The 68,332-nt window shown below is 57.0% G+C and overlaps 11 protein-coding genes across 11 annotated transcripts; 8 read left to right on the top strand and 3 right to left on the bottom strand.

Moving 5' to 3' along the window:
- Positions 1–10,718: 10,718 nt before the first annotated feature.
- On the top strand, positions 10,719–12,782 carry E0L32_011951 (uncharacterized protein; the record flags this gene model as incomplete). The annotated part of the gene is made up of 1 exon (XM_031134737.1): positions 10,719–12,782. One exon carries the CDS (start codon positions 10,719–10,721, stop codon positions 12,780–12,782), a length of 2,064 nt encoding a protein of 687 aa, XP_030999694.1.
- Positions 12,783–14,534: 1,752 nt separating this feature from the next.
- E0L32_011950 (uncharacterized protein) lies at positions 14,535–16,300 on the top strand (the record flags this gene model as incomplete). The annotated part of the gene is made up of 3 exons (XM_031134736.1): positions 14,535–14,580; positions 14,811–14,947; positions 15,017–16,300. 3 exons carry the CDS (start codon positions 14,535–14,537, stop codon positions 16,298–16,300), a joined length of 1,467 nt encoding a protein of 488 aa, XP_030999693.1.
- Positions 16,301–31,710: 15,410 nt separating this feature from the next.
- On the top strand, positions 31,711–34,359 carry E0L32_011949 (uncharacterized protein; the record flags this gene model as incomplete). The annotated part of the gene is made up of 3 exons (XM_031134734.1): positions 31,711–31,721; positions 32,140–32,810; positions 33,131–34,359. The coding sequence occupies 3 exons, from the start codon at positions 31,711–31,713 to the stop codon at positions 34,357–34,359; spliced, it is 1,911 nt and encodes a 636-aa protein (XP_030999692.1).
- A 3,969-nt stretch (positions 34,360–38,328) lies between these two features.
- Positions 38,329–41,325, top strand: E0L32_011948 (uncharacterized protein; the record flags this gene model as incomplete). Its single annotated transcript, XM_031134733.1, has 1 exon — positions 38,329–41,325. The coding sequence occupies one exon, from the start codon at positions 38,329–38,331 to the stop codon at positions 41,323–41,325; it is 2,997 nt and encodes a 998-aa protein (XP_030999691.1).
- Positions 41,326–41,479: 154 nt separating this feature from the next.
- Positions 41,480–45,681, bottom strand: E0L32_011947 (uncharacterized protein; the record flags this gene model as incomplete). Its single annotated transcript, XM_031134732.1, has 10 exons — positions 41,480–41,519; positions 41,578–42,250; positions 42,364–42,793; positions 42,907–43,112; positions 43,176–43,266; positions 43,389–43,571; positions 43,662–43,977; positions 44,464–44,845; positions 44,948–45,520; positions 45,579–45,681. 10 exons carry the CDS (start codon positions 45,679–45,681, stop codon positions 41,480–41,482), a joined length of 2,997 nt encoding a protein of 998 aa, XP_030999690.1.
- Positions 45,682–48,239: 2,558 nt separating this feature from the next.
- E0L32_011946 (uncharacterized protein) lies at positions 48,240–49,074 on the top strand (the record flags this gene model as incomplete). Its single annotated transcript, XM_031134731.1, has 2 exons — positions 48,240–48,612; positions 48,722–49,074. 2 exons carry the CDS (start codon positions 48,240–48,242, stop codon positions 49,072–49,074), a joined length of 726 nt encoding a protein of 241 aa, XP_030999689.1.
- Positions 49,075–49,908: 834 nt separating this feature from the next.
- Positions 49,909–52,259, top strand: E0L32_011945 (uncharacterized protein; the record flags this gene model as incomplete). The annotated part of the gene is made up of 4 exons (XM_031134730.1): positions 49,909–50,462; positions 50,573–50,755; positions 50,856–51,966; positions 52,050–52,259. 4 exons carry the CDS (start codon positions 49,909–49,911, stop codon positions 52,257–52,259), a joined length of 2,058 nt encoding a protein of 685 aa, XP_030999688.1.
- Positions 52,260–56,828: 4,569 nt separating this feature from the next.
- Positions 56,829–59,192, top strand: E0L32_011944 (uncharacterized protein; the record flags this gene model as incomplete). The annotated part of the gene is made up of 1 exon (XM_031134729.1): positions 56,829–59,192. The coding sequence occupies one exon, from the start codon at positions 56,829–56,831 to the stop codon at positions 59,190–59,192; it is 2,364 nt and encodes a 787-aa protein (XP_030999687.1).
- Positions 59,193–60,090: 898 nt separating this feature from the next.
- Positions 60,091–61,623, bottom strand: E0L32_011943 (uncharacterized protein; the record flags this gene model as incomplete). Its single annotated transcript, XM_031134728.1, has 2 exons — positions 60,091–61,150; positions 61,271–61,623. The coding sequence occupies 2 exons, from the start codon at positions 61,621–61,623 to the stop codon at positions 60,091–60,093; spliced, it is 1,413 nt and encodes a 470-aa protein (XP_030999686.1).
- A 492-nt stretch (positions 61,624–62,115) lies between these two features.
- E0L32_011942 (uncharacterized protein) lies at positions 62,116–63,837 on the bottom strand (the record flags this gene model as incomplete). The annotated part of the gene is made up of 2 exons (XM_031134727.1): positions 62,116–63,613; positions 63,683–63,837. 2 exons carry the CDS (start codon positions 63,835–63,837, stop codon positions 62,116–62,118), a joined length of 1,653 nt encoding a protein of 550 aa, XP_030999685.1.
- A 514-nt stretch (positions 63,838–64,351) lies between these two features.
- Positions 64,352–67,943, top strand: E0L32_011941 (uncharacterized protein; the record flags this gene model as incomplete). Its single annotated transcript, XM_031134726.1, has 2 exons — positions 64,352–64,599; positions 64,661–67,943. The coding sequence occupies 2 exons, from the start codon at positions 64,352–64,354 to the stop codon at positions 67,941–67,943; spliced, it is 3,531 nt and encodes a 1,176-aa protein (XP_030999684.1).
- Between the last annotated feature and the right edge of the window lie 389 nt (positions 67,944–68,332).

Below are 68,332 nucleotides of genomic sequence, written 5' to 3'. Positions count from 1 at the left end.
GGGGGGGGGGGGGTGGGGGGGGGGGGGGGGGGGGGGGGGGGGGGGGGGGGGGGGGGGGGGGGGCACACAGAACGACAGGGATCGTCTCGAGGGATCTGAGGGAGTGAAGATTGCGAGGACACAAGGAAAAAGGGATGGTGAAAGGGAGTGGAATTGAAGTTGACGCCAAAGTAGGGGTGCGATGTGGGAAATGAGGCCGGGGCGCGATGACAGGGGGGGCGTGGGCAGTCGTTCTTGGCGAAATTGCATTCCAGAGACGAGGGGGGGTCGTGCCAGCCAAACAACCTGTGAGTTGCAATGGATTCTGTGCAATCAGCCTGCGACCGCTTCTCAAATTGACCTCTTCCTCGCCAGCAAATCACAGGTCTGCTATCTCATCGTGGTGGTGCTAATTTGATATCGCTTTATATCTAGATCTTGGTGTTGACTTGACTCCCCTCGATCTCTGCCATTGTGGCCTGAGTGCTCTCTGAGGGCTGCGGTTTGCTTGACAGGTGCCATCTGTGTCTGCCGAGCCAAGATACCCTCACGCGAAAGAGACCAAAGCATGCTCTAGGCCTTGGCTAACACCAAAATACAGTAGACTACCTATCGTGTGAACCTGGCGTCTCTTGGCCCGGCCGATACCTCTTCCCGCACGCATGAAGCTGTGTGCCAGCACTTGTAGGTACAATTGCTGTCTTACAGGGTAACAAAAGAGGCCAACAAAGACCCGAGAAACAAAGATGAATACGACGTTCGAGAGCTTCGCTTCTTGACTCCCAGGTTCATTACCTGTTTTGTCCTCCGGGACGTTTGCCACTGTCCATCCGATCTCACTCTGCTCCCCACGATTTATGGAGTCGCTCCGTACGATGCGCCAGCTCTTGTTATGCAAACACCCAACACAGCCACCGGCAAACTGGCGCTTCGTGGACGTGTGGCCCGTGTTCGTGTTGGCTACTTGTACTTGGAGAAAAGAAGCGCAGGGTTTGCAGTGCAAGATGCCGTGCCAAGATATGAAACAAACCGCTTTGCCTTTGGTCTGTTCTCTCGAGCCTTTGGCTGCTGGTGGCTGGCCCTTTTTCTGTGGTGCCTTGCATCCCTTTCCCATCCCTGTCGTCGCATCCCCTGCATTTACGTTATACCCACACCTCCCCTCCCAGCGCTCCTGTTCCTGACTAGACCTCTTCTGGACACCCTTTTTTAAGATGGGGATCGGCCACAGCCGCTCTGCTTTTAGGACGCCCACAGAACTTTGAAAGTCTTACGACACCTCTTCCCCACCAAAAACCTGGTCCTGGGTCCTGGTCTTTGCCGTGATCCCCAAGCCTGCACTGCCGCGGGGGTGGTTGATGCTGCAAGAGCCGCGTCAACGACATAAAACACAAAAAAAAAAAAAAAAAAAAAAAAGGCAAGCAGCGTTCGTGTTTGGACGTTTGCCTCATGCAAGGCTTCGTGTTGGACGTTTTCCCGTGGGGAACGGGTTCCATCCGTGTGGGCTGCATGTCCTTGTCCAGCTTGCATCTCGATGGGACACCGGTGCCCTCCACGCCTGCGAAATACTTTGGATGATGATCGCAATGAGCCGTGCAATGCTCTCACGGGCCCTGTGTGTTTCTCTGTTTCTGCCCCGCGCGAGATCTGCCAAGTGTCTGATAGATGATATGCCCAATATGCTATCTTGTCTGACAATGAGCCAGTTCACTTGTTCGCCCAGCCTTGTATGGCCGGACTCCGAATTGCGCGACAGCATCTTCGGGATGACCGCCTCTTCTCTCTATCCGAGTCCATGTCTGGGACGGCTGTTTCCTTATACAACCGCCCATCCAGGATTCGCTTTGCGCTGGCCCAGACTCGCTCACAACCCGTTGTTCGACTTTTGCCTGAATGGCTAGTTCGCTCAGACGATTGGCCAGACGTTCTTTACAACAACAAACGGACTCCTTCTAGAATACATACTGGCAAGCGCACGATGCCCATCCCAGGGCCGGCTGTTTGCCGTAATTGGGTCGACTCATCCATCAATTACTGTCTTTATGCCTCTGGGCCGAACCGGACCCCTCACGATGCATCAGGATGGCCAAGGTTGGGCGTGCTTCTCCAACCTGGTCTGCTTGAAAGGTCGACGTCAGCATCAAGCCCCGCGATGCCCTCATGTCAAACCCATCCGGGGTCGATAGCGATGATGTAGTCGTAAGCCTAATTTCCCGTATACAAACGCTCTGCTGCCTGGGAGCGCTTCTTCTGATAGCGCGGAGGACCGCGCGTGGAGGTAGTGGGGATTTCTCACGGTTTGGCGCCAGGCTAGCATTCCAGCACCAGTCTGGTGAAACGCTTTGTTTTCGTTTACTCGAGAGACCCCCCACGGAAAGATGGGAAGCTTGTTCAAATCTTCAGCAGATGGATGCGTTCAAGTCCCCAAGTCAAAACCTACGAAGCCCACGTCACAGGTGCAAGATCTGGATCTGAGCGCAATGAGATCTTCAAAGACTTGCATTTCTGTCGCGAGAATCCATTCTGCCGTCCGAGACGCTGTGACGCTCGCAATGCTGCTCGAATATTGCTGCTGCCATTCCATGCCAGACATGCACCCAGAGACTATTTGGTCTTGAGGCTGGTGCAGGTCTTCGACATGAACCGACGAGACCGGATGCTTGGGCCTCGACGGTGCTCAGAAATGCAACCTGGTCATTCCTACGGATAGTACCTGGCACTGCCATTGACATTTACAAGCTCTAGAGTCTGTCACGCCGAGCATGAGTAGAGCAAACAGCAGCAACAGACCTCATTCAACTTTTAAGAAGTTGTATTGATCTGACTCTTCAACGGTAGGACCCTTTCGATCGATCAACTATGAGGATCATCGAAAGCTTATGATCTACGGAACATCGCCCGGGATCGGTCGCGGATATTCCTGGCCGGATCTAGATCCCAGGATCCAGGGACCCCCGTTCCTGTCAAAGGCTTTCTTAAGCTGGTGGCCGGATCCGAAGCGCTATCTCTAGGCGCACATGCCCGAGAGAAGCGGGAAGAAGATCCCTTCTTGGTCAAGTGGTGCCGAGTGGCACGCAGAATCGGCACACGGGCATGCCGCCGGAAGGGGCTTAAGCCACCCTCGTCAGGCACGTTTATTCCAAGGCTGGAATGTGCGATCTGACCAGGTCGGTCTCGTGCAAAAGACCGATTCCTGACCTGACGTGTCTTGGCATCTTCTCTTGGCATTCTAGACAAATGGTTCCGGCTGGAAGGGCAAGATGACTTTCACGAACCCCCGACCACCCTCCGCTCGTTCTTCAGTCGTGTTGCGTCCCGGGCCAAGTGGTCGGACGCCACGTAGCTCGGTTACTCCCGAGGGGATACAGGCGCATCGTGCTGCTCTTTGGGTGTGATTCGTCCCCATCGGGGGGTGCATACCGTGGTACCGCATGTGAGTTGCATCACCACGGGCGAGGTAGATAAGAGGACGTCCGCTCACCACATCCACGTGTGACGAAGTGTTGAGACCGTCCCGTAGCACGTCCTCCTGCGTCTGAACCATGTCGCTCGCATACGGAGCGGCCATGTGTGCGCACAGCACCGGGTCGCATGCGTGTCTGTCATGCAGGAAACAAAACCCCTCGCCTCTTGTTGAGCATGCGAGACCGGGGCCCGGAGGACCACGTTGCTCGTCGAACGGCACCTTCCCCTCCCCAAGGAGATTGCGATGCGACCACGGCCTTCTGTGAAGCTGACTCGTCATGGGCTCTTTCCTGCGGAGCAAGCATTCCTGTGCCTCAAATGAGCTACGAAGAAGAGTGTGAAAGATTGCGATGCTGTGGTATTCTTCATTGGACTACCTGTATATTGTTGATGTTGACAAAGTTTGTCAACGAGCAAACTCCATCGCAGATCGTATCAACACGCACACACACCAATGATGGTGAATCTTCAAGTACCTGCACAGTGGTGAGATGCATATGATCCCATGTCCAGGGACTCTTGCCTGTGAACTCAGGATCGGGGAGCGATGGCGGATGTGGCAGCTCTTTCCACAAACCTAGTGTTCCCTGCCAGAACAACTCCTTGGTCACTCGGTCCCTGGGATGCATATTCTCGAATGGAAATCGGAGATCACGCTGGCTAGAGGGGGAGCGCAAAGAAAGAACAGCATCACGGCGTCAGGAGCTTTGCTAGCTTACCCTCTTCATACACTTTGTTTAACGCATGAATCTGTACCATCAGTGATCTTGCTAAACCTGGATTTTGCTTTATGATTACCTTGACTCTCTAGCGTAGTGCCTGCATCATTGCAAACCAATGTTCCAGACTCAGGTTGGCTATTCAAGTCTTGCTATCTCTGAAGATCCCAACCAAGCCTTTCTTTTCGAGACTCGGTAAGACCAATGCTAGGAAGCTGTAGAGGGGGTCAGGGTACCAACGAAGCCGGCTGGGAGGACCTTTGACCATATGTTTAGTGTGATCATCTCTTTGAAAGGAACCGATACTGACCAGGAGTTTGATGCCCAGGCCTGTATGCAGAGTAGCCTTCGTACAGATCGATCCCCGGAAGTGCTGACCAAACTTGACTTCATAAAAGCAAATCTATCATATCAATAATTTCGTTGTTACCATTGCCGAACGTCTCATGGGTTCAATGCCTCCTCTCTGATGCCGTGGACAAGACCGGATATCATGCTTCCCCAAATGAAGATAATGGCACTGGACAGGCTACCTACCTAGGTGCAGAGAATTGAAGGAACATTGGCGTATGACTAGTCTCATCTCGCATTCTGGGCGTTGTCTTCGTGGTGGGTGAAAGCTGCTTTGGAAGGCAGTTCTGTTCCATGAAAACTTGTACTGTAATCAGGAGACCCCGAACCTATTGCGAAGCAGGAATGCCTGCAAAGCACCTCCCATACTTTAAAATGCGACTGCCCAGGTGGTTGCCCAGGACCTCTTGTCTTTACGGGGAAGTGACGACCTGAACAGGAAGGAACGAGGGGGCTGCTACCACTTGGACTCTTCCTTTCAGTAACGCGGGCCTCTTCCATGCCCTTCGTATCAGTGTTATTCAATGGAGTTTTCTCAAGTATCTTGCCAGTCGCGTCATCAACGAACATGTCTTCTTGTCCAGAAATTTTAGAGTTGTAAAGAAGCTCGTGCTTGAAGGTGTGCCTCATAGTCTGCAGCATAGAGACACTTGGTCAGCTGAAGGATGCCCGAACTGCCCAGCTTGGAGAATGATCGGGCTTCAATCATCCAAATTCTCAAGCCACCCATTTCCAGCGGCTGTAAACTCTCGGCTCGAAATGTCAAATCCAGAACACGACTGGATGATGGTGTCAAGAAACTAAGAAATGGATACTAATGGTCCAGAGCAAGGAGCAGTCAGACCACCGTTGAGGGAACAGAGGTACGATAATACGCTTCGTAGGATATCGACATGGCAATCTGAATTGTGCATATTCTCACTGATACACTCTAGGTTGGCCACTCCGGTCCATTGCGCTCAACGAACCGAGTCCCCATTTTTGGTACAGTGTGCATGTTTACCTTTCCACTGAGTGCATAGGTATGTATTATTATCTACACCCTTAACACTGTATGCTTCCGCACTCCAGGCATCGTTTGAGTGAGCTCGATCGCGTGATTAAGGATTGGGTTCCTGGACTCTTTGAGCCAATCGTACGAGCAGCATATCGTTGAGCAGAAGGACAGCTGGATCGTTCAGCCGCTCAAAGGAGCGCCATGTCATCATCTCGAGAGACATACCTGACTTGATTCACCACTACCAGCATCAGCTTGAAGGAAATACGCAGGGGGGCACTCATCCCTCCTCTGTATGGGCCGATATGTCTCGAGAGCCTGTGGAGACTGCATGATCCTCTGGGAAAGGATGCTGGGGAGGCCATTGCGAAAATTACCCAAAGACACCCAGTGCCATAAAGCAACGAACCGGAAATGATATCTCGCAGCCGCTGAGAGGACTTCAGTCTGGGGAGTTAGGGCAACCGGCTCGCGCGCCAAGGAGATGCTGCCTGATGGCCTTCCCACCGAGCTGACTGTTCACCCCTGACCTGGTACTGGTTGTCCCTTTTCAAGCCATAAGGCATGTTCTTTGTATATCGGACTTGTCCCTCCGCCAGGACAATAGCTAGCTCTGACATTGCACGATGAGCCTCGGTGGCCAATATCAGGACTGCAACCCTAGGCGAGCCTTGAGTAGTTGGAGGTCAAATGAGCACCAGTGCACAAACATTCTCGACGGCGCTGGCCTATCCGACTTGGGGTGTCGTGCACAGTTGCCTGCGAACGGTGAACAGCACGACATATGCGGGCTGGAAGCTGAACAGAAGCTGATCGAACATGCGAGGTATAGGCTGTGATTGGTTGTTGAGCCAATCTGCCATAAGCTGCCTGAATTCTAGGCAGGCGGACAAGCACCATCGTCAACTTCTTCGTTCCCTCTCGACCGTTGCTCCCGCCCACTTGCAAACAAAAGGAAAGTTTGCATTGACAGTTGTAGCCCAATGTCGCCTTTGGGTACGTCATAAGCCCGATCGTGAGACGAGAGCCAATTGATCAGCGTGAGGGACGGAGGTGGGAGCTTTTGCACATCGTTTTGGGATGACGAAATATCCGTCAGGGACCCTGGCTCGTCCCCAATCAGTTGGATCTCGCCATCCTGGAGGTCTCGCACATCTGTTCTGGTCGCTGGCTGTTACAATGGCACCCTGGATTTACATGCCATTGGCCAGAGCACCTCCCAGATTCAGCTTACCACGGATAGAGGTCAGTAAGCCACGACTGCGCCTTCAGCTTTGAGCAGCAGCCTAAATCTTCACAATGCAACCAAACAAGTTGGAGGGAGTGAGCATGGCATGGAAATGCAAACATTCACTTTCGCGCCTGGCTTCTGATCCATTGCTTCTCGCTCGAGAATGCTCTCTGCAGGCGGCTTCTTCGGTCAGGACTCAGAAGCCCTTCTGCTTTTGGAGGTAGTGGCTTGCATGCAAGTGGCTGCAACAAAGCACACTAGCACGTCGCGGTACTTGGTGTCTCCGGTACCTCCCGCAGTGTTCTTTTCCCAGTAAGGCTGATAGTAACGAGACTGCTCTCATGACGACCAGAAGGGTAATCTATCTCGAGGATAGTGGTGGCGGCCAATAAGCGCCTGGGCGGGTTGGGCCAGACCTATTGCTAGTCCACGGACGCCCACGGACTACTTTTCGGCCGAGCCAAACGAATCTCACGACACAAGTCCTGAGTGTGAATCTTCGACTAAAATGGCGACCTACGAAATGAGCACCGCAGATCCCACCCCGCATGAGGTTGAGTGGCTTGCACTTTATGGCCGCGCCGCGAGACGAGTGCAGAACGGGAGACCCCCAGAATGACTTCGTCCTCTCGGGGAACTGATGAAGCTTGAACAAGTCCATTCGATCAAGCCCCGCTTCCCTGTCGTAGTTTATTGCAGGAAAAAGGGAGAGTCGAGAGCTGTCGGCATTGCGAGCGTAAACCAGAAAAAAGCAATGTTCATCCCAGAGAGGATAGACGCACGATGTGCACATTGCAGATGGGGATTAGCGTAGTGGCTAGCACACATGTGCCATCCATTCTCGTCCGAATCGGGGCAAATCTGCACCACAAGTGTCCGTTATGAGAAGATGCGTCAGCAGGGCGTGGGCGTGATTGGCACATGCTGCAGCCAGCTTGGCTTCTGCATGGGCTAGGTAAGCTGGTGGCTGGAGATGCGCCTCTCAATCAAATTCGCCGTAGGGCCCTTTCTAGCGGCGCCTCAGAAGCGGCCGACTCTGATTGTCAAATCGAGCGTGTCATGATTCTGGGCATTGAGTACCTAGCGAAGAAACAATTGGTGGAGGAAGGAGATTAGAGGGATAGGGACGAAGACAGAGTGCGCAACCTCGCATCCAGTGCTGCTGAGAACTGCAATACCAGCAGGCACGCCAAGAAGACAAGGTGAGCTCGGATGTCACGCGCATAGCGGCATAGGTACCAGAGGGGAGGAACAGCTTCTGTGTCTGAAGGTTGGATTGGTGACAGGATGGAGCTTAGAAACCGGCATGACGGCTCAAGGGGCGCTGCTCAGATGCAAGGCAAGCCCACGAACAGCTGTCGTGGATCCTAAGGAGATCGATTAGACGGAAAGCAGCAACAGTGTTGCTGCCAGCCCCACAAAGTGCCGAGGGCACCATCACCACCTCTGCTTCATGGGTCGATGTGTTGAGTCGATGTGTCGATGCGCGCATCGACGTCTTGCTGCTTGCGATCACTGGCAGTGAGGAGGAGGAGTGCCTGGGGGATGGATGTACCTCGTCACCTCGTGTTATGTCACAAGCCCCATCCGGGCCAGACCCACCATCCCTCGGGGACCAACCTTACCCAGCTTGGAGTGCTGGGAAGGGGGCTTGCCAGTGCGTGCGTCCCTGGTTCGATTGGTTCAGTGGCAGGCCCTCTTTGGTCCCCGGTTGGTACCGGTTACCTCATTCGCCTCCCCTCGTCCTCACTTGCACATCACCACAGGCTAGAGGTCGCCACCAGTCACCACTGACGATGGCCTCGTCTTTTCTGGGGCTCTGACGACGCAAAGAACACGCCCCCACCAGATGCACAGCCGTCCGCTAATACGGGCTAGCTGAGTGTCCCACTGCCGGCTTGCGCTTCAGGATCCGCGAGAGGCCGCAGGAATCTGTCACTGCAGTTTGCTTACCGGCAGCTACAAAGTACCAACAACGCTTTGCCCATGCGCTTCGAGCGGGCAGGCATTCCTATGAAGAGCATTCAGTTGTGCGATCGATCTGCTTCTGTTTTGCCCCTTCGCGGGATGGATATAGGCCACCACGGCTTGAACGTTGCGGCGAACCTGATTTGCAAACCATTGCACTAGAGTTCGAACTGACAGAAGACCGGCGCCTGCAGTGGCTCCTTTGAAGATAAGTTGTCAAATAGTGTGCAATTAAACAGCACCACTAAAGCGGTTTCTTCCGGGGACTGAAGGGTCTTTAAGGCGACGATCATACGTCCTTCTCATATCAAGCCACATCGGCTGGTGATTCGCTTTCCTGGCGGTAAGCAAGCAACGGTTGCCATTATGCCTGGCGAACAGGAGATGAAGCGGCGAAATGCCTTTAGACCCGTGGCGCAGGCGCCGGTCTCCCACTCCTCCCGGGCTGCAAAGTTGCTCCTCACGAAGGGGCCAGCACCAAGAGACACTGCCTTGGAGCTTGGCAACTGGCTGCGACGGAGACCCACAAGAAAACCAGATGTCGCGCCTGAAACCTGGAAACGCACTTCGTGTTGCGGCAAAGGGTCTGATCGTGGAGTCTGCCCTGTTGAGCACCCGCCCGCCGGATCGCAGCAAACTGTGAATCGAGAGATTGGGAGCAGTGCCTGTGCCACCGCGTCCCCATGCACCTGCGGCCATTTTTGCTTTTATCTCATTCGCGTATGGGGTACCTCATCCTCTGCAGCCTGCAGACTATTGTGGTTCAACTGTACTCCGTAGCCTCTCACCCTCTCTTTCCCAACCCAGGCAAGACCCTCCGCGCATCTGCACGTACTTCTAGGATGGATCGCCCCATTGTGGCTTGCTTTTCCACCCCCGCCACTCCCCTGGCTAACATGTCAAAAGTTAGCCCGTCAATAACTACTACAGGTACCTAAGTGATGGGGGCCTACTCCGTACTGGGGGCACTGTCGCTTGCCTTAAAGCAGGCAGCCCAGTGCAGTGGTAGTGGGCACGGAAGCTAAGGTACCTCCATCCATGGTTGCTGGTTGCTGGTTGCCGGTGCTGGCCATGGAGGGAAGCAAGCATGTATTCAGGTACTTGGCCTTTTGTTGATGACACAAATCCATCACGCTACAAAACCGCATCCAACTACCCGTAAAATCGCCCATCCAACGCAGGGTCTTGTCTGGCGGCTTGTACCTTTTACTTTTTTTTCTTGCACCGGCAGGTACTGTGCCTCCTCGCTCTCCGTCATCAGTGATCCATCCATCCACCATTTCATCCCATCAAATCGCCTCCTCCCTCACCACCCAGCTTGCCAGCCTGCCTCCGTCAAGACAAGGACCAGAACTAGACCAGCCAGCAGAGTACCGGTCACCCATTTCGGCATCCCTGGGCGTCTGCGGAACCACAAACCAGCACCAAAGCAAAGCCATCTTCCTCGATCTTCTTCCTCCCTCTCCCCTCTTTTGCCTTCCAGTCCAGTCGGATCCTAGGTACCTTTGCTCTTCTTCCCCCAGTCAGCAAAAAAGAGCCAGGGTCGTCATCGCGCCGGATTTTTTGCTCTCTGCTTTTTGGAGGCTCGTTGCGAATTCTCCCAGAACACACCAGCCTCACCCTCTTCTTTCGCTACACCCATCGACATCGACATCCATCGTCTATTCTCTTCTATGTCAAATGTCCGCTGCGGCTGCCACACAATAGCGCAGAACCCTATTGTTTTCGAGGAATTTTGGGTCGAACCGTTTCTAATTAACTCGGTTCCCACGTTGCCGCATTCTTGTCTTATACACCAGGACCAGCTCCCGCCTCCCAGCCCATTTTCTCCCAGAGCTCTCGCCACGATCTCCAGCCACACATCACAGCCTCCGTCATTTCGTCCCTCAACGATGAACTCTGACCGGCAGTGACAACGAAAGGGCACCCACAGCGAGTAATTCGACTGCGATTCTCCAGGCTGGAGTCATTGACCAAACTGTAAACCTGTCGCGCACGACTCGGGCAGCCCATGGCATCCGAAAAAGGCCCCATCGCTACCGAAGCCCCTCTCGTCGCCGCGCCCGCGCTCGCCTCTGCAGCTCCCACCGAACCGGAACCCGTCACCGTCGACGTAGTGCGAGCGAACTCTCTGAAGCGGCCTCGCGAAGCTACCCCGACATCGCCGTCAGGCGTTGCCGGTGGTCACCCGAGCTCGGATCTCTCTCCGACCAAGATTGCACGACTCGTCAGCTCCGCGGCAAGACATACACCACCGCCACCCTTGACGGCTGCCGCCGCCTTGGAAGACGAGCAGCGCAGGAGGGAGGAAGAGGCTCGATTACATCCTCCAGACGCAATCAGCGACAATCCCGCCCAGAGGGCGCTTGCAGCCCTCATGTCTCCTACTCTTGCCATGAGCCGACCCCAGGACGCGCCGGCCGCAGCGCCGGCCGCCCCCGAGGCCGACCACAAGCTCATCGATCCTGCCATCAACCCCTCGGCCAATGCGACGACAGCGGACCAGTCAACGGAGCCTAATGCCCAGAGCTCAGCCGGCAACCATAGTATTGGTGCCGGTGCACCTGTAACACACAGCCCAGCTCCGATGGAGGTGGATTCGCGCAATGACAGGCCTCAGTATTTGCAGCCCGAGACGCAGGCGGAAGACAAAGCTGGTTCAATGTCCTACCCGGGGGTCCTGCCGCCCAGCGCCAACATGCCAGCCCCTTCGGCTCCTCAACGCGGCATGAGCCTGCCAATGCCCTCGGCACAAAACCCGGAAGCACCACGTTCGCCCTCCTCATCCAAGAAGCACAAGTGTCCATACTGCGATACCGAGTTTACTCGCCACCATAACCTCAAAAGCCACCTGCTCACGCATAGCCAGGAGAAGCCATATGTCTGCCAGGAATGCCAGATGCGATTCCGACGTCTGCACGACCTCAAACGCCACAGCAAGCTGCACACGGGCGAGAAGCCTCACATCTGCCCGAAGTGTGACCGCAAGTTCGCCCGTGGAGATGCCTTGGCCAGACACAGCAAAGGCGCGGGGGGGTGTGCTGGGCGGCGATCGAGCATGGGAAGCTTCGCTGGGGACGACTACGACGAGGGAGTAAGCACCAACGATGCCGACGACTCGGTCATGTCTGGAGTGACCTACGACGGCGTCGACACGGACATGACGGAGGAAGAGCGGCGACGTCTGAGCCTGCCTAGTATCAAGGCGCAACATGTCTCGGGTGCCCAGGCACCGCTGGACGGTTATTCGCATCACTCGCGGACTTATCCTCCCGCAGGCGCCCGGGCAAGTACGGCCGGTGGTCTGTACCCACCAAACGTCGAGCGCGGTTCGGGTTCAAGCTCAAATACCTCCCCGAGTATTCCAGGTGGGCATACCCCGAGTACTAGCATTTCTTCAATGCCAACCAGTGCAGGTGCTACGTCAATGTATTCGCACGGCATGACGGAGAGCCCGAAGCCACTGAGTCCTTCAATGCAGCAGCATCAGGCTGGCCACGACCCGCATCGGCAGCATGACGCTGCCGGGCGGCGGCCTTCGGACCTCTCGGCTCCGCACGGCACTTCGCCAGAGTCTAATGTCAACCCGCTTCTGGACGTGGCTCGGTTCAATGCATCGTCGCACTCTGGTGCACCGCAAGGCGCTGCTATGCCACCGAGCCAGCAACATCCTATCGGAGCTCACCATTCGCGCACCTCCAGTGGCCATGCCGCTAGTGGTGGCAGCGGCGATAGCGCAGCCCATGTGTTTCCAGCGGATCAAGGCATGTGGTCGGTCATTCAGAGCCTCGAGGAGAGACTGAGGCAGCGGGAGGAACGGGACAAGGCCCAAGAGTCCACTGCCCAAGCCCGCGACACGCAACGAGACACGCAGATTGCGTACCTCACGAGCCAAGTCAACACCCTCTCTACCGAGAACAGTGGGCTGCGTGAGCAGCTGGCTGCAGTGCTGCACAAGCTTAGTGCGATTGAGAACGAGGTCGCCAGCCTGCGGGCGCAGGACAACGCGGCACCGATGACCGTGCCACCGGTAGAGGCGGTGCCGCCGCCAGTACCAATGGAGCCGAAAAACTAGGATATTGCAGAGATCAAGGCTGGCAAGCGCCCAGCGAGCTGGATGCCCACTCTCGTGATTAGGTCACGGAGCCTCGGGTGTGGGCGTTTGGTTGATGGTCGACCGGCCGAGTACGAAGATTGAGGTCTAACGGGGGGACGCAAGAGGACCCCTGCGTGAGGGCCTTTGGATGTCTGAGGACATTGTTACACTATTCATTCCCGGCGCAGGGACATGCAAAATCCCAACTTCATGTGTTGCTATTTCAGTTTGGTAGAATTGTCCGGGATGGTCTCGCGTGAATCCCTTTCACGTGGAAGAAATGAGTTGGGGTTTGGGGTGTTTACTATTAGAGAGTCACGATCACGGGCTGTACCTTCGCTTTCTTTTTTCTCAGAGGGGGCGTTTCTTCCATTCGTTGCATGGATATATCCTTCCCACGTTTGGTGTTTTTCTTCTCCCAGCACAGCAGAGCTGGTTTCAAAAAAGGGCAAGAGGCGTTTACGGAGGGGGCATTTCCTTAGGGGGCAGGGCTGGGATGTCAAGGCTGCCACGGACAAAAGGTTGTTTGGGGACTGGAGCTCTCAGATGGCTCGTTGCCTTCGTTTGTTTATTGGACTTCATTCGCTATCCGGACTATGTATCCTCCCATGTTTGATTTGGCGTGCTGCTTTTCCAAAGGGGTTATGTCCCGATAATGAAAGAGAGTGCGCTCGAAGGAAAGGATTCCTCGATATACTGTCGTTTTGATGCTGCTGTCTTTAATCCCCCCACCTTGCACCCGTCCGTTGTTGCTCGTTCTGTGGCATTCAGTGTACTATATACATATATACCTTGTCGCTTTTTGGACAGAGACAGTAGATTGCCTCATGGCGATACCAAATGTGGAAATCTGCCGCTTCATCTTGTCTTTTGGAAGAGTTGAATTGGGTGCCTTTCAGAGCATGCTGTAAGGGGCCAAATGTAGGTGATATTTACTTTCTTGGGTCTTTCAGATCGGATCTGTATCGGTGCATTTTAGAGCCATCATCATACATAGTTGAGCATACACGACATCCAGTCTGGGAATAATAACTGCTGGATCTTATCTCTTCTTGTCGCTTTTGGTAATTACCATCGAGTCGCATCTACTCCGTGCTTGAGCTGGAGACACGGCCAAGTGCGGGTCACAGAAGCAGGGACACACACCGGGACATGGCGCTAGCACGTTATAGGACAGCTTACGCTAGCGCAGATGCGAGGTAAGCTTTCTTGATTGACCCTCGGACAACGTCATAAGCACGAGCGAAAGGGCACTTCCCGTGCCTTCCCCCCTCAGAAAGCTACGCAAAGCAGCCCTTTGCGCTTTCCACCTCGGTGCGACCAGTAACTTTGGAGAAATCCGCCTCTTATTAACCTTCCTTTTTCTCATTTGTTTGCCAGATACCGCCTGCTCTTTTAGCGTCACATTCCAGTCTCTTGCTCTTCCTCCTTTCTCCTCCTCCCTCCGACGCGATCCGCTCTCTGCTGAACGGCGTTTGCCCAAGGGCCGCGATCCGAAATATTGATTGCGACGAGCCCATCACATGCGACAATAGCCTCCGGAACCTTTCAACTGCCCAGGGACTGATACTGGGCCCGTGGCGATTGATATCCTCACACGAGGCCGCATTACCGCACATAGCTCGACGTGTCGGCCACTTCAAAACGGCCTTTATTCTGTTGGCTCCCTCTCGTCTCGACGGACGACGTTAGTCGCCTCTCGACACACAGTCTCCCCGCGAAATTTTCCCCATGGGTGTCACCGAAGGCCAAACCAACGGCCATGATGGTCAGACTGGTAAGCTCGTTGATTTAGCACCCGAGATTGCTTTCTTTTACTGCCTGACGACACCCGCGCCCCTACCCCTTCACAAGCCGACCCGGCAAGTGGTTTGGGACTAGACCATCTCGCCGTTGGGCTGTACGGCCGGATATCACCATTGAATATCTAACAGGATCGATTGCACACACCAGATAGAAGAAGGATTTGCATAGGTAGTGATCACATCGCTGACCAAGACTTTGCAGACTCGAAGGTCGAGGAGAAATCCGTGCCCGGTGGGCCTGTAGGTCCGGTATCATATGCCGAGGTAGCAGCTCAGCCTCCAAGCGAACACCCATCAAACCCGGGCGAACACGCTCAGGGACAACTGGCCAATGGAAAGGTGAGAACCTTCTGCCGCATCTGCAAAGAAACCATCGTTTTCACTCGAGACGACTGACCAGGCGAGAAGGCTGCTGAGGTGAAAATTTCGTCGGCCGACGACAATCCCACCAATGGAATCAAGCCACCAGCAGGTGTGTCGTACGCCAAGGTGGCGGCAGGAAAGACACAGGCGAACGGAAAGGCGGCGCTGAAGGTCAAGACTTCGTCGAGGGCGAATGGACCGCCCGGCGATATCAGAAGACGCACTGCCCCCAAGAACCAAAGCGGAGGCCCAGCACATCGGCAAACCCAAGGCGATGATGATGAAGACCAAGCGCAAGCTTCAACACGTATTCGATTTGCTCCCATCAGGGTCCCTCTGAAGCGTAGGTTGCAGACGTTGACGGTTTTGGTGCACTGCATGTGTCTGCTGGTCGCGGTCCCCTTCTTTTTCTTCATTTGCGCCATACCACTCGCATGGCCTCTCCTGGTGCCATACTTGTTGCATGTGATCTTCTCTACCGCTGCCACGGACGGGTCGCTCACGTACCGATCCAAACGGTTCCGATCCTCGAGGATCTGGAAACTGTTTGCTGAATACTTCCCGGCCAAGCTGCACAAGACTCACGACCTACCACCTACTAGGAAGTACATCTTTGGCTATCATCCACACGGGATCATCTCTCACGGAGCATTTGTGGCTTTTGCCACAGAAGCCTTGGGGTTCTCTGAGAAGTTCCCCGGCATCACAAATAGCTTGCTGACTTTGGATTCCAACTTTAACATCCCCATATACCGAGAGTACATTCTTGCGGCGGGCATTCGCTCGGTCTCCAAAGAGTCGATCACAAATCATCTCACTCGAGGCGGGAAGAACAAAGAAGGGATGGGTCGAGCCGTGACCATCGTGATTGGGGGCGCACGCGAGTCCCTCGAGGCGCGCCCTGGCGTATTACGGTTGATCCTGCGGGATCGCATGGGTTTCGTGCGGATGGCCATGCGGACCGGGGCCGACCTCGTGCCGGTCCTCGCGTTCGGCGAGAATGATCTGTACAACCAGCTGGAGCCGGAGAATCACCCACTGATCCACAGGCTTCAGATGTTCGTTCTGAAGGCCTGGAAGTTTACGCTACCCTTTATGCACGGTCGCGGTATCTTCAACTACGACTACGGCCTCATGCCGTTCCGAAAACCCCTCAACATCGTCGTTGGCAAGCCGATTCCTGTCGTGGCGTCGTCGAATGACATTGTGAACCCGGCAGAAGTTGAGAGGGTGCACGCTCTTTACTGTGACGAATTGCAGAGGCTGTGGGATGAGTACAAGGACAGGTTTGCAAAGGACCGAAAGGGGGAGATGGAGCTGCTGGTATAGAGTGGACAGCGGTATGTCATCCGGATGCCCCCTGGAGGTTGACAGGAGCTAACAGTAGAAACCTCAGCCCATCTTGTCATAAGCCTACGGTCAGTGTTGAACCAAAGGGTTCCACCGCTTCGTCAGCTTCGTCAGGAGCAATGCCAAGAATCTCTCTGCCAGTCCTAGCATACGACAATTGGGTGTTGAAAGAAGTGAGCACCCAGGGGCAGGGACGAACATCCGCTCTCCCACCGGTTATGGCATATCCTGAAACCGATGACGAGTTTTTGGAAGGGCCTCGATCGTCTCCTACTCCTATCGGGAACCCCCCTTGAAGTTCTTTTCTGTAGTTTTATGTAAATCGAGGGGTTCTGGGATCCAAGCTTTTGGGCAGAATGGTCTTTTGTTTGGGCCGTGGTATGGAATTTGTAAGAATCAGCATGATAGGGGAGCGAAATATCGAGGAGGAACCCGGAAAGAGACTCATAATGGACATAACTCTTTATTCCATGAGCGTTCATTGACCCTATTGTTGTGCTCTGGACAGCGATTATCTGTCCACTGGGTCAGAGACTTAGGACTGCGTCATCGTGTTTACAGACTGATAATTGCTATGTGTCATGGCTCTTTCTTGATGCTGTTCAAGGCGATCTCAACTACACAACACTGAGTGGCAATGCATGGCGGCTCTGCGCCTCATCAGCGTCACTCGGAGGATGCGTACGATCTCTGTACAAGTGTGCTTGGGGTAGACGAGTAGATTGATGGGAGAATGGGGAGGTTTGTTCGTCCTCGGCATGCGTCTCCTGGAGAATCAACGAACGCCGACTCGGCCCAACCATGCCATGACGCCCAACAGGAGTGGTGTGCATGCAGCGCATTGCCCGTGCTGCAAGGAACCCTTACTCTGCACCTTCAGGCCTGCCGCATCGTGATGCTCGCGATGAGCACGGCATACTGTTTGTCCCTTCTGTCTCAAGTCCTCGCGGTTCAACCAGCGGTGAGATGTTTCTCTTCCGTGGAGAGAGAGGCGCGCGTCTCTCTCATCTCTGTGACAAAAAAAAAATTACTTGGACAGTCATCGGAATAAGAGCCGCAGCAAGGAGAGAGAGCAGCCCGAGTGCGCATCATTCCGCTGCTGCCTGGAGGGGGGGAAAGAGAGAGGGAAGTAAAGCAATTGCTCCCACGATGGATGCATGTCTCGAAGCTTGTCCCGCATGTATAGGCCAGGGCTGATGAGGCTTGCACTGGTGACATGCTGCTTTTTTTTTTTTTTTTGGGTGTGCCAGACGCAGCTGAATGGATGGTCTGCTCGCTCTCCTTACATCGTTGTACGAAAAACCCTCGAGGACTTCTTTTTTTTTCTTCCCCCCAATGACTGTTCGAGGATAAAGATGACCAAGCACACAGTGTCACGAGTGTCTTGAAAAGCAAAGAAGAAGCAAGTACCACACCTTTTCGTTCCCCGGTTTTCTCATCCCGATCCGAGGAGGCCCGTTTGCGAGGCCGATCTCAGACACCACGCAAGCCACCCTGCAGCCATTACGAAGCCACGGAGGGGGAGACAGGAACGGGACCTTGGCACGAAAGAGGGAAAAAAGAAAAAAAAAATGAAAGGAGAGGAAAAGAAATCAAAGGCGAACCAGGTAGGCAACATGAGTTTGGCCAGTCGCAAGGTCCCAACTCACTTGCGGGCGACGAGGAGCGGACCTGCGGGGGACCGGCGCGATGACCGCTGCTTCCCCGGCCCATACCGCCGGACGTCATCTCCTCTCTCTCCCTTGCGTCCCATCCGGATCCTTGGCTCCTTCTTTTTCTTGGCCGGAGAGCGAGCCGTCAAAAAACAAGAAAGCAAGTGCCCGGCCGGAACCAGCCCCGCGCCGCCGCCATGAAAATTTGATTCACTTGATGCTGTGAGGCGCGCGCTCGTCACCCGAGACAAGCGGTGGGACGAAGAGGGAAAAAAAGGCATATCACAACTCTGCCATTCTTTCCGCCCTGTTTCTTTCCACCCCCCTCACCGGTGAGCAGCAAAAAAGAAAAAGAAAACCCTGGGAGCCTAGCATTGGCACAGACATAGTATCGTACGCCATATCGGGACCTTCCACAGGAAACGTCAAGGATCGCTCAGACCAGCACAAAAGATAGCCCACGAGAATTCCCTTCCCGTGTCCAACCAACCCCGGTCTCTGCGGCATGAACAGACAAAAATGAGCAAGCAACCCCCTGGTTGGGTGGCTGACCCCGAGCCAGGATTTATGCTCTTTTGCGCAACCCGCGATGCGCGGCCGTGCCCATCAGTGACAGCCCGTTGAACAGTGCTTTTCTTCTTCTTCTTCCCGCTTCCTTGCTGTGCTGGGGGGGGGCCACACCGCCCGGGGCACACGGGTTGCCAGTGCCGTGCCGCCAAAGGAGGGTCACCGCTTACCTACCCCCCGACTTTCGTCTGTGTGTGTGTGTGCCTGCGGCGCGCGTCTGTGTGCCGCGATGCCAGCAAAAAGTTGCAGATGGATGCTACGTCGCCATCCCGTTGGTCGGTCCGCCGGACTGGGAAGCTTGGTACCGTCTGGCACTGCGCGGGCGGTTCGGCCTAGGGGTACAGAACTGGCAATTCGGGTCCGACCGAGTTGCAGGTAGAGAGTCTCTGCGCCACGCCGAGACGAAATGGAAGCACCGCGGCATGAGAGAGGAGTAAATTAGATGGACCGACAGCGCCGCCGAGGTCCAGCCAGTTCAACTCAGGCCAGTGACGGACGACCACTCGGTCATCTTTGAGTTGGTTGGCAGGATCGGACGTCCTGGACTTACTTGATGGAGACGCGCGCGCAAGGGCAAAAAAACAAGAAAGGAAGCAAAGGAAAGAAAAGAAACATCCCAACCCCAGAATAAGCAAAGGGAACGCACACGCGCACGAACATGCGCGAAAACCCTGGCAAGCCACCCGGAAACCTGACAGGCGAGGGTTTGCCTGCTTCCTTGCCTCCCCTGTCCAAGCCGGGACAGGGTGTGTTTTTTTTGCCTTTTCTGCACTGACAAAACGCCTCCTTCTTTTTTTGGCGAGCAAATAGTTGAGGGATGTCGAAATAGGCAAACGGACTGTGTTGCCAAACATTGAGATATGAAACATATGTGTGTCGATCTCAACTTTATGAGCTTCCATGCAGTTGCATGGCCGGCGTTGGCCTGGGCATACACGCATCTGCACACCCCTCCCAGACGCAGTTGATGGCTTTCCTCCTCCAGTCGGGTCTGGACCGAGTCTGGTGCGTGAAACGCGTCAGTTGAAAAAAAATTGTGATATGAGGAGATATCGTCCGTACACTGGCGGAGCCTGTACAAGTACGAATATTGATTCTTGATGCTAGATGCATCCTGGGGCCTGCTTTTGCACCTGCAGCTTGCATTAGTGTTGCTGCCGTGTGGAGGGGACTGGAATCACCTTGGGTAGCCAGAGACAGGGCTTCCCCTTCTCAAACCTGCAGTTTGCAGCAGCTGAGTGGTTGGAACCACTCTCTGGCCACTCATGGGTTCAAGGCACGTTGCTTCTTCCTTCTCCTCTCCTCGCAATCCTTCCCCCTGCCCAAAGAAAAAGCAACTTGAACATGCTAAAAACGCGCCAAGAGCCGTTGTGACATGACTCAATCGCTGAAAAAGAAATCTTGCATCAAGGATCGGGAAAACAAGTGGAGAGGTTGACAAAAGCAATTGCTGAGTGAAGCGGTGACGTGGTTGAGTTGACTGAAGCCAACCAAGATACACACAGGTGCCCATTCGAGTGTTCCCTTAGGCGACGGTAACAGTGACAACCCCACGTCAAGTCTCACATTGCCCCAGTAGAGCAGATTCCAAATCACACTACGATGCTTTCCGACAACGAAAGCGGCCCGTGATAATGCATGCAGTTGACGAGAAAATGCAGGCTGTGACGGCCGATTCCGCAACCGGGCACGCGAAAGCGACGTTCCAAGAGAACCCGTCACACTGGGCCGGTCCATCACTCCAACCAGAACCAGGATATGAGATGCCCGTCCGCCAGCGCTCCATATCACACACACACACTTGCGTGTGCATGCGTGCGAGCAGCACGTTCCGTGCCCCGAAAAGGGAACCAACGAAACGAGCACCGCCGCCACGCCAGACAATTTTTCGCAGGGTCGAGAACAAAGCCACAAACCCCACGCACCCATGTATCAGACCTCAAACGCGGCCGTTCATTTTCTCGAAGCACTTGCTTCCCACACGCCGCCCCTCTCCCCCCAAACCGAAAAGCCACGGGCCGCTTGGCGTGGGTTCTGTGATATGTTTCAAGTCCCCTTAGCTGAGGGGCCTTAGTCACTAGTGAGGATGGTAGTTGCGGTTCTCGAACAGAACAAAACAGACAGTCTTCTGACACTATGAGCCCTATAGCGGCCTCTAGCCGCGAAACGCCCGGTTCTTCCTAACGTGGGTAAGCAGCTATCAGATAGGAATCACGCCAGAACCCTCTCTGGCTTTTGGCGATGATGGGGTCAAGAAAAGAAAATTCTGCGATAACGAGAAGAGAAAAAAAAAAGAAACGAGGCGGTGGTACGACGGAGGAGCTTGTCAGAGTATGATAGCTCACAAGGTGGTCCAGCATCTTGCCATTCTGACTTCACTTGTAACAGACGACTCGGAGGACTTACCCACCCGTAGTCCACAAGCTCGTGCCATGGCGTCTGAGTCGCTGCTCATTCAGCGATTGTTCTTGCGGAAAAGAAAGCACCATCCGCTCCGTTGCAAGAGAGCATTGACAAAAAGCCCAGGGCCCATGCCACTGCTGACCTCCAACTCCGATTCGTCCAAGGCAGACAACCTCGCACCACGGCGCACTTCCGAGCGGAGCGGCCGGTAGAAGCAGCGGACCAAGGAGAAAGAAGAAGAAGAAAAAGCAAAGCCTTGCAATGCGAGATCTGATATATCGTACTGACACACGCAGGAGCTGCAGGATCTTTGCTGCACCCAGATACCAACACGATCTCACTAGAGTACTTTGTAGGATTTTAGATCAATGAAATCAAACAAAAAAGAATACCTATTAGCGGCTTTTTGGTGATGTCGAAAATCTCACCACACACAAACCAAAACGACCCGTCTCGCGGTCCGTCCCAGAGAAGGCGGCGCATTAGTCGTACGCAGCTTGGAAGTTAGTATGGCTCGGTGAGCTTCCCAAGTTTGGAAACTAGGTTGGCTGTTCGGGCAGATGTAGTTCCGTACTTTCGGCAGCAATGACGGTACATTGACGGAACATTAACAGCAAGAGGAGAACGTGAGCCGTCGGGTGTAAAGCTATGAGGAGTAACCCAGGTAGCTAACGAAGGGCTTAGAACTCTCTAGTAGGCCTCGGCTGTGTCGAGAACTAAGAGAGACATTATTGAAGCTCGAAAAGCTCTCAGACTCCTTCTAGCTCCGCGCAAGTTTCCCCAGTGTTTCTTTTGGCGGCGGCGCCGGGCCCGGACGACGGATCTACCGTCATCTCTGCACCTTCGCTTCTCCGCAAAGGAAACCAGTCCTTTTCCCACTAGGGCTGATTCTCGGTCGGTCAAATTGTTGTTTGCTGCCCAAAGGGCATTGCCCTGCATCCTTTTCGGGATGCAGATCTGCCAGTAGACGCGACCCAACCCGAAGAAACGGGTATCAAATGTCAAAACACCAATCCCTACTCGGCCTCGGCCCAAGGAGGGGGAAAAAAAACAGAGAATGCCATTGGAAACAAAAGTTTCGGGGATCGTCAGTCGCCATGCACGGCGTCTCGCTAGCGGAGCAAAACGTACCAGTCCATGCACCAGCAGAACGCACGGGCAGACTTCCACGGTGGATGTTTTCCCCCTCGAACGAGAGAGAGAGAGATATGAGAAGCCCAGACTTTGGTACTCCGTATGTTCGGCCGAGAACTGCACGGCCAGAGACGAAGAACTATCATGAACAAGTGCGCAGCTAGCGCCGGAGGAGGACAGCCAAAAAAGAAAGCGCCACTCGCTTGAAGGAAACCAAGCCAGAGATTAGCAAGAAGGAAAAGACGGCCAAGAGAGAAGACGGGCAAACGACCCCACGATGGAACAACAAGACCATCTCCCATCCGGTGGAATTCCGCTCTGACGGTCGGGCAAGTATCTTTGCTCACCGAGCGAGAAGATGTTGGGGGCCAGCTTTCCCCACGGGATGGGTCAGAGCTGGTGCGACGATCGAGATAGTCATACCTAACCCCCCCACCAGGACACCTATCTTCTTGTTGTCTCTTATCTTGGTGAATCACCCCCAAGGTACATCAATTTCACGAGACAATCTCGACATCTACCCACTGGTGGGATGATGACTGATGAAGGGACCGCCAAATCCCGACACACCAGGCCCAACTTGCAGATGATTTCTGCCGCTTGGGTTCTCTCTGAAGAATGCAGGTACCCAACCTTGGAACTATGTCCATTTTCATGAAGGATCGGCTGTCGATCTAAGAAAAACCTTTGTTGGTGAAAGACCCATCACGGCAGATGAGTTTTGGAGAGGGCAATGAATGGCTGGGCGAGCAAATGGCTCTTGTTCGTCTGGGGTCGTGGCCAGGTGGCTGGGAAGGATTCATCACAATCTCTTCTTTCTGATGTCTTCCATCCACTCTGGAAGATACCTGGGGAGCGTCCCAAGACAAGACTAGCAACCCAAGTCCTTGGCCGGGGAAAGGCTTCCAAGACTGCTTCGACTCTGAAGTACATTTGAGGCACGGAACTGCAACAGGAAAAAGAGCAGCAGGGCACCGAAGCTGTCGGGCCCAGCTTGGCTCGTCCTGCTTCGTCCCCACGTGGCTGTCACGATACTCTGGCCCAAAGTCAACAGGGCGCAGAGGTACGAAAGGTACCGTTGCAAGCAATTCCATCCTGCAGGCCAGCCAGTTCTGAAACGAGCTAGCAAATTGGCCGTGGATAAACGCTAGCGCTCTTTAGCATCACAAGAACTTGAAAGAGGCCGGGGTCCGAGTTGCTCGTTCCGGCCAAAAAGTGGACCGAGTTGAATGAGATGACTGCAGAGTGAACATGCAGGCGGAACCACCTTCGCTGCTCTTGCACCGTTGTGGTATGGTGACAGACGCCATTGCAGACCAAGGGAAGAACCGAGTCGAAAAGCTTCCAGAAGGCGACCCCATCTTCCCAGAGCCCCGGACGTGGCCATTGGTCCTTGACATGCGTACCTGCACTAGCGGGCCTTTTCGAATGCACCAGCGCCGGGGAACGCAACGTTGGGAACTGGTGGGTAAACTTCCTTTCACCTAAGCGAATGGCCCTGTGAAGAGAGGAGTGAGACGCAGCGCGCAGCCAGACGCTGTCTGGTGGAAAAAGTTGCCGAACATGTCGTCCCTCAGGCTTTGCTTCTGTTCTTTGCTTTTCCCTTGTAGCACTGCAACCCCACGTGCTTCCGAGACCCTCGAGGGGCTCTGCCGAAGGTTTGTGAAGCCAATGGCCCAGGGTGTCTGGCGGTGGCGTCCGAATCCCAGCAAGGCCCTGCCCATCAAGTGTCAATCAGTGTCGGTTCCCCATGTGCGAGAACCCTTGAGGAGATGGGACGAGCCGACGAGCAAGCCGTCTTTGCCAGGTTTTGCTTGCCAGGATAGCAGCTCCATCTACTCCATCAAGGTGAGCAGCCCAGACCGTGTTGAACCCTTGGAAGCTGGGATCGAGACCCGCCCTCAGAGGCAAATTGGAGAGACCTAACACCAACAGCGTGCCAGCATTGAGCACCCGTAAAGCCACCCTGGACCTTGCCTGTACTTGTATGTATCGAACATATCCGAAAGAAGCTTCACTCTTTGTCGGCCTCACCTTGCGCATCATGGGTGGCATGAGCCGCCACCCGCCGGTGTCAAATCATCTGCTTTGTGGGGTTGTGTAATTTATTCCAACGTCCTCCCGGCTCATCATTATGCATAGGCCCGAATGAGGCCATACCAGAAGGTGTAGAGGCCACTGGCTAGTCAAGCCATCAGCATTGTTTGGGTGGCCGATGACCGACCCGACCGCCGAATCGTGGCCGGAAGAATTGGACCAACATCAAGGCTGCAAGCAACTGAAGATGGAAACCTTTCCGTGAGACCCGGGGCAGAGGGAGGGGCTTCCTCTCGTTGCTTTGGATCGATTGTCGTTTCTAGAGGAAGGATGCGAGAAGACGAGGCGAGAGTGCATGCACTCCGCAATCTGTGGTACTTTGTGGTGCGGTGTACTTACCTGAGAGCAGAGTTTTCAGTACCCAGTATGCATGCAGCATCCAACCACCCTGGTCGAATCCGGGGGTGAGAAATTGGTACGTAGACGGGGCTGTCGCCTGTTCAGGCCCTGGTTTCCGTCACTGATCAGTCTGGCTAATAAGGGCCACCCGGGTACCTATCCGCGGCCCGTTAGCAAACGGTCCCGTACCAGGTTTAGCTTGTACTGGTGCCCTCCACCCTGGAAGGGACCCCAAAGGAAGAGGAGATCATGTGTTTATGTAGCAGCGAAAGTTCTGTTCCAGCGTCGGAGCATTATGCAGCTGATCAAACGTGAATCCTAAGCCTCAATGGACTTTATGTGAAGATCACAGTGCATTAGTACACATCGAAAGGTTTGTCTCGGTGTACTTGCTCGAGTCAATACATCAGTCCTCCAGGACTATTGTACCTACCGCGCCCATTTGTTAGGCTCTTAGGTTAAGCTGTGGGTACTTGATTGAAGATGTGCTTAGTCGCAGATCCATATAGCTCGTTGCGGTGGAGGTGAGTGCTTGAACAGGCGGAAAGAAAACTGCTCATACTGTATGAAGTAAGCCGGTGGAGAAATATAGTTGCCACTTGATTCATTCATTGATGAATATCATTTGCAAACACCTGAGATGATCAATGCTGTCGTCGGAGCTAAATCTACCTAGAGGCTGGACGAACCGAGCCAGGGCGTGACGACAGACTGGGATGAGATTGGGGAACGAAAAAATGTGTTCAGGGTTGTTGGTGCTGTCGATTCTCGTCAAGGCTAAAGTGATCCAGGTCGCTGGATCTTCGGGCTCGACTTGCCCACATGCTCGTGCGACTCTTGCTGGGCTTGTTGGGTTGGGAGACCCGAGTCCGTGGCGACAAGTACCAACATGGCCCGGAATCTGCTTGTTGGTGGCTCTGGAAGCATATCCGGCCGAGGATGAGCAGAAGAAGTCTTGCAGAGCGGTCCGAATCGGGGCAAGCGGGAAAGCCCTCTGCAGCACCGGTGATGGGATCTGCCTCTGAAGCCCGGTCCGGTTGCAGGGTCCCTGGACAGTGCCAAGAGCATCTTCTCTACGGCGAGGCTTGCTAGACAGTGCTAGATCATCTCCAGCGATGGACTCCCGGATTCCGCGATACTGGTGAGTTTCAAGGGCCCTTGCAAGCAGTCTATAGCAGCTAGACTGCATTGGGTCGGCCTTGCAGCTGAGAGACGAGTACGGAGTGCTAAAAGGCGTTTGCAACGGTACCAAGACTGTCGACGTTTGATAACGGCACCAGGGCCCTCGTCAGAGAACCCCACAGGCATGGTGGTGAGAGAATGTCAACACCCTGGCACTCCTGGGACCCTGGGAGACGGAGTCCAGATGCTGGTGGGACACCCTTTCATAGACAGATTGTGGCGAGAGGTTGACACACTGGAGCAGGACCCTGGGATTCTCGTGAGACGCGAACGTGCTGGCGAACCTTCTTGACGGGAAGCGACCGTCTGAGTGTGGCTTTTTGGCGATATGTCTTGGGTCGCATCGGATGGGGTTTCGTTTCGGGTCGGGCAAGCTGGCGAACGGAAGGCCAGTCAATGGGCTGCGAGCTTCTCACGCTACCACCTGAACAGATAGGTGTGTTCCTGAGCGACAGCTTGGTGCTTGTTCCTGCATTGTTCCTGCAGCTGTCGCCTGCAAATCTGTGGGCACAGGTGAGTGTGTGTGCTAGGTACGAGGCCTCTGTGGCGACACTAGCAAGGCAGGCAAAGTACCAGCCGACCCAGAGTACTTCATGCTTGGGATCATCGGTTCCAATCTACACTAGTAGCGTACTCCGTACGAAGAGAGAGAAAAAAAAAAACCGACGAGCAATGCAACGGGCAGGGGTTTCAGGTGCCACGGTGGTACTTTGCAACGTTCGGAAGGCTTCCTGAGCTTCCATCGCGCGCCGGCTGGGTCGTCATGGTGGGTGACTTTAGTCCGAACGATTGTCGATTTTGGGAAGGAAAATGAGTCCATGGGGAGAGTCGCAAGATCAAGCTGCCACATCGGGATAGTGTGATTGAAGTACGAAGTACGTATTCGAGCACAAAAGCACCGGGGTTGGACATGTGGAGGAGGGCTTTGAGTGAGGGATTATGCAAGAATCAGTGATGGGCGGTCCAAGGCGGGTTGGTCGATCACCATCGATAAGGCAGCCATGGCAGGCACCAAGGCATCAGTGCAGCAGTGCACCAGCTTGGACGCAGCCACGGCGAGCAAAAGGCTTTGCAGAACACTCCAATGCTGCAACTGCAACGCACGACCGTTCCAAGCCATCCCACCCAAAGCAGGTGATCCTTGCTCTGCATAAAAGTACTAGCTCGGATCCTAGGGAGATGTAAAACCAAAGGCACAATGTCGGCGAAAGCACAGTTACAGGTTACAGAAGATGCACAGCTGTGGGGAGAGCTGGCACTTGGGACATTGCACAAGCCCGCGCCGTAGCCCATTTCAGGCCAAGTCGAGAGGGGGCAGGTATATACGAAGCAAGCACCTGCCCAATGCTAATGCTCGATGAGCCTGTTTGTCCAGAACCAGACTCTCAGCTGGAACAGGTTGCGAGCACTAGCACCCGAGACGTCGAATAGGATGCCGTGGTCGTGGTTGGTGCAGCCGGCGAGAGCCACTTGATTGCAGCGTCTAGTCTCGTTACAGGCTCCCTAATCAAGATGGGAATTCTGGAGTTGAAACATAGTCGCTGTTGATCTCGTAAACGTTCTCCAGTATTATAGGGCCTACGAGCGACCTGCATGTCGTCGTCATCATGATGGGTCGTCTGCCCTGGGTCTCGGACCTACGTAGAGGAGGGGTTTCCCGTCCAAATCATGATGAAGATGGGTGATTCATGCACGCTCTTCGGCTTGGTATTGGGTCCTCCCCAGAACGGCATGACGCTCCGTGCAAGCATAGAATGGGGGGGGGGAGAAAGAGAACAACGTGTGTTGATAACGAACCCCACGCGCAAGTTACCAGCTAGCCACTTGACACATTCCTCTCCAAGACATCTCGGTGGACTCTACCAGCTCTCTGGAAGAAACAACGCAACCCCGGCGAAAATGACAGAGTTCGCGAAGTGGCCCTAGAAACTTCTGAGAGACAGCTCGTGCTTCTGTCGTCATTGTGGGCGCTGCCCCTCTCCCAGGGGGCTAACAGGATAGTGTCCGACGCGGTCTTGATTTTTGTCTTATCTTGAGACCCGACGGAATCTCTAGTGGAAGCTATTTTCCTTCCTGCTGGGTCTTGTTTGTGGGCGAAGAAGAGGCCCGTGGGTCTGCCTGCCACCTGTTGTGAACTCGGTTTGCTCAGATATGGAGTAGTGGGCAGACGACGGACTCTCAACTACGGCTACCGCGGGTGTCGATAGTAGTCCATAGCTCGGACGACGTGAAGCATGATATAGGCTTGGCCAGGAACAAACACCTTGATAGACCAAAGTAGCTCGCGATGCAGGATACATGCCGGAGCCAGGCAACTAGCTTCGCATCATGCACACTTCCTGTCCGCACAGGTCGACTTTGTCGCAAGTCTAGTTCGAGCTGCATGGACACTTGTGGGGTAGAGGGGATGGAGAGCGAAAGAGGAGAGAGAGAGAGAGAGAGATGGAGACAAGAGCAGTAAAGATGTGACAAGAGGCGCCCAGACAGACGCTGAACAGAGCGCGCGGATACGTCCGGCCGTGGTCACATGGGCGAGGTGTGAACGAGCGCCATCGTCCCTGCGGCGTTTGACTGGACGGCTGGCTGCCTCTGGGTGGTTTGCCAGGCGGCAGCACTGAGTGAGCAGCTTAAAGTGGTTGCATAAGGAGGGGCCGCGCCGTAGAATCTTCCATTCGGCAGCCCCCACTGGCTGGAATTCTGTCTGCCTGTGGCCCCCGCGGTTGGCCGTGTGGTCCGTCGCTGGCTGCTGAATGGCCCATTTGCGTCACGTTTTGACCCTATTCCCACTCGGCAGATCGAAAGAAGACAACTCTGTTGATCCAATGTCTCGGTTAGAGCGTCAAAGGACAAGTCCCTTCGTCGCTCCTGCAGCACGGACACAGACGGTTGCCACGCTCTTGGTTGTGAGCCGTCGATGTCATTCGCTGGCGCATCTCAACAGCCGGTTTTCAACCACGACTCGGGCTGCTTGGCTTGTGGTAGCGTGCATTTGGTGGGTTCGCAAATCAGGAAACACGCATCCGACCAGACCTGCAGGAGATACTATACTTCGTACTGCCCGCCCCGAAGAGATGGGACTGAGAAGAGGGAGCCTAGCCGGATCCAGACATTGAAGCCGACTGCACAGAGTACGAGGGGAAGCCTGTCGTGTTGGACGAAACCACTTGCATTCTGCCGTTGATAACACATGCTGCAACCAACAATAGAAGTTGGTACTTGTAGTGATTTGACTATGGGGAGATTGATTGCAGATTGTGCGCGTGTGTGTGCGTGTGCGTGTGCGTGTGCGTGTGGTTACGGTGGTGTGTAAGAAGAGAAACCCTTTTTGTTAGCGGTGGTGCGTGAGCAGAATCCCACCACCCTCAAACGCACCAACCGGGCTAGCGCGGCCATTTCACAATTTAGACACAATCTATCTGATGGAATAAAATTATCCACACCAGGTCCTGCGACGGCCGTTTGGCACGTTTGGGAATCTTATTCTTAGAAGCTCTCCGACACGGCCGGAGGCATGCCCTGTGGGCTTTCCCTTTCCCTGGTTTTCGAAATTCTGGGGCAAATCAAAACCGCATTGAATCACAGCCCAGCATCCCGGGCTTCATATCAATGCGAATGCTTGTTATCGAGCCCCGCCAGCCCATTTCCCAGGTACCAGAGATTTGCAAATGCGTTTCGAAAATCACCACGGGCCAAGTGAATCCCACCTGGGCGTGTTTCCACGGCCATTTCATATGCCGCACTAGTCGGAAGGGCATTGCGTCCCAAGCATGCCGCCATTATGCAGCGTGAAGAGCAGGCCAGTGGCTATGTATGCGGTCTTGTGTGCCGGGTGCCCCGGAGGAAGGCAATGCTACGTCAAACTGCACAGACGGCCTCCGGTGATCATCGTTCGGTACCTGCTTTTGGCGTCCACCGGTCTCGTTGATTGTGTGTATTTGCCAAAAAGAGACGGACAGAGAAAATGAGAGGCATCCGCCGCCTTTAGCCTTGGCCCCGCCACCGCTTCTCCTGCTGCGGGTGCCGTCCTGCAGTTGGATAGACGGGGTGATGATGCTACATTTCCCAACTTGGATCTTGGATGGTAGATGGTGGATGCCACAAGCATGATCAGCGAAACACCGTCAATGGCGCAACGCCCACTGGGTCGCAGGTGCGTGACGCTGTAAGCAGACGGCATCCCGCCCTCGCCCGTACCTTGCATGAGTTACTCTATCTCGGTCTCGTGTGCTACCCACGGCGAAAACGACTGGCCACTGGCTGCTGGAGACCCAAGAAAAGAGGTTGCCTGAAGGGAAAATTTTCATTCCTTGGGTGCCGCCAGAGGATGCGTGTGACAGGTGTGCTCATCCAGCCCAGCGAATGACTGCCTCGACTTGCCAGAGACAGGCGCACCTGGAGTTGACCACTGGCTATTCTCAGACCCGTTTGTGCAAGATGTGTGGATGGACGTTCTCGAGGCTATCTGGCCTATGAGCGTGCTCGCACACACGGCTTTATGCAGTGCACTACCATCCTCACTTTGTATGTGTAGAGAGAGAGAGGCGAGCGAACCGAGCGCCTGTAGGGAAACAAACGTCCACACGCACACCCACACATCATGACGATCTACCTGACGTCTGTCCAACGCTCACACTCGCTCAGGCTGTTTTGCATGTGCCACCCACACCTTTTTTGCTTTTGCAGATGTATTAGTTTTTCCCCCCCCTCCTTCTCGTGGGCTGTCCTTTTTACATCCGGGCCAGTAGGCGTTGCTTTTTCGTCCTCGGAATGGTGGACGGCCGCACCGCTCTGACGGTCATTGACCTTCACACGCTTTTTCCAAGATTGCGAGACGGGTGCCCGGGACGGGTCGTACGTGAGTGGTAGGATTCTCGAAGGAATCTCCACCACCCACCAGCGAGCAAGACAAGCAAGAGATACCTTGTCCAGTGAGAGAGAGAGCAGGACACCTCACAGAACGCAGGTGTACCGGTCTACTCACTCGTATTCCTGTGGGTAGGTTGTTTGCGTATGTGTGCCCACAACCCAGTATTCCTGCACTAAACCACCCTCCAAGAAGGAAAGCTACATGCAATACGACCAACTTTTTTTTTCTTTCTCTTTTCCCTTCCATCTCTCGGTAAAGATTCATGGTATCATGCTATGAAAAAAAAAAGTCCTGCAGAAGGATGCTTGGGCACCGAGCCGCCGTCGTCACTATCGCCCGAATCCAGTGAGTTTTCGGCTTAGAAAGGACGGACTAGTCATCACAAGAACCTCTTGTTCCATCACACAATCGTAGCTGGTGGCCTCTTCGGAACACCCCCGCAGGCTTGCTCTGTACGGAGGATCCTGCTATTAGTCCCAGTGCGCTCGCTCTCGAGCAGGACCAGTAGTTCTGCAAGACGTCTGTTGGCTTGGGCCGGGCTAGTGCCAGGTACCCTTCTGTCCAACGCTGTTGACATGGGTGCCCTCGCACATCTTGCCTCCGTCCGGGATGGTGGTGGTCAAGAAGAGAGGATGAGCACCCCAGGACAGGCACAGGACAGCAATGTACCTCTGGCGCGAGGGTACATCCGTCCGTGGTGTCTGCTGCTGGTCCTGTCCAGATTTAGAATGGCCTAGTGCTGCGCCATCCTGGCCGCCGTGTCCACCCACACCCACCCACCCATCTGATGTTTCCGTCTTGCCCCAGACATGCAGAGCAGGGGAGAGAGTCGCTCGACGCCGTCTCGCTCGCCAGCACACCCCTGCTCCGTCAAGAGAGGCCCCATGTCAGCTTCTCAGTGAGACGTGCATGGTGGGTTGGTGGATGGCACAATCAACCCATGGATCGAAGGCCCTTGACCCTGGACGGGACCCATGGATGGCTCGCCGTCGAAGACCCAGGTCCGTCACCCATCACCCACTCACTGCCTATCGACGCATCCATGGCCGTCGACTTTATCTTGCCGTTGATCTGTGTCCTTGGCTTCCTTTACTTATCCCCTCCGGGTCCCCCAGTTCTTGACATTCGTTCTTACTACCTAATCCCCCATGATCGACAGGTTTGTCGTCTTAGAAGTGTAGTTCTTTCTTATTCCCTTTGACTATCGGTTCATTCTTTCTGGGACTCGACCCTCTTGGAATCCCATTCCCTTCCCTTCTTTAGTATAACACCTCGGCCTGTCCAGTCACCTCTTGCTGTTTTCTCTCTGCCTGCCCAACAACACTCTTGGACACTCTCGACAAGACACCCAAGGCAACAGAAGCTTCAAGACATCGCCTCAGACGAGCTTCCATGTACAACATCCCTCGAGTCCTTTACTAGACAGTTGTTGAAGCACTGAGCTTTCGACACTGCCGTCCATTCCTTACCAGCAACGGAACCGACAACCACCATCTTTAGGCCTCTTGCCCAAGCGCATCACTTCGAAAGGAAAAAACTGTATAACTATACTCTACGCAAATATACTTAATACCTAGACCCGACACAATCAACGACAAGAACAAGAACGACAAGAAACTAACCCCGAACATCGATCTGGTAGGTAGCCTACCATACCAACAAGTACTGGGACGAAGGGCAAATGCTAACCTGGGAATGTGTGGCAGCAGCACAACAACCACAATGGAATCCATGGTAGCATCTCAAACGATGTCTCCGGCGTCGTTCTACTACTACAGCCCGGACCCGAACCCGGAGAACCGGCAGCACGGCCACTTTGTCCAGCAACCGCAGCAGCAACAGATGCCGATGTTCCCCATTGTGCCGACCCTCCCGTCAACGCCGATGTACTCGAGGCCGAGCTCTTCGTGCTCGCAGCAGCAGCAGCAGCTGATGCAGCCCCGTGCCGTCACCAGCATCCCGTCCAACATGACTCCCGTCGCCTCGCCCCAGCCGGTCTGCCAGAAGCCGACGATTGTCCTCGAGACCCAGATCTGTGATGCGGACGGCCTGTACTATCCGACGACGCCTCCGCTGTCCACCTCTGGCAGTGCCATCAGCAGCCCCGGCAGCTGCGACATGCTGGCCACGCCCTTGAACCCCATGTTCTCGGGCCTGGACGGTCTCGAGGGTGCCAAGGACGATGCCCACATGGAGAAGTTCCCAGTCCTGGACTGGTCCAACTGCGCTTCACCGCCGCTGACTCCAGGTGTGTATTTGCCCGTTTTGCTTCACTTTTTGTTTTCTTCCGTCTTGCGGTATTCACCATTGTCACATGTGCGTGGTTGCATTCAATCATCCATGCGCTGTCTCCAAAAAGAGAAAGACGTTGGGGCGGTTGAATACCAGCTTCCCAAGTCCTTTGGGTTTAAAAGTTGTCACTTACAAGCCCGGTTTCCTTTTTTGGTGCAGTGGTGTGGTGCTTAATAGCGGGGCGCCCAGTGCAGCGATTACCTGGTTTTTTTGCTCTTGGGTGGTGAATTTGGGGGCTGACCACAGAGCACTTTTTGTTGCTTTTTTTTCCCGCAGTGTACCTTCAGTCGCAGCCCACCAAGATTGCTTCGCTTAGCAGCAACGCTAGCGACCTCCTTTCGACAACTTCCTGCCCTTCTCTGTCGCCCTCGCCCTCTCCCTACGCCAGGTCTGTCGCCTCGGAACAGGACCTCGACTTCTGTGATCCTCGCAACCTGACTGTCGGCTCTGCCAACTCGACTCTGGCTCCCGAGTTCACTGCTCTGCCCACCCTCTGCCCGGGCGACGACGAGCACGAGACGCTGCTCAGGGGGGAAGCTCCCACAGCCGCCAAGAACACCACCAGCACCACTGCCACCTTTGACTTCACCCCGTCAATTGCCAGCGGTCTGCCCAGCTTTGACGACTTCTCCGACCTCGAGTCGGACGACGATTTCGTCAACGGCCTGGTCAACCTCGGCGAGTCCACCAACGCTCAGCTCAGCCGGTCGCGCGCCAGCTCTGGTGTCGTCTCGCTGGGCGAGGAGAGCTACGTCTGTGCCGACGACTTTGAGGATTTCAGCGAGGCTCAGCCTTTCGAGCTCATCGGTCTGCCCAGCCCGCCCACGTCCACCTCGGACGACAGCGACTGCCACCACGACAAGCGACAAAAGACTTCCAAGACCGAGTCTCGCAAGACCAGCCCCAAGATGAACGTCGCCGCCGCCGCCGCCGACGCCGACGCCCAGTCCGAGGCCCAGCAGCCGTCCAACCAGGCGAGCACCTCTGATGAGAAGGACGACTCGTCCGCCTCCGCCGGCAGCCCCGACAACGGTGCTTCCACGCCCCTGCCCGCCCCTGCCAACCGCCGAGGCCGCAAGCAGTCCCTGACGGAGGATCCCTCCAAGACCTTCGTCTGCGAGCTGTGCAACCGCCGCTTCCGCCGACAAGAGCATCTGAAGCGCCACTACCGCTCCCTCCACACCCAGGAGAAGCCTTTCGAGTGCCACGAGTGCGGTAAGAAGTTCTCCCGCTCGGACAACCTGTCACAGCACGCCCGCACCCACGGCTCCGGCGCCGTCGTCATGGGCATCCTGGACGACCCCGAGTCCATGGCTGCCGCCGGCGTCTACAGCGCTCACCCGCAGATGTATGCCGGCGCAGGCACCGGCGCCGAGGACTACCACACCCTTGGCAAGGTCCTCTTTCAAGTCGCCGCCGAGGTCCCCGGCAGCGCTAGCGAGTCTTCCTCCGAGGAAGGCGGCAGCGATGCCCAGGGCAAGAAGAAGCGCAAGCGATCCGACTAAGAGTCGGCCTCGCGCTCCTCGGAGCGTTTGTCCTCTTTCTTGACCTCGACAAGAAAACAATGACAAATGTCCGATGCTCTCTTAGCTGGCAACGGACATTTTTTATGCCCCGATACGACTTGAATGAACTTGTTCACACCAAACCTTCTTCGACCTACCCCGCTATCTTTTTTTTACGCGGATCGGTCCCATAGGGTCAGACTCATAAAGGCGGTTGATCAATCACGGCAAAAGGGCTGGTTGGCCTGAGATTCAGGTTCGGATCATCTCAGACCAGCCTTTCTCTTTCCCTCCCCCTCACCGGAAAGGATCAAAAAAGACAAAAAGTTTGCGGCATTTACACCCTCTCCTTCTCCCATCTGTATCAACACTCCATCATGCTTTTGTTTTTGCCGCCAAGCAGAAAGGGAATTTTGTTTTTTTTGACGCGCATTTCTCCAAAGGACTGCATTATGCGGGATCTTTTTTTCCACATCGGGAGGCAAAGGGGGTGGGTTCACAAGCGCGATACATAAAATACCGAAGGCCAAGGGCGGATAACTGGTCTTCTCTGGGGTTGGGGCGCGCGCGCTTTTGGAGTGGAGGGAGAATCACCTCTATATATCCCGGTTTCCATCGTTGTCTTTTGCATTTCACATGGTTTTTGTTTTACCCCCGCGTCAAGTGAGAGGGCGAAGAGGAGAGGAGGGAGCAGAGACACTTTTTTTTCCCCAGCACCTTTATATCCTATGAATCTTTTGCGTTTTGGCGGCTTTTCATGCAGTTCTCTACGCTCGTTGTAATTTTGCAGCAGTCGGAAGCAGGTCCCCCGTCACTGTTCGGAAATCGTCTTTCTTGGAAATTTCTTGCTTCTCTGCTTGGCTTGGTTGATGGCTGGTCCAGCTCGCTGGGCTGCTCGCTTTCACCAGTCTCGTATATCCTGTGTTTAGTCTCTGTTTCCCCTCGAGCAACCCCCCCACAAGATCTGTCTCTTTGCTCCTATCCTCTTTCCTCTCCTCGTCTCCTGTCTGGCCCTGAAGCTTATAGGTTGGCCTTGGCTCCAGCTTTCTTCCCCTGGCTGTGCGGGTCACAATCAAAGTGGTGGGACGGGAGAGGGATCACATCAAATGCGTATCGCGGAAAACCATGTACATCCTTTTCCAAAAAAAAAAAGCACATACAACATATATGCACAAGCAACACAGCGTTCTTTTGATGAATGAAAAGACACCACAAAAAAAAGAAAACATTCTTTTAAAGCTGCCACCACGAACAGCCCCTCGTATTGCCTTGCTCGTTTTCGTGATATGGTGACACTTGGTCGCGTACGGATGATTGGATGGCTGCTGGAGGCGGCAAAAGCCAAGCTGGCTGACGCTTATCGTCACCTGTGTGTGTGTGTGTGTGCGAATAGTGCTCGTCTACGGCAGCAACCAGCTGAAGCCATGTAAAGCTGAGAGTCTCGGAAGATGGTTAGCCGTGGGGAGGGGGAGGGAAGGTCTTCTGGTTGGTACCTCGGACCAACAACAGAGGTCACACACACACACAAGGTGTACAACGGATACGGTCCAAGGTGTCCCACGGTGAAGCTTTGACAAATGGCTTGGGCGCCATGGCCGGGATACCCTGAGTTGGGGTGAGACAAGCTCAGCTTTGGCTGGCTGATAGACTTTCTGACGCTCAGGCATACGCTATGTTCCCCTTCTCCTCCCCTCCCCTCCAGCCCCCGAGCCCGCTCAGATCTCTGGCCCCCCCGCAAAGAGTAATCTATTGACGATATGTGTAACTGTATTGATGGGGGCCGCGGCGGCGGACGTTTTCTCTCTCGTCCGTGCCGTCCTCTGGCGGGCGTGCGCCGCTGTCTTGGGGGCCTGGTTCACGAGCAACGTGCCGGAAGGAGAGACGGCAGGCATGGGGGAGCTGAAGTCCCTGGGGAGAGACAAGACAACACACACACCGAAGCTGGTCCACACACACACACATGCACACCTACACGGCAAATACACGCAGAGTCTCGGTGGGAACTGAATGTGGTAGCCTTCGAGAAGGACGGTTCGGAACACCCGAGATTGGGAACCGCAACCTCCCCCCAGGGAGAGCACGTATTGAGCATAGGTAGCTAGAGCAGGGCAAATGTATTCACGTGGCGCAGGTACTTTGTCTGGCTACGGTAGCTATTTCCGTCGTCACTGTTTCCTGATCCGGATTGTGCTGCATGAGAGGGCTGTTTAAGATGAAGCTTTGGAGCATCTTGGTCTCCCCCCTTCCATCTGAAATTCCGCCTTAGTCTAATGACTAACGGGGAACCATCCACAAGAGAGCGAGTCAGGCCAGAGGGGACGGCCCTGTCCGTGCGGACTACCGGTGCTCTTGCTAGCGTCCTGGGTATGTCCAGGATGGTACGAGCAATATGGGCCGGGGGGGACTACAAGTGGGTAGAAGCAGTTCTTTAGCACGGCGACTAGCTCTATCTCTCTTTCCAGTACGGAGTCGGTATGGAGTAGAGATGCCAAGATAATAAGGGTGCCTTGCAGAACTACTCGAGGCTATCATGACGGGGAGTACATGGCCGTTACGGGGGGCCCGGCCCTTGGGGAGATGGAACAAAGATATGGATGGGGTTCGTCCTAAGGTGGTGTGTGGACACTGGGGGAAATTGGGGGGACACATCGTCTGCTTTGACTATTTGCGGACATGGGCATGGCCGTCGAACCGGGATGATGCCGGAGGCCCGTTGGATGGGTCGGCAGATGGGACATTTCATTTCGTTTCCCTTGCGGCGGTGGGGAAAGGCTTGGAAGGAAATGGGCATGCACGACGACGTCTGGTGGTTCCATATTGCACCTCGGAAGCTTCCAGGGTGATTCTAGCTCCGTTCTGCCATCGGAGACTTTCTGGCTGGCTGGTGGTTGGATAGTACCCATCTTCCCTTCGCCTAACTAGTTAGTACTTGTACTTGTAGGTAATCAACATGTGAGGCTAGCCGGGTGACTGGCCTGGTTTGGTGATAGTGCTGCTGCTCTCTGATGTTGTTTTCCTTTGCTTTTTGGCGGTTTGAACGGAGCGCCGTGTCACTGGCTGGAGTGTACCTAAAGTACAAGTAGGTACCTAGGTAACCTAGGTAGGTAGCAACTTCCCCACCGGGCGAACAGCGCTAGGCGACAGAAACGGCGATGCTCGTCCGCAAACAGGCAAGACCCAGCTCTGAAATAATTTCACCATCGAGCCACCAAAGCTCGCGAAGAGAGGACTGTGACGCTGTGACTGCGAACAACGACCTCCGTGCGCACATGGCGTAGTTAGGTACTCTTGGAGAAGAGATACATCGAACATCATCCTCGTCCAGCTGGGAGAGACCAGGGGAGGAGCGTTGCTCACAGACCGTCGTTCGCCTCTTTTTGCCCAGCCTATCCGTCGCCGCCGGCATATCACATCACATCACATCACATCACACCGCATCTCGTCACCCGACCGCGGCCACGGAGCTGGGTGGGCTGCAGCGAGAGAGAAAGGACTGGGACGACCGGCACTTCACCTCAACTTCGTTTCCTGGAACGGCCAAGCATCTTCGTCAGGCACGTGGGAGAGCCGCACCGTCCCGTCTCCGCTCTCATCTCCGCGCTGCGCTTTCAATCCAGCTGGAGGGCAGAGCTCGTCGTTGTCTGTGTTGTTTCCAGCACGTGCACTGCGTGTAAAGGCTCCCCGCCAGAACACATGCGCCAAGAGAAAGGGCATCTCATTCTCTGGTTATCATTTCTTATCGGACCATAATTTCGATCTCTGCGGTACCTGCATCTACATTGCATATCCTCATCTCCCGGCCTGCCGCATATTTCTCGCACCCTAGTTCAATCCTCTGCACCAAGTCCAGCAGGGTGTGCGCGCAGACGCCTGCCTGACCGCTGAAGCTTCCCACGCGTTCGTCTTGCCGGCCCCCCACGGGCCGTTTTCGTCAAGGATTCGCCAGCCAAGCTGAACGAACTAGCAGCGATGGCGGACAGTTCGGCGACAGCTGCTGCTGCTCCTCCTCCAGTTCGAGCCAGCGCGCCACCAGGCAAGGGTCTCAATGTCATCGCCCTGGTCTCGGGTGGCAAGGACAGCTTCTACTCTGCCCTCCACTGCCTCGCCCACGGCCACCGCCTCGTCGCCCTGGCTAATCTGTATCCGGCAAGAGCACCAGCGGATGGCTCCCCGGCGGTGACGGCGGCACAGAGCAGCAGCAGCAGCAGCAGCAGCAGCACCACCACCAAGACCACTGTCGTTCTTCCCGCCGCTGCCGGCCAGGGTGCTGCTGGCTCGCTAGCGGTGGTGGCAGGGGGGTCCACAGCCGGCCAGGCTGTGGACGGACAGGGGCCGACGACAACGGCGCCTGGCCAGCAGCAACAGCAACAGGGGGACGAGGACGAGGCCGGGCTCAACAGCTTCATGTATCAGACCGTCGGCCACCAGGTCCTGCCCCTGTACGCCGCCGCCACCGGCCTCCCGCTGTACCGTCATCCCATCGTCGGGGGCGCCCTGCAGTCCGCGAGGGAGTACGCCGACCCGTCCACCCTGAGCGGACCTGCCTCCTCCTCACCCCAGACAACGCGCCAGGAGGACCCTGGATCATCATCTCTGGCCTCACCGCCATCTGCAGCATCTTCTCCCTCTCCCCACGAAGGAGATCAACACGCTCCTGCTAATCAAAGCCCTGCTGCTGCCGTCCCGCAGCAGAAGGGTACTCCCGCCGACCATGCCCCGGCCGCCGACGAGACCGAGTCCATGGTCCCCCTGCTCGAGGCCGTGATGAGGGCCCACCCAGAGGCCAACGCGCTCTGCTCCGGCGCCATCCTGAGCACGTACCAGCGCACGCGCGTCGAGTCGGTCGCGACGCGCCTCGGCCTCGTCCCGCTCGCCTTCCTGTGGAAGTTCCCCGCGCTGCCGGGCGCCGGCGGCGACGACGACGACGAGGCGCAACTCCTGCACGACATGGAGGCCGCGGGCCTGCGGGCGCGGGTCGTGCGCGTCGCGAGCGGCGGGCTCGACGAGAGCTTCCTGTGGGAGGAGGTGACGGGCCGGCGCGGGGTCGAGAGGGTGAGGAGGGCCGTGGGCCGGTACGGCGCGCCTGAGCTCGGGGCCGTCATTGGCGAGGGGGGTGAGTTCGAGACGCTTGTGCTTGACGGGCCGAGGTGTCTCTTCCGCGATGGCAGGATCGCGGTGAGGGATGAGGACAGGGAGGTTGTGAGCGAGGGCGGGGGGACGTACTGGCTCAGGATACGGGGTGCCTCTGTCGAGGCGAAACCCGAAGGTGGTGCTGCTGGAGGGGATGCGGCGGAGGAGCTCGTGCGCATTCCGGAGCTGTTCGACGGCAGGTTTGAGGCCGTGATGGCTCAGCTGTCACAAGATGAGAGTCGTGACCAGGACGTCGTCGAGGAGGACGACCGGTCCTTGTTATCAAGTGATGATCTATTTCTCAACGACAACATCGATAGCTCTGCTATATTTACACCCTCGTGCTTCGTCGCCGAGCAATCTTCCCGTTCCTCTATAGAGGAGGAAACTCGCTCCATAGTCACACAGATCCGCTCCTTTTTGAGAGAGCACTCCCTCCAGCCCCTATCCATCACCAACACCGTCGTCGTCCTCCGCGACATGGCAGACTTCCCCGCCATCAACGCCGTCTACGGCGCCCTCTTCCCGGACCCAAATCCGCCCTCCAGAGTCACCATCTCGTGCGGCGACCGGCTGCCGCGAGGGGTCGGCATCGCCGTCTTCCTGTCGGTGCACAGGGCGCTCGAGCGGGGGGACAGGCAGGGGCTGCACGTCCAGTCGCGCTCGTACTGGGCGCCCGCCAACATCGGACCGTACAGCCAGGCCGTCTCGGTGCCCGTCGCGAGTCTGTTGCGGGGCGGCGGCGGCGGCTCGCGGGAGGGCCAGCAGCAGCAGCACAGCTCTGGCGGCGCGAGGCTCGTGGCCATCGCGGGCCAGATCCCGCTCGTGCCGGCGACGATGGAGCTGCCGGCGCCGGAGCAAGACTCGTTCTCCCTGCAGCTCGTCCTCGCGCTGCAGCACCTCTGGCGCGTGGGCGCCGAGGTGGGCGTGCAGTGGTGGAGCAGCGCCGTGGCGTACGTGCCGCGGCAGGCGCCGGCGCTGCGGGAGAGGGCCGTCCTGGCGGGGAGGGCGTGGAGGGCTGCGCACCGGTGGTCCAAGGACGGCAAGCGGGATGACGACGATGATGACGACGACGACGAGGAACCTGGCGGCCCGGACCTCTGGGACAGGACGTTCGACACGAGGTACCGGTCGTACGCCGCCGCGGAGTCGGAGGCCGCGGAGCGGCGCGGGTCGCTGCCCGACTACGGAGTCCTCGCGCGGCCTTGTGCTGCGGACCAGCGCCGGCCCGTGCCGCCCGTCTTCGTGGCCGAGGTCGAGCAGCTGCCGCGCTCGGCGCAGGTCGAGTGGCACGCGCACCTCGGGTTCGCGGGCGCGGGCGCGGGGCGGGGTGGCACCGTCCGCACGGCGACGTACCCGCTCGCCAGGGGCGCGGCGAGGAGGGGCGGCGTCGCGCACACGACGCTCGAGGATGGCGACGGGGCTGCCTTTGTGCAGACGGTCGTGTGGTGGGAGTACCCCGACGCCGCGGCGGGGGAGGAGCCCCTCGTGGCGAGCGAGCTGGATATTACGGATGAGGACGACGAGGACGGGCTGAGGATGGGCCGCGACGGGATGTTAGGGGGTGGGAAGGGCGCGCGGCTCTCGCCGTGCCTGGTGCCGGAGCTGGTGTACGTCGACGCCCGTGCGTTTTCTCCTGCGAGTGCGGGGGAGCAGCAGAAGATGGAGGAGGAGGAGGGGGCGTGGGTTCCCGGCGGCGGTGCGCTGCGGACGCCGGTGGTGCCGTGTTTTTCGCTCTGGAAGGCGGACGACGGGGACGACGGGGCGCGGCGGCTGGGTGCTGTGGTTGTGTATAGGGGTGTTGTGGGGGGGTGCGTTTGGGGTCACTGCGGGTAGATAGAGTAGGATAGAGAGAAGGGGGGAACGGGGTCGTAAAGGTTGTTAGAGAGAGATACCCAAAAGTTGTTTGTTTTTTTGCTAAAGTAGGTTGCTTCTTTTCTTGAGTGATCTTGTCCTATCTGGACGTTTGACTTGCGTGCTTTTTTCTTCTTCATGTCTCGTGGGGCTGGGCCGGGCTGGCCTGGCCTCTCCTTTACAACTGTATATCAACTCCTCATACGCCCGGCCAGCCCCCTCCAGAACTCGCACCTGTCCAGCTGCTCGCGCGGCGCGGTCTCCATGCGCGAGCTGTTCGTCTCGAGCAGGACCCGCCTCCCGCCGCCGCCGCCGCCGCCCCTGTCCCCGCCCCAGCGCTCCCACTCCGGCGCGTCCGCGTGCCTGTGCGCGTTGGGGTCCAGCGCGCGCACGAAGCTGACGTAGTAGTCCATCACGAGGGGCACGATGCCCGCGTTGTACGTGTAGTAGCCCGGCGGCGCGGCGCCGGGGCTGGGGACGTTGTCCGGGCCGAAGACGGCGGCGGCGTCGGACAGGTGCACTACGCCCAGGCCCTGGGAGGTGTAGACCGAGTCGCGGACGTTGTAGCGGTAGGACCATATCGGCGGCTGCTGCTTCTGGTGGTCCGAGGTTTTGTTGCTGGTGGTGGTGTTGCTGGAGTGGCCGGGTGTGGTGGCGGCGGCGGTGAGGCTGCCGCTGTGGTTGTAGTACGAGGCCAGGACGTGGATGCCCGGGCAGGTGAAGGCCGCTTCGCCGTAGGCGCGGGCCAGGGAGGGGAAGTACGCCGCGTGGCCGGGGACGGCGTCCTCTCGCGGGTACCGGGCGAGGATCGCGTCGGCGTCGGCGCCGGTCAGGCTGGGGAAGTTGCCCTGCATGAAGGACCTGAAGGCTTGCTCGTCGGAGGCGTCGGCGGCGAAGATGGTGCCTTCTGTTCCGTGTACGAGGAGCGCGACGGTGTTAGAGAGAGAGTGTTTTGTATACAATAATACGAAAAGTGAACAGGAGGGGGTGGGGGGGGTATTAGGTGTGTGTTGCACGAACCGTCCTGATCGTTGCCAAAGATGATGGGTACCTGCACGAATCTGCCCTTCTCCAGCATGCGGTACGGCAGGTCCTCGAGCATGTCGCCGTCGATGCACGGCGTCCAGTAGAACTTGGGCACCACGTCTCCATCCGTGCCCGGGAACGGCTGCGCTACGTTGGCCGCCTGCAGGGTCTCGGTGTCTGTCTCTCGCAGGCAGCTCATGACGTCTCGATCCTGCCTGCCGCGGCACCCGACGAGCTCGACGACCCTGTCGAACTGCCACTCCAGCTCCGGCAGGTAAGGCTGCGCGGGGAAGAAGACGGACTCGCCTATGGCCCCGGCGAAGAGGTGGTCGTCGCGCCCGCCGTAGGCGGTGAGGTGCATCACGGCCGAGCCGGCGCCGGCGGAGGCGCCGTGGATGACTACACGGGCTGGGTCGCCGCCGAACTGTGCATGTTTGAGACACGGGATATCAGTTTTTCACTTATCCACACGCTGAGAAGAAGCCCGTTTGGCGGGTTTCAAATAAGAGTCTAGGTGTAGTCGGGGGGCTGGCAGACCTTGGAGATGTGCTTCTGCACCCAGGCCAGCATCATGCGCTGGTCCAGCAGGCCTGCGTTCAGGTCGCCGTCGCCGCGGACCTTGTCGCCGGCCAGGAAGCCCCAGAGGCCGACGCGGTAGTTGAACTCGGCCATGACGATGTTGCCTCCTGATCTGGCCACGACCTCGCTGCCGTTCCAGTTGGCGTTGGAGAGGGAGGTGTAGCCTGCGAGGCGGTCAGTATTACTCATTAGCAACGTTTAGTTGAAGAGGGCGTAGTGAGTCTTACCGCCGCCTTGGATGAACAGCCAGACCGGCAACTTCGACCCGGGAGTCGCATTCGAAGGCGCCCAGACGTTGGCGTACAGACAGTCCTCGTCCTGGGCGTCGTTTGGGTAGGGCGCGGAGATGCCCAGGCAGATCGGTTTGAACTACATTTCTTTCCTGCTTTAGGACTTTGCGGCTTGTGTAGAAAAAGGCATGTTGAAGTTCATTTGCCTACCTCATGAGCCTCAACTACATCACCTTTGCCCTCGGGATCGACAGGTGCCCTCCACCGTAGGTTCCCCACGGGGGGAGCGGCGTAGGGGATGCCCAAATACTGGTCGACATTGCTGTCCAAGAGCCGCGTGCCGACGTACGTGGCATAGCCCAGGTCTACTCGAGCCGAGCTGGTATCGATGTGCTGCAGACAGGACTGTCAGCTATGCGGAGCCGGTTCATGCAGCGTTCGCCACCATCATCATCAGACTGGCCATAAGCGGACAGAGCATACCCAGGGTTCTTGTCCTCTGCCGCGCACGAAACCAACGAGCAGGAGTATTACCAGAATCGCGGTGGCACCGGCCAGGGCGAGGACAGCTGCCGCGCACCGGCGACGCCACGGCCGGACGGTCTCTTCGGCGGCCGGGGCGGTTGCCGGCTCGGGGACGCCCATGGACCAACACGCCCGAGGCACACGCCGTGGGGGCTCTAGGCGCGATTGGCAACTGGAGTCTCTCGGTGTCAAAGAGATCCGAGTCCGTGTGTATCGGCGCTGTCTGGCTTCATCTCCGTCGCAAGGTTTGAGTCCGAGAATCGTAGTTGTTAGTCTAGAGAGGACTGTCGCACAAGTCGCCGGGCCAGTGGAGTTAGATAAGGTAAGTTGAGGCGAGCAGGAGGGGGGAGGGGGCTGTAAGCGGATCCACACTCGACCACTCCGTGAGGGTGAGGTTTGTACATCTTCGTTCTCCTTTCCAAGTCGAATTATATGAAACTTGAGTCTTTGGCAATTGGGAAAAAACCATTGAAGCTCTTTGGATAGTCTCTGGCTATTGGCCGAATAGGAGTAAACTTGGATATTTGTCGCAACCAGATAACGAACAGACCATGCGCCCGCCCAGCATGAGATCACAATCAGGGAGCAGCCGAAAGACACGATCATGAAGCCTTTCCGTGGCTACCTGTATTCTATGCCATCTCATCCCACAAGTCGAATCTAAGCTAGGTACCTTCCGATATGCTCTTCGCTAATTCGGACTCGAGTTTCATTTCAAAGAAATCTCGCTGCAACAAACCAACCCTGCTCGAGCTCCTACTGGTCCAGCACCTTCATCCCGCCCGGATGGTACCGGTCGCCCTTGACCGGGTGCGCGGCCAGGATCCGGTCCATCTCGTCGAGGTCCTCGTCCGTCAGGTCGACGAGCCTGGCGTTGTCGGCGACGCGCGCGGCCGACGTGGTCCCGACGACGGGGATGATGCGCGGCATGCCCGGGCGGCGCGACAGGGCGCGCGGCCAGTTGATGGCCAGCTGGACGGGCGTGCAGCCCTTGCGGGCGGCGAGGCGCTCGACGGCCTCGGCGAGCGCGCGGTTGGCGGGCAGGTTGTCCGGGTGGAAGCGCGGCAGCATGCGGCGCCAGTCGCCCTCCTCGGGCAGGTCCTCGAAGCGCTTGGTGGTCAGGAGGCCGTGGCCTAGGGGGGCTTTTTTTTTTTTGGCCAAATGAGGACAAGTTTGTCTTCCTTTTAGCTCATTTCACTTTCTCTCTCATTTTGAGGAACCACGGGGACAAAAAAAAAACCCACCGTAGGCCAGGAGGGTGATGCCGTTCTCGGCGCAGACCCGGGCGACGCCGTTGGTCAGCGGCTCGGTGCTGAAGACGGACAGCTCGACCTCGACGACCTCGACCCGGCAGCCGGCGGCCAGGGCGCGGCGGACCGTCGCGGCGCCGACCTCGCTGAGGCCCGGGGCGCCGATCTTGCCCTCGCCGGCGAGCGCGGCCATGGCGGCCGCCGTGTCCTCGATCGCGACCCCGGGGTCCCTCCGGGCGACCTCGAAGTGGTGCAGGCGGCACCGCCCGCCGAGCTGGCGCAGGCACTCGTCGACGCAGGCGCGGACGGCCCCGGGGCTGCAGTCGATGGCCGCCGCGACGGCGCCGGCGCCGGCGCCGATCTTGCAGCAGCCCTTGATGTTGACGACGGCGCGCCCGGCGTCCTCGGGGTGCCGCTCGAAGTACCTGTTGAGCAGCACGAGGGAGTTGTACGAGTCGGAGCCGTACGCGTCCGAGCCGTCCCAGTAGTTGACGCCGGCGTCGAGGGCCGCCTTGAGGACGGCGATGGCGTCGTCGGTGGACAGGCTGCCGTCGCGAGGGGTCAGGCCTGGTTTGTTGGGGGCAAACGGGGGATCTCGTTCTTAGTCGTGGCTTCTTGTACGTACGAGACACGGATGCTCCCGGCGGGATGAAGGAAAAGAGGCTGTTTTTACCTGCCATGCCCAGGGCGATTGGGCCCACCTCCACGCCGTCAACGGTGTAAGCCATGGTGTGTGTATCGGGAGGTGATGCTGAGCGGTCTAGATCTGACTGATACGACAGTTGTGTTGATAATACTTCAAGTTATCCTCGTCATCACGAAGGGGTCGACCGGCGGGTTTATATGCTTTGGCATCGTGCGCATTCTTGCAGCCATCCATATGTGATCGGGCCACGGTCCCTGGTTGTGCCGTTCATGGCCAGCGCTAGTCGTGGGCGAATTCACGTCTCAACACGGGCATAATAAGTCGAATATGGGACTAAATGGAGAGGGCATTCAATGTATATCCTGGAGATAAGCCCAGGAGGCTCTCGCACTGAGACAGGGGCTCTATCGTCTCCAGCAATCGAGTTTTCAGGGCAGGAACCCGTCTCAGTGTGTCCAGAGCCGGGGTGATGGGTTCGTGATGTCTCTGCAGGTTGCTCAAAAGCATCAATGTCACTCGGCATTTCACCCGGTCACTTTATTTCCGAAGGCCACGATCTGCTAGACTGAATTTTAGCTGTCATTGGCCAATCCCTCGAGCAAGACACTTTCGTCGTGGCCATGATGAAGGCGGAGTTTAGTCGATGTTGGGTGGTGAAGGCAATTAACTCCGGACTTGCAGGGCAGCTCGTCGCAGATTGGTGCTTTTAGCTGCCGTCCGCCGTGCCTGGGAATCGGCAGTCGGGGGTTGTTAGCTGCGACTCTGAGATGCCGTCTCCGGCGACCAGCACCCAAAACGGATGCCGTTCTGGCCGGACCACAGAGCGCAGCGCAACTGTTTGACAGGGAGACAGACCATTCTGCCAGAGATGTAGAGATTTACATTGAGTATAACCCTTCAAACGAGGCTTTGGATTGGTGACTGGGGTCGACAACCTGTTGTTGTTGTTGTTGTTGGAGATACAGCGTCCTTGAGAAAACACGGTCAACGCAGATACCCCCGGCCCAAGCCGCAGTTCCCACCTCGAATGAAGCTGCTGCTGCAGCTTGTGACAGCCGGGAGGACCCATCCAAACAGGAACAAGCTTACTTTGTAGTGCCGGGACGGCTTGGGCGAGCCTCTGATTGCGGGCTGGCTGATCCTCTCTGTCTTTCTCTTCCCCATATCCCTCGCATCATACCTACCTAGGTAGCATTTCGCATGCCGCCCTTGATCACAGATCACAGACAGGCAGTGGGGGGGGGTAGCATACCCGACCAAACCCCAGCCAGCCCACGAGCCCAGCGCTAGGCAGGCAGACAGACCGACCAGCTCCCCGGGAAAAGTGCCGTCGAGCGGTCTTGGCCGGCAGGATCCTGAGGAAACACGGTGGTACGGTGGCAAGTATGGCCTATCAGACAGCTGTTCAAGGCTGGCGATGGAGAAGCCCAGGTCCTCATGGCTCGTGAGACTAAGCAGATGACCTGGGAGGTGCCGACCCTGCCAGGATGAGTGGAATGGATGGAGAGAGAGAGGCCCGAAAGTCAGGGTACCCACCACTACCGAATAGCGCCTCCAATTCGCCCAGCTGCCGCACCTCGCCGCGACGAGTTGAGACATCCATGGATGGAGGAGTAGGAGGAGCCTTCTCCGCAATGTTTTGTCACTTGTCGCATTGCCGATTGCCGCATTGCCGCTGCACGCACTGCGCAAACTGACAGAGCGAGAGAGCATAACGAGAGAGGAAGAGAGAGCGGTTTTGCGATCCGTTCCAGCTGTGTCCCTCGCCCCGGCATCTCCTCCTTGGCTTTCCTTTCCCTCACACCTGCCGCACACGCGCCCCAAAGGGAAAGAAAAAAAAAAGCACGCGACGAGCCGGCCTGATTGCATCATATCCCGCCCCGAGACGCAAGCTCACCCTCCCCCCTGCGCGCGCGTGGCCTCGTGCGGATCGCTTGTCTCTGGCGCATTTCAGCGCGTAGCTGACGTGTGTGGAGAGAGCTTGTGTCCGCATGAGAGGGCCCGGTTCGCGACAATGGCCGAGCAGGCGTCCTCCTCCTCGTCCTCCAAGGCGGCGCCTCCTCCGCCGCAGTCTTCCTCGTCGTCCGCCGGCCCACCCAGACGTCGTCAGTCCGCGCAGGGCAACCCGCCGTCACCTCGCCCGGGCATCCTGAGGCGCCAGTCCACCCAGGACAGGATCAATGACATTATCGAGGTGAGGCTTGCCTTTCCCCCCTGCCGGGCTTCCCCGGGGCCCAGCAACGTAACCTCCGCAACCCATGCACCCCCATGCGCCTGGTGGCTTTACCCGTAACTTTTGGCTTCTCTTGCGCCATATGTACATCGGTCCGGTCCTTGGCAGTCACCTGCTGGACATGGGACCCTGATGACCGTTGAATATGCAACTGGGATTGACTTTGTTTCTTATTTTCTTCCTTCTCTAATCATCTCTATTTCTCTTACTTGGCCCTCCGATCTGCCCTTCTCTACAGTCCTGCCGTCCGACCTCACTACCCATATCGGTCGGCCTCTGTTTACTAACCTGCGCCTGTTGCGCGCGCAACCCTCCAGACCGGCCTCGAGCGCGCCGAGACGTTGCACCAGCGCTCACCACAGCTGTACCCCCTCTCCCGCGGGCAGTCGGCCCCCGTGCGCGGCATCATGGACCATGACAGCAGCGCCGACGAGACCACCGGCATCATGATGGGCGGCCGGGGCGGCCGGGGCGGCCGGGCCCGCCACGTCAACTACTCGAGCACCCTGCAGGACCATGCCGGCCCCCGGGCTAGGCGCACGCCGACCAATGTGAGCCGCAACAACAGCGGCCTCTCGCCGGTGCTGCCGCCGCCGGCCGTGGGGACGCCCGGCGCCGATGATGGTGCTGCTGCTGCTGCTGCCGCCGTCAATGGTGGCGCGGACCGGCGCGACGGCGCGGACGTGGCGAGCCAGGGCCTGTGGCAGCGGATATGGGCCAATTTCCAGTCCATCGAGCTGGAGAACAAGGGCAGCGTCGCGAGGGACCATCTGGCACTAGGTATGTAGAGGGACCTACTCCTCCTCCTCCTCCTCCCCTCCTCGGGCCTCGGGGGGTATTACGACCTAACAAGCACTCGTACATGCTAAAAACGCTTGCTGCTTCTTAGAACGGACATTCCTGGCCTGGCTCCGGACGTCCCTGGCCTTCGCCTCCATCGGCGTCGCCATCACGCAGCTCTTCCGGCTCAACACGTCCTTCGCCGGCGGCAGCCCGGCCTCGGGCGGCCGCGACACGCTGCGCCAGGTCGGCAAGCCCCTCGGCGTGACCTTCCTGGCCATCAGCATCCTGATGCTGTTCCTCGGCTACCGGCGCTACTTCACGAGCCAGAAGTGGATCATGAAGGGCAAGTTCCCCGCCAGCAGGGGCACCGTCATCCTCGTGACCCTCGTGGCGTTTGCCCTCATGGTCTCGTCCTTGATCGTGGTCGTTGTCGTGCAGCCTCACTCGGTGGAGAGCTGAGAGATGGACTGCTTTTAATGTGATGTTTCGAGGGGGAGGGGACTTTTTGTGTGTTGGAGTGTTGAGGGAGGACTCTTTTGCTTGTTTCGAGAAGCAGGCGTTTGTTTGTTCAGGCGTTTGGGTTGAGCTTGGTGACGGGACTCGAGGTCGGCACCTGCCCCCCCCCTGCATTGGGCTTTGCATACTTGGTTCTGCTTCTCTTGCATTGGTGGTGTCGTCTATGACCATATTGATGAAATGCTGGTTTGGGGGAGGGGGGGATGGAAGCTCTGAAATTCTGTTTAGATTGGCTGTGTGATATCTCTCCTCAGACACTCTAGCTGGCGAAGAATGCTGTCGCAAGACCCAAGCCATCGAAGCTGAGACTCTACTAGTAGCGAGAAGAAAAAAGCATGCGATACAACCCTGGATATCGATATCGTAGTACTCTTATTCAATACGTGTGTTCGTTCAAGCGCGTTGGCTGATGAATGCTCCAACCAATCCTTCGAGAAGGCTGGTAATAGTAATAAGCTCAGACAGGTGCGATGAGAGGCGGGCGGGGTTACCAAATTTGGACAGATGAACCACCGGTTCACTTAGATAGAATCGACAGACTCTACCTAGTATCTAGCTCGATTTACAAACAACAAACTTGCAAACTGCATATCAGACCTCGCAGCAGCCAGACATTGACGATTCTAAAGATCCAAAAGCGAAAGGAACTACTCAATCTCAATCTCATCACGCACAGAATCTTAAACAGCAGCCTTCTTTTTCCCACCGCGGGGTCCCTTCTCCTTCCCACACTGGATTCCATCTTCATCTCGTGTATCTCATACATTTGAAAACCCAATGGCCCCCAAGCCCGTCGACGTCCCCCAGTTCGCGAGCGCCCAGCTCGCCCTCCTCGCGCGGGAGCTCCGGTCCGAGATCGCCGAGACGGCCGACCTCGTCGCCGCCCACTCCCCGCAGGCCCTGCAGCGCTCCGGCCTGGCCCTGACCAACCTCGTCCTCTCGGGCCGGCGCACGGGCATGGGCGGCCGCACTGTCGTCGAGCTGTCGGCCGACCCCGCTACTGCCACCACCACCACCACCACCACCAGCAGTCCTGGCTCATCGGGAGGGGGAGGGGCCCAGCTGCCCGAGCACGGCCTGCGGACGGGCGACATCGTGCTCGTGGCGGCGCAGCCGGCGGGGGCGGCGAAGCGCCGCGAGATGAAGGAGATGGAGCGCCGGGGGGTCAAGGGCGTGGTGGTGCGGACGCGCAGGGCGGACGTGAGCGTCGCGCTGGACGGTGGTGGCGGCGGCGCGGACGGGAAAGGGGGCGCTGACGGCGGGGACGAGGATGCGGTGCTGGGCGGGCGGGTGTGGATGGTCAAGTTGGCGGATGATGTTACGTATCGGAGGTGAGTCTTTTCTTTTTTTTATTGCCTTCCTTGGGTTGGGTTGGGTTGGGTTGGGGAAAATAAGAAAGAGCGAGAGTTGTTGATTGTGAGGGAAATCAAACCCGGCCCAGGATGAACTTCACGATGGAGAAGCTGCAAAAGATGAGCGAGGCCGAGTACTCGAGCTTCACGCGGGTCCTGTTCGGGCTGTCTTCGCCCTCGCCGGTGCCGGAGGACCTGGCGGCCGATGAGGACGTCGGCAGGCTGGAGTGGTTCGACCCGACGTTGAACGACTCACAAAAGGAAGCGGTCAGGTTCGCGCTGGCGTCTAGAGAAATTGCTCTGATTCACGGCCCGCCCGGTGTAAGTCCCACCTGCAGAACCTGTACGTACAGCTATACACTCATACATCAGACTAACACACCGTTTCCCCCCCCCCTCCCCCCTTCCCCAGACCGGCAAGACACACACCCTCATCGAGCTCATCCTCCAGCTCGTCAAGCGCGGCCAGCGCATCCTCGTCTGCGGGCCCTCCAACATCTCGGTCGACAACATCGTCGAGCGCCTCGCGCCGCACAAGGTCCCCATCCTGCGCCTCGGCCACCCGGCGCGCCTGCTGCCCTCGGTGCTGAGCCACTCGCTCGACGTGCTGACGCAGACGTCCGAGGCCGGCGCCATCGTCCGCGACGTCCGCGCCGAGATGGACGCCCGGCAGGCCTCGGTCAAGAAGACGCGCAGCGGCCGCGAGCGCCGGCTCATCTACGCCGACCTCAAGGAGCTGCGGCGCGAGTACCGCGAGCGCGAGAGGAAGTGCGTCGCCAGCCTCGTGGCGGGCAGCAGGGTCGTGCTGGCCACGCTGCACGGCGCGGGCGGGCCCCAGGTCCGGCACGAGGAGTTTGACGTCGTGGTCGTCGACGAGGCGAGCCAGGCGCTCGAGGCGCAGTGCTGGGTGCCGCTGCTGGCGGCCAGCAAGGCCGTGTGCGCCGGCGACCACCTGCAGCTGCCGCCGACGATCAAGTCGCTCAACTCCAAGAGCGGCGGCGGCGGCAGCAGGGCGGGCGAGGCGGGAGACGGGGGGGTCGCCCCGGACGTCGTCGTCAAGGGGGCGACGCTCGAGACCACGCTGTTTGACCGGCTGCTGGCGCTGCACGGGCCCGGCATCAAGCGCATGCTCACCACGCAGTACCGGATGCACGAGAAGATCATGCGGTTCCCCTCGGGCGAGCTGTACGAGTCCAAGCTGGTCGCGGCCGAGGGCGTCAAGGACCGGCTCCTGAAGGACCTCCCCTACGAGGTCGCGGACAACGACGAGACGCGAGAGCCGCTGATCTTCATCGACACCCAGGGCGGGGACTTCCCCGAGAAGAACGAGGAGGAAGACAGCACGGGGAAGATCAGGAGTCTCCACGGGGAGAGCAAGAGCAACGAGATGGAGGCCTTGCTGGTCAGGCAGCACGTCCAGGGGCTGGTGGATGCCGGTGTCAAGCCTGAGGACGTAGCTGTTGTGACACCTTACAATGCACAGGTATGTATATATATATATATGCCTTACCTTGCCCCCCTTGCGAACGAAGGAAAAGAGAGGAGCGTGTGCTTACGGTTCAATAGCTTGGTTTGCTCGCGCCTCTCAAAGAGGCTTTCCCTGGCATCGAGCTGGGCAGCGTGGATGGCTTCCAGGGCCGCGAGAAGGAGGCTGTCATTGTCTGCCTGGTGCGCAGCAACGCCGACGGCGAGGTGGGATTCCTCGGCGAGAAGCGCCGGCTCAACGGTACGGTTTCCCCCCCCCCCCCTCTTTTGGACTTCTCCATGATAGAATAGAGAGCTTTGTTTGTTGACATTTTACGACCCCCAGTGGCCATGACACGGCCGAAGCGCTCTCTGACCGTGATTGGAGACTCGGAAACCGTCAAGAGGTACGTTGAGCACCCGTTTTGCTGTTTCGTTGCGATGGTCCTCCTGCACGGGGTGGTGATGATGATGTGCATGCTTTTGAGACACTTGCAGATATGAAATCAGTTTTGGACTAACTGTTGGCGTTTTGGGACACGTCCAGGGGGAGCAAGTTCCTGAAGAGGTGGATGGAGTTCCTGGAGGAGCATGCAGACCTGAGATATCCCGACGTCTCCACCTTGATCTCTGGAGCGTGAGAAGAGAGTATCAAGAGGCGAAGATGTGTACGAAAGTATTTACAATTCACATGTCGGAGCGACAACTACGACCGCAAAGAATGTCATCGGCGACCTTAGATGCAGACTCGGGCGCGCGTGTGTCCCCTGGCTGTCACAAGGCAGTGCAAGGTTGACCCCTGGCCCTCGACCACGCGAGCCGTCCCGGCTGCTCAAACATTCTGGCTGGGAAGAAAACTTCGACATGCGCAAGGGCCAGCCTGTCCCGGCAACCCGTAGCATTTTAGTTAGTTACATCGGGGCAAAAAGAGAATCTCGCGGACGAGCCACATTGCGGCCGGCGTGGTTGTTCTTAGTGAGATGACGATGTGTCCGACCCAGAGCTTACTGGCCACCTCCCATGCCCCGGTTGGCGTGTTTCAGGTGGTCAGGACCCTTGGCTTCGGGGAAGAGAGGATCCTGGCTGGCGGAGCAGGGCTTGCCTGCAATACAAGTACAGGCAGAATCAGCATGAAAGCTCAATGGGGCAGAGCCTTCGGAGACGTGACGGGCTCGTCGAGTTTGCTGTCGAGTATCTAGGCTTCAAATCTATACTCAAGAAACCGAGCCACTGCCTCATACAGGTCTCAGACCTGGTGCTTTCTGCAGCGCTGTTTCGAGCTGGTGCTCATTTTGCTTCTTTTTTGCTGTGCAGCGAGGTCCGTGCAAACTCATACAAGGAGAGGGGTGGTGGACAGGGGGGTCCTCGAAGCAGTAACGTACCCCGTATCGTGAAGCACACACAGCCCCGAAAGGGATCCTTTCCGGCTTGGGATTGAGAAGGCATTCGCAACGAACCTCGAAAAGGGTTCTCGATGTATGTCCATGTCGAGGAGAAGGAAAGGAAGGCTGCACCTGAACCAAGCTGATTTGATCTGCGGTTCCTATCTAGCTGATGTCATGCATGAGGTGCATACATAGCCTCAAGGCGTGTAAATGTGGTGCAGTGATATAGGTAGTTATATCAAGGAGATCATAGCACGAGCGACCGGTTCTCATATAGGGCTGGTTTCGGCGGTTCATCTCTGAGAAAGGCATGGAAAGACAGCGCCGACGAAGACTGCCTTCTTTTCGTCTCGAGTGATTCAGGCTATAAGAGCCGCAATACGCAGCGAGGAGGTACATAGAGAGAGCATACCCGGTCCCATCTGACCCGGCGAGATAATTACTTGTACTTGTGATCCCCACGCATCGTCAGGATCACAGCTGGCTCTCCAAGGGCCTGGACCGCGACTTTGGTGCAGCGGGCGGTTGAGCAGGGGCCTGCTTGCCGGGCAAATTACGAGATGAAGATCTTAAGACAGGGTTCTCTGATAAAAGCAGTTTGGCCCGAGTCCGGTGAGCTGGGCAACCGTGCGAAGCTGCAGCAGCTTAAAAGTGCGATTGGGAAGCCCTGACCTGGTTGCGATAGTACCCCCAATATTGGAGTGTGTTAATGATTGAAGGGCTGAGATGAACAGCCATGGATGGAATACCTATGCCACTCCGCTATTCTAGTGCGATCTTGTCGTTGTCGAAAGTACAGTACGGAGTTAGGTTAGTAAAGAAGGAAGGATCCCATGCGACGCGCTTCCTGCTTTTTCTGGCGACAGTGGTCCTACCTGCCTCATCTGGACGCTGGCATACGGCATCTTGCCCTTCCACGGCTGTCCTCACTTTGTCAACCTGTCGGCGCTTTTTTACACTGCCAAAATTAGCCTGGGTGCGGCATCACACCAACCACGCGCACTTGAATCCCTCGCCCAGCCATTGCTGGTCAAATACGAGCTGCAGCTGCAGCAGGCTCGGACAAACAAACAAGCTCGCGCGCTTCTCAACTGGGCGTGCCAGCCTATCATGCACTATTCATCGCCGGCTGCAGCTCTGGTCTATCTGCACACTCCTCAAAATGTGACCCAAGTGAGATGCCGGCACCAACACCAACACCAACACCACACTTGAAGCATCAACTCAACGGCCCGGATCAGACCCTGTTGGTGCCCGCTAGTGTCGTCTTTTGCCTCGAGGCGAGTGGCAGGTTTGGTTCGGGTCGAGAGGCTGCGCATCGTCCGATACTATGCGCGCTGTCTACTACTACCTGCAACCAAACAGTTGATGAGCCTGGGTGCATCCACAGTGCTGATCAACGGGAGTGGCGCGCGATATCTTGATCTGAACTCGCTACCGGGGCCCGCCCGTCGCCCATACAACTACCACACAGCATCTGCACGCGGTCATGTGGATGACGATAGCAGGAAAGTGGGATGCTGGTGGGTGCTGAGGCTCGCCTGGCTAATTTGCCTTTTCGCTTCCTCAGCGGCCTGCCAGACTTTGAGACATCCTGACAAAGCCCCCTCCCGGGCTCCCATCAATGCGGAGATATTGCGTACCTACCGGACTCGTCGGGTCCTCGACCTTGGAAGCATCCTTCCCCGGCTTGCTGGATGTCCGGATGTCTCTCGTGGATGTAGCTCTTCAGCAGATATCACCGAGGCGTCCAATAGTGCCAACCTTGGCCCGACTTCCTTGCCTGGCACAGCTGTGATAAGGACACAGAACTTCAGCTGCTGTCAACAGCTACCTAACTACTGGAGTCGGTGAAGAACCAATAGACACGGCCCTCTATGCCATGGACGGCGTGTGAATCTCCAACCAGACCACCTGCTAGAACGACCTTATCCGGAACTGGCGGCATGCCCCGCGGTCCTCTTTTAGTGGCTTTCTTAAGCTCTGAAGTCTCCGCTCTAGCGGGAGCCATCTAGCTGACCATCCATCGAGCTTCTCCATCTTCTCCACCCGTCATTTACACGCTGCATACACTTCAAGTCTGGGCTATTCCGACTTGGTAAGAATAGCTGCGACATTGACTTGCTCCATACGAACTCCTATTCTTTGCAGCTGAATACTGTTCGCTTACAAAGTACCTAGATGTTCAATAGTTCCTCCGTCCGCGCACGCACGCACAACACATGCCCGCCGCCCGCCTGCTCATTTCTCTTCGAGTGGGCAGGACATGTGCATCCTTTACCCTCTGCAGCTTGCTTCCTTGCTTGCTTGTGGCAGCTCTACATGCTGGCGGCTCGGGAAGCAAGCTAATGCACTAGGCATGTGGCCACAGCAGCCATTGACGACGTAGGACGGAGCAGCTACCTGGCCGGCCTGACCTGTCTCTACTTGTACAGCTCGCTGGTGGACTCCTTGCTCCGGTATGCCCTCCATGCCTCCTCGTCTTTTCCAGTCATGAACCCCAACTCAACTCTGAAAAGCCACTAGGAAAACACACAGACGTCGAGCTTCGAGACTGACTGTCTCTCAGGAGGTATCAGTGCCCAAACTGGTCAAGCCCGGACCAGGGCACCCCTTCTCCACCCCTGCGACTCGACGCATGCGTAAACCCCTCCCTGTCTGCTGGCCCCATGCATCCACATCCACTTCGTCTCATCCGACCGGTCCTTGCTATCCCTGTTCTGCATGGCTTTTCCTCCCACCCTCGGCGCATTGCAACGCAGCTAGGTCGAGCCTTGGTCAACATCGTCCATCATGTCCTTCCTCTCATTGGAGAGAGCCCTAATGTTTCATACGTAGGTACATCTGGAGCTGCCGCTGTCTCTTGCATAACCTGCCGGTCCTACCAGACGCCGCTGTGGCTATTTTCTAGTCACCTTACCTCTCTGGGCACCAGTGCGTTGTCTGATCCTTGTCATGTCCCTGGCTGTCCTTGTCCATCTGCTTGAAATGTAAACCCACCGTCGCAAACTGTAGCCATGACACCAGCACCAGTGGCTGGGGTGTGTCGTGCTGCCCATCGACTGCCTTTAAACACTGCCCAGTCCCTCCTGTCGTCACCCAGACCCTCCCACATCCGTTCTTGATTCGACCACGGTCGAGCTGTTCTTTTTCCCATTGATCCATCGGGAAGGGCACCCGTCCGGATCTTGGGCTTCGGGGCCGTTAGAGAACGCTGCCCTCCTTCGGACGCTCTTGAGCCGCAGTGCTGGCCATGTGGATCGGGAGACCAGCAGAAGACCTCATAGCGAGACTTTGAGGGCTATCATATCAGCCATACACCACCACGATCGTTATTTGATTTACAAGCTCGCTCGCGCCCACGCACCCGATGGACTGGAGCGGAAGAGTTCGAGCACTCTCACCACCTCTCCATCTCCAATAATCCATCTCCCTCCCGACCAATCCTCCGATCTCTCTGATTTGACCCCTCCCTCCACAGGAGATATCACCAAAGATGAAGGTCGGGCTCTTCAGACCTTCATCGACTGCGTCCCAGAGGCCAAGGACGGCGCGCCAGTCGATCCGGGGCAGGATATCCGGTCCAATCCCCATTCCTAGCCCTGGCGACGACGACGAGTTTCCGATACGCAATCCGGGGACTGGCATCGCCGCTAAGACGGCCGATGAAGAGTTTCCTATTCGGCAACGCGGGGCCGGTATTGCTAGCCCCACGCCGTTCGACGAGGAAGCAGAGCAGTCCAGCACCGATGCTATCAAACCGCCGCATGCCGAGGCGCAGCAGCCGCAGGGCGGCGACGGCACGGACGGCTCGGGCAGTTCTCGGGACGTCGCACAGAGCATGGCTCCGGAGCCACCCGCCAACCCGCCTCCGGCGCCTCCTCCCGCGGCGTCCACCCCATCTCCCGAGGCACCTACTCCGGCGCCAAGGCAATCTCCACCTCGCCATCGGACCAACCCGTCAAGCACGCTTCGCTACTCCCAAATCAGCTCCGTCTCGACTGCACACACTGGGCAAGCCAAAGACGGCCAGCCGCAGAGGAAGAAGTCGACGCTCCGTGGCGCTCTCAGCAAACTCTTCGGGCGGAAGAAGAAGTCGGCAAGTCAGGGCTCGAACGAGGTGGCTCGCGATGCAGGACTGGCCACTGGCCCCCAACATCGTAGTGTAAGTCCCCATACTGCACCCTATATACTTCCAGACGCAGCTGCGTACAGATTCTCACACGTTTCCTTCACTCAGGATCCTTCTGCTCTAAGTAGAACAAATCTTGGTGAGCCGAAGCGATCTGCGTCGCTACCCATCACCGAATTTGATCGGGCTCTGCGGTCCCATTCGATAGGGCCGCATGACATGACCGCCATAGAGACCGCCAGAAACTCGCTTCATGCCGATGGTAGTCCCACTCGAAGGAGAGCCGTGACTACCACAAGCCGGCTTTTGCTACAGCGGAGGGGAGAGCTCGGCGAGCACCTTGGCCTGTCCCCGCGACCAGCGAGCACCCATGGGCGGGGCAGCCATCTCACAGCGAATGACGATGACCCCAGCCAGATCGGCAGGGCCATCACCTCTGATGCATTTGGTAGTGAGATTGGCCACCGGCGACGCTCGAGGTCAATGTCTGGGCTGCAAGAGGCTGCTGACAACCGGACTTCCATGAGGAGACGCAGCGACGAAATTCGATACTGGCGAGAGAGTTATCCCGGCCCAATGTCGCCCATTTCATCTGGCAATGGCGACAACGACGATACTGGTGCTCCTTCATTCGCGCTCCCAGACTCGCCCGCTGTCGAGCGCACTCCCACTACGCCGCCCCAGCCGTTCAGCTTTGGGAACATGGCCAACATGAACGAGATGGCCGGCATGAGGATAACCCAGGCCGCCAATATGGAGACTAGGATAGGCACACTTGAGGGCCGAGTGCACAGAATAGAGCGGGTCGTCGAGCAGCTATGCCACACGGTGCCCGGGTTCAAAGCTCCGCTCATGGAAGTGCAGCAATCAGATCAGATCCCTCGTTCTGTACCGGCTTTCCCAGACCAGCCCTTCGCCTATTCCAACGTTGCTCCGCCGACGATTCCAGCGATCTACCAAACAATCGTGGCGGACCTGAAAGGTGGCAATGGAAGCTCGTCTCGTTATAGTAGTAGTCGCCACTCGGCTGATGATACTGATGCCCACTCATCGCGCATGTCCTTCGGCGAGGGGCAAACGTACATCGGCAGCCTTCACCCTCCTTCGAGCTCTGCCACACAGACCCGGGCTCAGCCTCTGGCTACTCAGCTCTCGCCCGGCGATCGCCCTACATCAACCACAACCGTCCGACCTGCTGTCAGTATGCCTACTATCGGTGGTTCCCGCACCCCTCCCGACGAGAACAGCGAAACGAACGTGGTCGCCGAGCTCGAGGCCGAGCGGGCTGCTCGTCAAGCCCTCGAAGCTCAAGTCAAGAAGCTGAGTGAACGCCTCAATTTGCTCTCGACCACCATGTTCGCCATGGTCCGCGATCCCCAGAAGTCGCGAAGCCACGAGCGTCTCAAGTCTGCTGTTGCCAACACGCCGTCGAGCACGACGCCTCCGGTGCCGCCTCTGAGGTCACCACCCGTTGGCAAGCCGCATTCCATTTTTGAGGACGACAGCGATCTGGACGAGATCAAGAAGAAGACATCACACACTGGATCGGCTACGCCCTCGGACGCATTCTTGACTCCGAGAGAAGAGATGGCCCCGCCTCAGTACGGGGCTTTTGGCGAGGAGCTCCGAGATGAGAACGAGAACGAGGGCGAAGATCCCCAGAGAAAGAGAGCTGCGAGAACGCTGAGTCTTAGCCAGTTGACACGAGGCAAGGGAGCGCAGATCTGATCTCCGCTACCTGCGAGCTGATGGTTCATGACTGGATAATGATAGTTCCTCGACAAATCGATCTCTCTCTCTCTTCTGCACAAGCCCATTTCTCATCTGCTCCCAACCTCATACAACCGGGCCGGACCTTCACTCGCGCAGGCCTGAGTTTGTGCACTTTATCGTCCCTGGATGGGCGACCTCTGACCGCAAACAGCTGCGGAACGCTCTGTTGAGCTCTTCACGACTCTATTTCGTACCTTGATTGTATTAGGACCTGCAAGCATGTCCGTAACCCACGATCGCTCTCCGCCACACATACCATTCGACCACACCTGCTGTACTTGTACGACATCCTTGGATGCTATCTTCTCTTACCGACGACATTCCAGTTTTCTTCCTTCACTTTTACTCTCTTGGATGTTTTCATGATTTTCTGGCCCATGGGCATGATCGACTCACGTACAGTTCTTGTTATTGTGCACCATCTCTCTTTTATGATGGCTTTTTCTTTTCAGCGTCGAATCCCTTTCTATGTCACTGGCTTTACGCCGTGGCTGAGCATTGATAGCATCTTGCATGAGCGGCTTTGGCCCTCTTCGTTTTGAATACCACTTGCATTGGTCTCTTCTCATGTATTATTACTAACCTTGTGATGAGCCTCGTTCCGAGGTAGGGGGTTTATGTTGCTAATGGACAAAGGTTCCGATGATAGGAATAATAGTTAGCTAGCAAATGAGATGAAATCCAGTCCAACAGTGAACAGCCATTGCTACATGCACAACCTGAACGACACTGTGTGGTCCATATTGGGCCCTCGAGATCCGGGATGACTGCAGTCATGATGACTTTCTTTTTTGTCTATGAGAATCCAGCTCTAACAACGATGCAGCCCCCTTGCAGGTTCTACATGTATCCATCAGTAAACGCCATTCTTGGCATTGGCCTCGTCAGCCCTCTCCAAGCACTCCTCGATCACCCTCCAGAAGCGCGGGATATCCAACGAGCGAGGGATCCTCACCCCTTCGGACCCGGGGGGCAGCAGCTTGGCCACGGTCCGCCCCGTCTGCGCCCCGACCTTGGCCTCGGCGTACGTCCCCTCCGTGACGACCGTGACGTCGAACCTCTCGCGCTTGTTCACAGCCGCCGCCGCCGCCTCGTCGTCGCCGCCGAGGCGCGGGTCGTACTCGTAAAAGGGGATCTCGTGCCCGCCGGGCAGGCCGATGAGCGCGACGGCCACGGCGATGGGGTCGTGCAGCGGCGGGCCCTCGGCGATGCCGAAGACGCGCGCGTACGTGTCGGCGAAGAAGTTGAGCAGCTCGACGAGCATGCGGCGCAGCGTCGACCTGCCCGGCCCGGAGCGCTGCTCCCGCGCGGCGACCCGGTCGTCGCCCTCGGCCGGCGACGGCGGCCCGTAGAGCAGCAGCTCCTGCACCTCGGCGGTCGCGAGGACGAGGTGCGTGATGTCGAGCGGGACGAGGGTCGTCTTGGGCGCCAGGACCGGGTGCTGCAGGACGAAGGCCGCGGCCTCGGGGTCGGCGAGGATGTTGAACTCGGCAAAGGGCGTCCAGTTGCCGATGCGCTCGGCGCCGTCGACCTCGCCCCGGGGCGCGGGCGTGAAGTCGCCGCCGACGGCGCCGCCCATGGCCGACACTCCCGCCACGCGGGCCGCGAGGTCCGGGTGCCGCCGGAACAGCGCGGCCACGTTGGTCATGCAGCCCGTCGCGACGACCCAGGCCGTGCCGGCGGGCTGGGCGCGCAGGGCGGCGGCCATGGCGTCGACGGCCGGCACGGAGGTGTCGGCCTCGCACTGCGGCGGGGGCAGCAGGGCCGTGCCGTCGAGCCCGGACTCGCCGTGGATGTCGGTCGGGGCGTGGAGCTCCTCCCGGGCGAGGGCCTTGGCGGCGCCCGGGTAGACCTTGACCGAGGTGTGCTTGCCGATGGCGGTGAGGATGGACCGGGCGTTGTAGGTTGTGTTTCTGCGTTGGGGGTGTGTGGATTGTTAGTCCCCCGGGGGTTTAGAGTCCGGTAGAGGGCCGATGCCCGGGCCCATCCCGGGAGCGGCGGGAGGGGGGCCCCGGAAGGAGCGGCGCACTTACTTGAGGGAGGCGTTGCCGAAGACGGTGGAGATGCCGAGCAGCCTGATAGCGGGGTGATATGCCGCTAGGAGGATAGCGAATGCGTCCTTTTGAGAGATATAGAGAATTAGTGTCTTTGTTAAGGCATGACGGGTAAGGTCGCCCGGGGGAGGGATAAGATGTGAGTGAGGGGTTGTGATAGCGGGAGGCGACTCCGACTCAGCAACCTCCCTACCCCTGATGGTCGCTGCAAAGACGAAACGAGGCAATCGGGCATGTCTCTCTTTGAGGCCAAGCAAGCAGATGGGCCGCCAACTTACATCGTGGCCAGGATCGCAGTCCAGCCAGAGCGGGACGGGAACCTGCGGGCTCATCTTGTTGACACCTTGCAACTCTTCACGGAAGAAGACCCAGGGAACGCAACAACAATAACGACGATCTAAGCGAAGCCGCCTCTCTCAAGTAAGGGCACTCCGTATCAACTGAACCGGTTGTCAAGATGCTCGACGAGATAAGGATAAGAAGCAGGCGATCGCTTTCATTGATATAGAGATAGTAGATTGCTTAGGTTGAGGAGTGTCGGGCATTGTCCGATAACTATTACGTGAAGTGGGTTCTTCAGCTTTCGCGCTATTCTCATTGGCGGTCTTTGAGTAATCGGCACTGACCTAGGTGTGTTTGTCTCCAAGAAATGGAAACTGATCAGATTGCTGCAATGGTATCAAACGTTGATTCAGTTTAAAGGTTGATTCAGCGAAAGGGGTTTAGAGTTTGCAAAGAGTCTGATTGTCTCCCAAACCCTCAAGGCTTCGGCTATCTTGATGTCACTACGCAAATCTAATCATGCCAAGACCACACCCAACCATTCAATGTGACGACGACTCCTTGGATCGCCTTTGTTCCAACACGCGCATGACATCTTCGGCATTGTTGCCGTCCCCTTTCCGCTTCTTAGAGCCCCTCTTCCGTTTGCCTCCGCCGCCTCCCGACTCACCTCCAGCCTTGTCGCCTCCCCATTTCGATAACTTGACATCGCCGTCATCCAAGTCAGCCTCGTCCTCCACTCTACTGCTGCCGAAACCCATATCCATATCTTCCGCGTCCCGGTTGCTACTCTCTAATAGCTTTTTGAGCCTCTCCTCCCTCTCTGCCTTCCTCTTGTCCTCTTCCGACTGCTCGGCCGCCCTGAGCGTCTTGGCCTTCTTCAACGCAGCGAGCACGGCAGGATCTGACATGGACGGAGCCGCGCGAGATTCTTCTGAGGCGAGACCCGTCTTTGAGTCTTTGAAGTAATTTCTCGAGGCGGGGCCAGCTTGCGGCCTGGGGGGTGGTGGCATGCCCTTGGACGCTGGTTCCTCGACAACCTCACCGTCCTCACCCTCGTGCGATTCTTCTGCTGAAGCTTGCGCCTTTGATTTTGCACCCTCATCTTCCGAATCTGATGCATCGGAGCCCGAATCAATACCAGCCAAGGGGTCGTAGTCATCTGCATCATCGAAGATGTCGACTTCTTTTGCTGCTGCCTCTTCAGCTTCGCGTTGCTGTTTCTGCTTGTAGTACTCGGGCACTTCCATGCCCAACACCTCGGCCTGGCTGTCTGGTACAAAGGCGGCACGCTCCTTTGCCTCGTCCGGGTTGACCTTCCGGACTTTTCTCTTCTCGTGACCGTCTTCGTCAACGATGATCAGCACCTCCCTGCCTCTACTGTCATACTCGATTCGAGACCCAGCTGCCTTTTTCGCGCCGATCTTCTTGAATTTGCCGCCCAGCGCAGACTCCTCCTTGGCCTTTGCTGCTTCTCTTGCCGCCTTCATCTCAGCCAGGATCTGATCACGCGTTCGCTTCTTGCCCGGGACGAGCGACGTGGTTGCCAGTTGGCCCTTCTTCTGCGCCTTTTGTCTCTCCACGGCCTGGACCTCGGTATCTTCAAGACGCTCGAGGGCATCGTCTACGTCCTCCTCGGGCGCATTTTCGGCTTCTGGCTCTTGCTCTTCCGTGGGTGAAGGGGCCTTCTTCTCCGCGTAGACGTCTTCTCCCTTTCGTATCCTTTCCAGGAGCTTGAAGTCGAGGCCTTTCACCAGGTGTGTACTCGACAGATCGCCTCCCGCAATCTCAAACCGCAACTTCTCATACGTAGTCTGGTCGATCTCTTCTTTCCGGAACGACTCTTCGAGGGCCTTCAATCTCTCGGCACGGTCGTCCTCTTCTGCTTCTGCGGTAGCTTTTGAGCGGTCGGTATAGCCTTCGGCAAGTCTGCTCCCCCTCGGGGCAGACGTCCGGAACTTCTTCTGCTTCTGGTTCGCTTGGTTTCGTTCGGCGAGCTGTTTCGCAAAGTTGACTCCTCCACCCCCCATTACGGACCTCCTGAAGTATGCGGTCAGATAACAGGTTGCCACTGTGAAAGGAGAAGGTGTATTGGCTCTGAGAACTTACGGGGTCATGGGCACAAAAGACTTCTGTCGCGAGCCCAAAGCTGCGGCGGCACTCCCACCTCGAGACGGCGGTGGCGGAGACATTCCATCCTGCGCGCTGGCCGGGGACTTGGTCCCACTGCCAACAACAAGCTTGCGGAACTGATCGTTGTTCATGGTGTCAACTGAACAATGGTCCCAGAGATTCTCGAGAATAATCCGCTTGTCGCAAAGTTCCAAGATCCACGCAGCCTCGCAATCGAGGCTGCCAAAAGATAGCGGGCTAGGCTAGTGGGGCTCCAGAATGCACTCAGCAAAAGTCACGAGATAGCGTGCCAAATAGCCTTCAAGGTCCGCGTTAGCGGCATGACGTCTTCTGGGGGGCGGCCACTCTACGCGGGTTGCCCACTGGATTTCTTACGCGACGCCATTTCCGAACCTCCGAGCAAGCACAAGGCAACAACCGCGCCCTCCGCGATCATGCCGATGACAAGGGGCTGCCGCTAATGACTTCGAGAGCAAGGACCCATAAGACGTCTGAGATGATTACAGCAAGCGGACTGTTTATGGGCTTTTCATTATGAGCAGCAGCCGTTCTTTTTGATCTTCCAATCCCGAGGATGAGACGTCCCAACAGATCATAATCACCGCACCCATCCGTATCCTTTCTTGTCTTGGTTTTGGATTTGACATGGGCAGTAGACTTGAGAAGAACTCGTCCGCGGTGCGGAAGCGGATTGAGGAACACACCTTCTCCGGCGAGGATGGCGAAGAGTACGAGCCGAGTGCCTTTGGGGGCTTCAGCGACTACTTCCGGAGAAAGAAGATCAAGCTGCAGAACCTGGATGCAGACATGCGTGCGTCGGCGCCCGATAAGCCCCAAATATTCAAAGGCGTCGTCGCGCATGTCTCCGGCTACACTCAACCTCCTCTTCACGTGTAAGTGATATGTTTGTTCTCACATGATCTAGCCCCTACGACTAATGCTCTGCCCTGCAAGTCTACACAAGGAGCTGGTCCAGCATGGAGCCGGATTCCTTCAGTATTTGGATGGCAAAACGATGGCAACGCATATCATAGCATCCTCACTGCCTCCCAAAAAGGCCGTAGAATTCAGCCGATACAGGATTGTCAAACCCGCGTGGGTGGTCGATTCCATCAAGGCAGGCAAGGTTCTTCCGTGGAACGAGTACCGGCTCATCGATGAGGGACCGAGACAAAAGACGATCCAGTTTGATGGTGGCCGTTTATTCTCTCAGAGCACCCAGAAGACGCAGCTTGGGTATCGAGAGCAGACCCAGAACAGCTTCTATGCCGGGCAGTTTCAGCAGACGCCCAGCAAAACAGACGCTGCAAGTGGTGATCGGCAAGCTACGCTCCAACAAGTTGAAAGTATCGAGGACGATGATGCTATGGACTTCGATATGCCACCGAGCATGCAAAAGTCCAGATTACCCGAACAGGGTCCGCCAGAGGCTCCGTCAGAGGCTCCGACCGATCCCGGCCCTTCAGAAGCCGAGAACAAGGATGTCGAACCCGAGGCCCTTCTCGAAGACGTGTCCAAAGCTGAATCAGAAGATCGTCCGACGGAATCAGAGATTCCTGAGGTTGCCTCCGGATCGACAGCTCCAAAGCCACGGCAGATGACGTCCGAGGAGCACAATGCTCTCTTACTGGCAGATCCGCATATCAGGAAATCCTCGACAGCTAATCCAGACTTCATCAGACAGTACTACTCTGAGAGCCGACTGCACCATCTCTCAACCTGGAAAGCAGACCTCAAATCAAAGATGCAAAGACTCGCTGCCCAGAAACGGCCCGTCGCAAAGGTGCTGAAGAAGAAGCTTAGCACCAGGAGATATATCATGCATGTAGATTTCGACAGCTTCTTCTGCGCTGTGTCGCTCAAGAAGCATCCGGAGTGGGCTGACAAGCCTGCCGTCGTGGCGCACGGTACCGGCACCGGGTCCGAGATCGCGTCTTGCAATTACCCTGCTCGAGAATTCGGCGTCAAGAACGGCATGTGGATGAAAAAGGCTCTGGATTTATGTCCGAACCTCAAAGTTCTGCCCTATGATTTCCCGGCCTACGAAGATGCCAGTCAGCTCTTCTACGAGGCGATATTGGATGTTGGAGGTGTAGTGCAGAGCGTCAGTATTGATGAGGCCCTCGTAGACGTCACATCCATTGTCTTGTCGGGGGCCGGGTCTGAAGGGGTCGGTATTGACGAGGGCAGTATTTGGAGAGAACAGGCGAAAGCTGACGAACTGGCGACGGATCTTCGCCAGCGCATCAAGACGAAGACTGGTTGCAATGTCTCGGTTGGCATCGGGGCGAACATCCTGCTCGCCAAAGTCGCACTACGGAAGGCTAAACCGGCGGGCCAATACCAGATCAAGCCCGAAGAAGTGCTGGGCATTCTCGGCGAGCTCAATGTCGAGAGCCTTCCCGGTGTCGCCTACAGTATCGGCGGTAAGCTCGAGGAGATCGGCGTCAAATACGTCAAGGATATCCGGGACATCACGAAAGAACGCCTCGTGTCAGTTCTTGGTCCGAAGACTGGCGAGAAACTCTGGGAGTATGCCAGAGGCATAGACAGAACGGAAGTCGGTGACCAACCCATCCGAAAGTCGGTATCAGCCGAAGTAAATTGGGGCATCCGCTTCATCAGTCAGGAGGAAGCCGAGGAATTCGTGTTGAATTTGTGCAAGGAGCTGGAGAAGCGACTGCTGAACGAGCAGGTCAAGGGGAAGAATCTTACCATGAAGATCATGCGAAGGTCGTCAGATGCGCCGCTTGATCCTCCAAAACATCTTGGCCACGGCAAATGCGACACGTTCAACAAGTCCATAGCGTTTGGCGTTGCGACGAATGACGCAAGAACCATTGGGAAAGAAGCTGTGGCAATACTGCGCTCGTTCAAGTTCACACCAGGGGACTTGCGAGGAATCGGCGTTCAGCTCACCAAGCTGGAGCCAATCAAAGCCACAACAACTGCGCCGGATGGAAGTCAGAAACGGATCTCCTTTGGCGCTCCAGCGGCTGCTCCAGCGAAGCGGACGAAGGCGGAGCCGATCGAGGACGAACCGGGCGTCAAACGCAACGTCTCGTCACAGGGGCGGAGTGTTGATGCAGACCCTATTGCGGACGACCCGTTGACTCCGCGTAAACCCAAGATCAGCCCTGTCCACCCTGCTTTTGCCTTGTCCAAGGCCGGGGAAGCGGACGCAAAAGCCACGACGCCCCTAAATGTAACGGGCACCCAATTCATCATGCCGTCCAATGCGGACCCGGCCGTCTTGGCGGAGCTGCCCCAGGACATTCGCAGCAAGCTGATGGCACAGCAGAAACGTGCTGCCCAGGTCCAGGACGAATCACCTAGTATCCGTTCGAGGACGCAAAGCCCGGCGGTCGTGGATGAAGTACCCCCGGACATTGACCCAGATGTGTTCAACGCACTCCCGGATGAAGTGAAGGCCGAGGTTCTCGCATCCTACGGCCGGAGGCCTGGTCAAGCCGTCCTTCCGCAGTCACCTCGACGGGACAGAGTCGTGCACCAAGCCACTCCAAAGAAGACGCCGACCAAAGGTGGGATTCGCGGGATGTTTGGTCGAGCGCGGGAAAGACAGCACGATGCCGAGGCGAGGCTTCAGCAGACAAGTTTCCTCCCGACTACCACCAGGGAGACAGAATGCGGTACTGGTGGTGGTGGTGGTGGTGGTGGTGGTGGTGGTGGTGACTCGGATGATGCATTGCTGGAGGAGCTTGACCCGGAATTCCTTGCCGAGCTGCCGGAAGAAGTCCGCAAAGAAGTCATTGCAGACCACAAACAACGCCGGATGGCGCAGCGATCGGGTCTGAACTTCCAGGCACCACAGCGTCGTGGCACCGGGGTGGGTGATGGTGCCGCCAACCTGCTCGGTGGCCAGACCAAACTCCAGTTTCCGCCCAAACCGCCCAAGATCAGCTTCACCAATGCGTCACTGACGTCGGTGCCCGAGATCAAGGACATGCTGAACGCTTGGCACCGACAGACTCGGGATGAAGGGCCGCACCGGACGGATGTGGAGATGTTTGAGAGATATCTGAAGAGAGTCGTCACGGAGGAGAAAGACATGGACAAGGCGCGGAAGCTGGTGACCTGGCTCGACTGGGTCGTCGAGGAGGACACCGAGAGCAACAGGAGGGGGAGGCGGGGCTGGAGGAGCGCGGTCGTCAGCATCAAGGCTGCGGTCCAGACGGCCGTCCGCGAGAGGGGACTTGGGCCGATGAAGTTTACGTGACCTCGTGGGAAGTAAAGTGCTGGATGGGCCCGTGAGAGTTGGACTAGCCTTCTGATTATGTTGAATGATACCCCCGTTTGAAGAGGATGCGTATGGCGATGATTATGGACCTCTAATATATTTACATGATTACAAAGCTGTACAAATATGAACAAGAGTGAAAACACCACTACTTCCTCAACTTCTGTCTGTACGAAGGGCACTTCCTCACATCAGAGCACATTGATTGCGACAGCCGTAGCGACCAACATGGCAGCAGCCCCAGAAAGCGCGTGTGCCACGGAACCAGCGTTCAGCATGTAAACCTGGGGATACACACGAGGAATTAGCTTTCTTCTTCTTCTTCTTGCCCCCCCCCCCCCCCCTCCTCTCTCTCCTTCTCCTCCCCG

Source organism: Thyridium curvatum (assembly GCF_004353045.1).
Source record: "Thyridium curvatum strain D216 chromosome Unknown NODE_126_length_68332_cov_82.075845, whole genome shotgun sequence".
NCBI lineage: Eukaryota > Fungi > Ascomycota > Sordariomycetes > Thyridiales > Thyridiaceae > Thyridium > Thyridium curvatum.
Note: the sequence above shows the minus strand (reverse complement) of the source record. Positions and strands in the feature narration are given on the sequence as shown.